The sequence below is a fragment of the Scyliorhinus canicula genome, chromosome 14 (genome assembly GCF_902713615.1).
Source record: "Scyliorhinus canicula chromosome 14, sScyCan1.1, whole genome shotgun sequence".
NCBI lineage: Eukaryota > Metazoa > Chordata > Chondrichthyes > Carcharhiniformes > Scyliorhinidae > Scyliorhinus > Scyliorhinus canicula.
In genome coordinates, this window is record NC_052159.1 from 55,436,871 (window position 1) to 55,508,959 (window position 72,089).

The window sequence follows — 72,089 nt, forward strand, 5'->3', positions numbered from 1 at the left end:
TCACGGGCGCTGATTTCCTTGATCCTGAAGCGGGACAAGGACCCTCTGCAGTGCGGGTCATATAGGCCGATTTCGCTGCTAAACGCCGACGCTAAACTGCTGGCAAAGATCCTGGCCACTAGAATAGAGGATTGCGTGCCCGGGGTCATTCATGAGGACCAGACGGGGTTTGTGAAGGGAAGGCAGTTGAATACGAACGTGAGAAGGCTCCTCAATGTCATTATGATGCCGGCCATGGAAGGGGAGGCGGAGATAGTGGTGGCATTGGATGCGGAGAAGGCCTTTGATAGGGTTGAGTGGGAGTATCTGTGGGAGGTGTTGGAGAGGTTTGGGTTTGGGGAGGGGTTTATCCGGTGGGTGAGGCTGCTCTACGAGGCCCCGATGGCGAGTGTAGCCACAAATAGGAGGTCGGAGTACTTTCGGCTGTACCGGGGGATGAGACAGGGGTGCCCCCTGTCCCCCTTGCTCTTCGCGTTGGTGATTGAGCCCCTGGCCATGGCATTGAGGGAGTCAGGGAACTGGAGGGGCCTGTTGTGGGGTGGGGAGGAGCATCGAGTGTCGCTGTACGCGGACGACCTGTTGCTGTATGTGGCGGACCCGGTCGGGGGGGGATGCCGGAGGTGATGAGGATTCTTAGTGAATTCGGGGGTTTCTCTGGGTATAAGTTGAACCTGGGCAAGAGTGAGTTGTTTGTGGTGCATCCGGGGGATCAAGAGGAGAGGATTGGTAGGCTCCCACTGAAGCAGGCAGGGAAGAGCTTCAGGTACCTCGGGGTCCAGGTGGCTGGGAGTTGGGGGGCCCTGCACAAGCTCAACCTCACAAGGTTGGTGGAGCAGATGGAGGAGGAGTTTAAGAGGTGGGATATGTTACCGCTGTCACTGGCGGGGAGGGTGCAGTCCGTTAAGATGACGGTGCTCCCGAGGTTTCTGTTCCTGTTCCAGTGCCTCCCCATCCTTATCCCGAAGGCCTTTTTTAGGAGGGTCAACAGGAGTATCATGGGATTTGTGTGGGCGCATGGGACTCCGAGGGTGAGAAGAGTGTTCCTGGAACGGGGCAGGGATAGGGGGGGCTGGCGTTGCCCAACCTCTGTGGGTACTATTGGGCTGCCAACGCAGCGATGGTGCGTACGTGGGTAATGAACGAGGAAGGGGCAGCATGGAAGAGGATGGAGGCGGCGTCATGTGTGGGCACGAGCCTGGAGGCGCTGGTAACGGCACCGTTGCCGCTCCCTCCAATGAGGTGTACCACGAGCCCGGTGGTGGCGGCTACCCTCAAAATTTGGGGGCAATGGAGACAGCATAGGGGAGAAGTGGGGGGCTCGATGGAGGCCCCAATACGGAGGAACCATCGGTTTGTCCCAGGGAGCATTGATGGCGGAATTCTGGGCTGGCACAGGGTAGGGGTTAGGAGGTTGAGGGACCTGTTTGTGGAGGGGAGGTTCGCGAGTTTGGGGGAGTTAGAGGGGAAGTTTGGGCTCCCCCCGGGGAACATGTTTAGGTACATCCAGGTGAGGGCGTTTGCCAGGCAGCAGGTGGAGGGGTTCCCCTTGCTGCCCCGAGGGGTGCGGGATCGGTTGCTCTCAGGGGTGTGGGTTGGAGGGGGGAGGATTTCGGACATATACCGGGTAATGCAGGAGGTAGACGAGGCCTCGGTGGAGGAACTGAAGGGTAAATGGGAAGAGGAGCTGGGTGAGGAGATTGAGGAGGGGACGTGGGCGGATGCCCTGGAGAGAGTGAATTCCTCCACTTCCTGTGCGAGGCTTAGCCTCATACAGTTCAAGGTGCTGCATAGGGCCCACATGGCTGGGACGAGGATGAGTAGGTTTTTCGGGGGCGAGGACAGGTGTGCTAGGTGCTCGGGGAGCCCAGCGAACCACGCCCATATGTTTTGGGCGTGCCCAGCGCTGGGGGAGTTTTGGAAGGGGGTAGCAAGGACGGTGTCGAGGGTGGTGGGATCCAGAGTCAAGCCTGGCTGGGGACTCGCAATTTTTGGGGTTGCAGTGGAGCCGGGAGTGCAGGAGGCGAAAGAGGCCGGTGTTCTGGCCTTTGCGTCCCTAGTAGCCCGGTGGAGGATCTTGCTCCAATGGGAGGATGCGAGGCCCCCAAGCGTGGAGGCCTGGATCAATAATATGGCGGGGTTCATTAAATTGGAGAAGGTGAAATTTGCCCTGAGGGGATCAGTACACGGGTTCTTTAGGCGGTGGCAGCCTTTCCTGGACTTCCTGGCGGAACGGTGGGGAAATAGGCCGGCAGCAGCAGCAACCCGGGGGAGGGAGGGAGGGAGGGGGTGAGGGAGGGAGGGGGTGGGGGAGGGAGGGAGGGGGGGTGGTTGGATCGGTGGGAGGGAGAACTGTGTACATGGGTTTGTGGGATGTGGCGGGTGTTTTCTCTTTCCCTTTTGCTGTTTGGGTGTTCTTTGTTTTTTTCTTTTGTTTGTAGTTGCTTTTGAAGTTGGGTGGGTATTGTTCTTGGGGTGTTACCACGGTTGTTTTGTTAATAGAGTTGAGATGTTTATATTTTGTAAAAATTTCAATAAAAATTATTTTTTAAAAAACAAGGTTTTTGAGGAATTCTTCGAGAGGTTGTACAGGTCAGAGCCACCCAGGGGAGACCGTAAGATGCTGGAATTTCTGGATGGGTTGGAGTACCCGAGGCTAGGGGAGGGGGACAGGGCTACATTAGAAGAAGCAATACTGGAGCAGGAGATAAAAGACGCAATTGGGAGGATGCAGTCGGGGAAGGTGGCAGGCCCGGATGGGTTTCCGGTGGAATATTATAAAAAATTTAAGGATAAGTTGGCACCCCTGATGGTAGGGATGTTTGAAGAGGAGATAGGGAAGGGAGTGCTGCCGCAAACCTTGGGGCAGGCATCGATTTCACTGTTGCTTAAAAAGGATAAGGATCCGACGGAGTGTGGGTCGTATAGGCCCATATCACTTCTTTTTTTTAAAATAATTTTTATTCAAATTTTCACAAAATATCAATAACAAAAAATATCAAGAAAAGCAAGAAAACTCCCTCCCCCCCATGTATATAAAAAAGAACAATAAATTAACGCCCGTCATTAGCAATGAACAAATATACACGTCCCATCAGCCCACAACACAGAAAACATCCTCCCTTCCCCCCACCCCCACCCCACCCACTCCCCCCCCATCCCACCCACTCCCCCCCCATCCCACCCACTCCCCCCCCCCCCCCCCCCCCCCCCCCCCCCCGGGTTGCTGTTGATGCTGCTGGCCTTTTTCTACCGTTCTGCCAGGAAATCTAGGAATGGTTGCCACCTCTTGACGAACCCCTGCACTGACCCCCTGAGGGCAAATTTCACCCTCTCCAATTTAATAAACCCCGCCATATCCTTGATCCAGGCCTCCACGCTGGGGGGGTCTCGCATCCTTCCACTGAAGAAGAATCCTCCGCCGGGCTACTAGGGACGCAAAGGTCAGAATGCCGGCCTCTTTCGCCTCCTACACTCCTGGCTCCTCTGCAACTCCAAATATTGTGAGCCCCCAGCCCAGTTTGACCCTGGATCCTACCACCCTCGACACCGTCCTTGCTACGCCCTTCCAAAATTCCCCCAGCGCTGGGCATGCCCAGAACATATGGGTATGGTTTGCTGGGCTCCCTCAGCACCTAATACACCTGTCCTATTTCCCAAAAAACCGGCTCATCCTCGTCCCGGTCATGTGAGCCCTATGCAGCACCTTAAATTGTACGAGGCTAAGCCTCGCACAAGAAGAGGAGTTCACCCTTCCTAGGGTGTCCGCCCACGTCCCCTCCTCAATCTCCTCACCCAGCTCCTCCCATTTACCCTTCAGCTCCTCCACCGAGGCCTCATCTACCTCCTGCATCACTTGGTACGTTGCCGAGATCCTCCCCTCTCCAACCCACACCCCTGGGAGCACCCTGTGCTGCACCCCACGCGGCGGCAACAGAGGGAACTGCGCCACCTGCCGCCTGACAAACGCCCTTACCTGCATGTACCGAAAGGTGTTTCCCGGGGGGAGCCCGAACTTCCCTTCCAGCTCACTCAGGCTCGCAAACTTCCCGTCCACAAACAGGTCCCTCAACCTCCTAACACCTGCCCTGTGCCAACTCAGGAACCCGCCATCAATTCTCCCCGGGACAAACCGGTGGTTCCCCCGTATCGGGGACCCCTTCGAGGCCCCCACCTCCCCCCTGTGCCGCCTCCATTGCCCCCAAATCTTGAGGGTAGCTGCCACCACCGGGCTCGTGGTATACCTTGTTGGAGGGAGCAGCAGCGGCGCCGTTACCAGCGCCTCCAGGCTCGTGCCCACACAGGATGCCATCTCCATCCTCTTCCATACTGCCCCTTCCCTGTCCATCACCCACATACGCACTATCGCTGCGTTGGTAGCCCAATAATACCCACAGAGATTGGGCAGCGCCAGCCCCCCCTATCCCTGCCCCGCTCCAGAAACACCCTCGGGGTCCCGTGCGCCCACACAAATCCCGTAATGCTCCTGTTAACCCGCCTGAAAAAGGCCTTCGGGATAAGGATGGGGAGGCACTGGAACAGGAACAGAGATCTCGGGAGCACCGTCATCTTGACTGATTGCACCCTACTCGCCAGAGACAGCGGCAGCATATCCCACCTCTTAAACTCCTCCTCCATTTGCTCCACCAGCCTCGTGAGGTTAAGCTTATGCAAGGCCCCCCAGCTCCTGGCCACCTGGACCCCCAAGTACCTGAAGCTCCTCTCCGCCCTTTTTAGTGGGAGCCTACCGATCCCCCCCTCCTGGTCCCCCGGGTGTATAACGAACAGCTCACTCTTCCCCAAGTTGAGCTTGTATCCTGCGAAATCCCCAAATTCCCTAATAATCCTCATCACCTCCGGCATTCCCCCACCGGGTCCGCCACATACAGCAATAGGTCGTCCCGTAGAGCGACACTCGGTGTTCCTCCCCACCTCGCACCAGCCCCCTCCAGTTAGTTCCTCGACTCCCTCAACGCCTGGCCAGGGGTTCAATTGCCAGCGTAAAATGCAGGGGGGTCAAGGGACACCCCTGCCTCGTCCCTCGGTATAGCCGAAAATACTCCGACCTCCTCCTATTCGTGGCCACGCCCGCCACCGGGGCCTCATATAACAGCCTCACCCATTTGACAAATCCCTCCCCAAATCCGAACCTCTCTAACACCTCCCACAAGTACCCCCACTCAACCCTATCAAAGGCCTTCTCCACGTCCAACGTCACAACTATCTCCGCCTCCCCCTCCACCGCCGGCATCATTATAACATTCAAGAGCCTCCGTATTTAGTGTTCAGCTGCCTCCCCTTCACAAACCCCGTTTGATCCTCGTGGATAACCTGCGGCACACAATCTTCTATCCTCATGGCTAAGATCTTTGCCAACAGCTTGGCGTCTACATTTAAGAGCGAGATCGGCCTGTATGACCCACACTGCAGGGGATTCTTGTCCCGCTTAAGGATCAAGGAAATCAGCGCCCGAGACATCGTCGGAGGCAGAGCCCCCCCTTCCCTTGCCTCGTTGAAGGTCCTAACCAACAGGGGGCCCAATAGGTCTGCATACATCTTATAGAATTCAACCGGCGCCTTCCCCGGCTGCATGCTCCCTATCCCTTTGACCAGCTCCTCCAGTTCAACCGGCGCCCCCAGTCCCTCCACTTGTCCCTCCTCCACCCTCGGGAATCTCAGCCGCACCAAAAAGCGCTCCATCCCCCCCATCCTCCGCTGGGGGTTCGGACCGATCGTTCCTCATAAAAGTCCCTGAAGACCCCATTAATGTCTACCCCCCTTCGCACCACATTCCCTCCCTATCCTTAACTCCACCAATCTCCCTGGCCGCATCCCCCTTACGGAGCTGGTGCGCCAGCATCCTGCTCGCCTTCTCCCCATATTCATACACCACTCCCTGTGCCTTTCTCCACTGAGCTTCCGCCTTTCTGGTGGTTAACAAGTCAAACTCAGCCTGGACTACGCCGCTCCCTCAGCAATCCCTCCTCCGGAGCCTCCGCGTAGCTCCTGTCCACCCTCACCATCTCCCCCACCAGTCTCCCTCTCTCTCTGCTCTCTCCTCTCCCTGTGGGCTCGAATGGAGATCAACTCCCCCCTAACCACCGCCTTCAGCGCCTCCCAGACCGTCCCTACTCAGACCTCCCCATTGTCATTGGCCTCCAGGTACCTCTCGATACATCCTTGAACCCGCCCGCCCACCTCCTCGTCTGCCAGCAGCCCCACCTCCAAGCGCCAAAGCGGGCGCTGGTCCCTCCTCCCCCAGCTAGAGGTCCACCCAGTACGGGGCGTGGTCAGAAATGGCGATCGCCGAATACTCAGCATCGTCCACCCTCATAATCAACGTCCTACTCTTAATGAAAAAAATCAATCCGGGAATAGGCCTTATGCACATGGGAGAAGTATGAAAATTCCCTGGCCCTCGGCCTTGCAAATCTCCATGGATCCACCCCTCCCATCTGGTCCATAAACCCCATCAACACCTTAGCCGCTGCTGGCCTCCTCCCCGTCCTGGATCTGGATCGATCCAGTGCCGGGTCCAGCACCGTGTTGAAATCCCCCCCCCCCCCCCCCCCCCCATTGTCAGGCCCCCTGCCTCCAAATCTGGAATCCGGCCCAACATGCACCACATGAAACTGCGGCATATACGTTGACCAGCACCACCCGCTCCCCCTGCAGCTTACCGCTCACCATCACATACCTCCCGCCACCACATTCAACGCCTCGAATGACACCCACTTCCCCACCAGGATCGCCGCCACCGCCCCCCCCCCCCCCCCCCCCCCCCCCGATTTTTTGCATCCACCCCCAAATGAAACTCCTGGCCCACCCTTCCTCAATCTAACCTGATCCGCCACCTTCAGGTGCGTCTCCTGAAGCATGGCCACATCCACCTTCAGCCCCTTCAGGTGCGCAAACACGCGGGCCCGTTTGACCGGCCCATTCAGTCCCCTCACATTCCAGGTTATCAGCCGGATCAGGGGGCTACCTGCCCCCCTCCCCCGCCGAATAGCCATTACCCATCCTCAGCCCGCCACGTGCCCGCGCCCCTCGCTCAGCCTGTTCCCCACGGCGGCAGACCCCCATCCCGACCCCCTCCACATACTCCAGCTCCTTCTCGGCCATTCCAGCAGCAACCCGGTACCCCCCCCCCCCCCCACCAGCTAGGACCTCCCCTAGCAGCGTTGCTCCTCCCATTGTACTCCCACAAGTCAGCTGACTCCTGCTGACCCCGGCTACTCCCGCCACTCATTCGACCCCTCCCAGCGTGGGGCTTCCCCTCCTCCCCAGTGTCCACCAGCAGGCTTTCCTCCTCACCCTCTCAAGCAGGAAAAAGCCCACGCTTCCCAGCTCTGGTCCCGCCCCCTTCAACTCTTAGCGCGGGAAAAAACCCACCCTTTCCACCTGCCCGACCCCACCTCCCCCACACTGCAGGTCTGCCCCCCTCCTCGAGCCCATCCAACAAACCCAAGCAGAAAACAGTGCCCCACCTGCCCTGAAAACAACAAAGAACCAACATTAAACCGAGAACCCCCCTCAAAATATAACACAATTGCATGCAGAGCCCCGCACCCAGCCCTCAGAGTCCAACTTCTCGGCCTGCACAAAGGCCCACGCCTCCTCCAGGGACTCAAAGTAAAAGTGCAGGTCCTTGTAGGTGACCTACAAACGCGCCGGCTGTAGCATGCCGAACTTCACTCCCTTCCTGTGCAGCACCGCCTTCGTCTGATTGTACCCGGCCCTCTTCTTTGCCACCTCCAGTCCTGGTAGATCCGCACCACCGCATTCTCCCACTTGCTGCTCCGCTCCTTCTTGGCCCACCTGAGCACACTGCCGGTCAGCAAACCGGTGGAACCGCACCAGCACCGCCCGCGGCGGCTCATTCGGCTTGGGTCTTCTTGCCAATATTCGATGGGCCCCCTCCAGCTCCAGGGGTCCCTGAAAGGACCCAGCTCCCATCAGCGAATTTAACATGATGGTCACATAGGCCCCCATGTCAGACCCCTCCAGCCCTTCCGGAAGGCCCAGGATCCGCAGATCTTTCCGCCTCGACCGGTTCTCCATCTCCTCAAACCTCTCCTGCCATTTTTTAATGGAGCGCTTCATGCATCTCCACCTTCACCGCGAGGCCTAAGGTCTCGTCCTCTCTTTTGGAGGCCTTTTGCCGGATCTCTCGAATTGCCACCCCCTGGGCCGTCTGAGTCTCCATCAGCTTATCAATTGAAGCTTTCAACGGCTCCAGCAGTTCCACTTTAAGCTCCCTGAAGCAGCGCTGGAGAGTCTCCTGCTGCTCCTGCGCCCACTGCCTCCTGGTCTCCGCCTCTCGCCATCTTGTGCTTCTTCTCTCGCTTCTGCTTTGGCGCTGCAACCACTTTCTTACTCACCCCACTCCTGGTCCAGGCCATATACTGCCAGGGAAATGTTGCTGGCTCCTTCCCACGTCGGGAACCGTTGAAAAAGTACCGCTGGGGGCCCTAAAAAGAGCCCGAAAGTCCGTTCCTGGCGGGAGCTGCCGAGCGTGCGACTTAGCTCCGCATAGCCACAACCGGAAGTCCCCATTTCACTTCTTAATGTGGACGCAAAGGTATTGGCAAAGGCACTGGCGGGTAGGCTGGAGGGGTGCTTCCCGAAGATGATAGGTGAGGATCAGACAGGGTTCATGAAAGGGAGGCAGCTGTTTTCGGAGGGTCTTGAACGTCGTTATGGCACCGGCGGAAGGAAACAGAGGTGGTGGTGGCACTGGAAGGAGTTTGATCGGGTGGAATGGGGGTACCTGATGGCAGTGCTGGAACGGTTTGGGATTGGACCAAGATTTATGAACTGGGTAAAGTTATTATATAAGGAGCCGAAGGCGAGTGACGCACGAACAATATCAGTTTGAGATACTTCTCTCTCCACCGTGGGACGAGGCAGGGGTGTCCTATGTCCCCCCCTGCTATTCGCGCTTGCGATTGAGCCGTTGACCATCGCATTAAGAAGTTCGGGAGCATGGAAAGGAATAGTGGGGGGGATAGAGTATAGGGTGTCCTTGTATGCCGACGACTTGTTGCAGTATGTGTCGGAGCCGAGTGCGTCGATAGGAGGAATATTGGAGTTGTTGCAGGTATTTGGGTCTTTCTCTGGGGACAAGCTGAACTTGGACAAGAGTATTTCGTGGTGTCTCAACCGGGGGTGGGGGCAGGGGTGGTGGGGCTGCCATTCCGCAGGGCAGGGACTCACTTTAGGTATTTGGGGGTGCAGGTTGCCTGGGAGTGGGGAAGGTTTCGCAAATACAACATCACTAGTGGGGAAGAGTGAAAGCTGACCTGGCAAGGTGGGATGGTCTCCCTCTATCACTAGCGGGTCGGGTGCAGGCGGTTAAAGTGAATGTGTTGCCGTGATTTCTGTTTATTTTTCAATGCCTACCGATTTTCCTGCCAAAGTCTTTTTTTAGGGAGATTGAGGGATTACCTCGTTTATATGGGATGGGTAGGTGGCAGAGTGAGGAAGGTGCTGCTACAGAGGGGAAGGAGGCAGGGGGTTTGGGTCTCCTGAACCTGATGTACTACTACTGGGTGGCAAATGTGGAGATGGTGCGGAGCTGGGTCAGAGAGGTTGATTCCCAGTGGGTCAGAATGGAGGAGTGTTCGTGCAGGGGGTCGGGGCCGAAGGCACTAGCAACGGCCCCGCTCCAGATAGCTCCGGGGAAATATTCTGAGTCCGGTAGTAATAGCTTCTTTGAAAATCTGGAGGCAGTTTCGCTAACACTTCAGGTTGGGGGCAGGGTGGAGGGAAATGCCAATCCGGGAGAACCACAGATTTGAGCCAGGGAGGTGGGACGGAAGCTTTCGGAAATGGAAAGAGAAGGCGATTAAGACTCTAAAAGATTTGTTTCCTCGGGGTCGATTTGCAGGATTGAGGGAGCTGGAGCAGAGAGAAGTGTTTAGGTATACGCAGGTTCGGGACTTTGCCAGGAAGGAGATACAGAGCTTCAAAATACACAGCCCCCCTCCCTCTGCACCCCCCCAACTAATGTTCGATGTTATCCAGTTCTTGAAAGTGCATAATAAATAGTGCCCATGATTTGCAGAACCCCTCCGAGAGAGTCCCCGGGAGGCCATATTCGGGGTGTCGGATCAGCCAGGGTTGGAAATGGGTGCAGAGGCAGATATCATAGCCTTCACCTCGTTGATCGCCCGAAGGCAGATCCTGCTGGGATGGAGAGCGGCCTCTCCACCCTGTGCCCTGGCATGGCGAGGGGACCTGTTGGAATACTTGACCCTTGAGAAGGTTAAGTTCAAACCGAGGGGTAACTGGCCTCCACGTTGTTGGAGGAGGTGCTGGCGGCAAGTGGACTGGAGAAGGGGACAGTATCAGCGGGATACAGAGCTATGTTGGAAAAGGATAAGGCACCACTGGAGGGGGTCAAAGCAAAGTGGGAGGAAGAATTGGGAGAGGTTATAGAGGGGGTCTGGTGTGAGGTGCTCCGGAGAGTGAATGCCTCCACCTCGTGTGCGAGGTTGGGGCTGATACAGCTGAAGGTGGTGCACAGGGCACACCTCACGAGGGCAAGGATGAGCCGATTCTTTGAAGGGGTAGATGTGTGTGAACATTGCCGGGGGGGGGGGGGGGCTAATCACGTTCATGTTTTGGTCCTGTCCAAAGCTTGGGAAGTACTGGAAGGAGGTGGTTAGAGTAATTTCCAAGGTGGTGCATGTGAAGCTGGACCCGGGTCCCCGGGAGGCCATATTCGGGGTGTCAGATCAGCCAGGGTTGGAAATGGGTGCAGAGGGAGATATCATAGCCTTCACCTCGTTGATCGCCCAAAGGCAGATCCTGCTGGGATGGAGAGCGGCCTCTCCACCCTGTGCCCTGGCATGGCGAGGGGACCTGTTGGAATACTTGACCCTTGAGAAGGTTAAGTTCAAACCGAGGGGAAGCTTGGAGGGGTTCTACAAATCATGGGCACTATTTATTATGCACTTTCAAGAACTGGATAACATCGAACATTAGTTTGGGGGGGGGGGGGGGTGCAGAGGGAGGGGGGCTGTGTATTTTGAAGATGGCTATGGGTAATCCCGGATTCCTTTTTTTTTCTCTTAGTCATTTGCTTATGTTAACATGTGGGCTGATGTCTGGGCATGGTGGGAGGATGGGATCGTTGTTACTGTTATGGTGTTTGAGATATTTGTTGTTGGTTATTGATTGTTGTTGGGTGTAAATTCGGGAGAAAAATTGTGAAAAAGGAGAATTAAAATATTTTTTAAAAAAGGATGCCCAGACCAAGAGTGCGTTTCCGGAAAAGCATGGGGGTGGTGATGGCAGGGGGAGATGGTACTGCCATCTACCGGTATTGGGCAGCGAACATAACTTATGGTTCAGAAATGGGCTGTGGAGGAGAGGTCAGTGTGGAAGATGGAGGAGGCTTTGAGTAAAGAAACCAGTTTGAGGGAGTTATTGTTGGCGCCTCTTCCGTTCTCGCTGGCCAGACACCCCACAAGCTCAGTGATGGTATCACTGTTGAGGGTGTGGAATCAATGCCGGCAACACTGTAGGATGGAATGCAAGTCGTGGTGGCCGCTGATTTGTGGCAACCAACGAGTTGTTCTGGCAGAGCTGGTTTGAGGTTTCGGGTGTGGGGATAGAGTATCTTTGGAAATTGTTTGTGGCGAGGTAGGTTTGCGGAATTGGAAGAGCTTGAGGTGTACCAGCAGGTGAGGGACTTGAGGAAGGAGGTCCCCGCTGCTGCCACCTCAAGCGCTATGGGGCAAGCTGCTGTCCGAGGATGGGATAAACAAAGGCGAGGTGTCAGATATATACGGGGAGCAAGAGCGGCACAGTAGTTAGCACTGCCACCCCACTGCATCGAGGACCCGGGTTTGGTCTCGTCCCTGGGTCACTGTCCACATGGAGTTTGCACATTCTCCCCATGCCTGCGTGGGTCTCTATCCCACAACCCAAAGGTGTGCACGGTAGGTGGATTGGCTATGCTAAATTGCCCCTTAATTGGAATTTCTTTTGTTTAATTAAATAAATGAAGAAAATAGATATATTTGGGAGCTGATGAAGAGGGAGGGTGCCCTGGTGGAGGATGTCCGGGTGCAAATGGGAGGAGGAGTTGAGAGGGGCGACGCAAGCTGTGGTGGGAAGTGAGGCGCTGCAGAGGATAAACTCACCTTCATCATGTGCAAGACTGAGTCTCAAAGTTTAAGGTGATGCATAGAGCTCATGGCGGGGTCTAGGATGAGCCATTTTTTTTTCCTGGAGTAGAAGATAGGGGCCATACTTTACTAGAGCAGGGCATCTCAGTACACACTACCCTTTTTCATGTACTCATTGGCTCATGTTCTTTGGGCTGTAACTTGGGAGCTTATAACAGCATGGTGAAGTCAAAAAGGCATTTGCAATCTAAGTGAGCAACAGAGGAATGGAATATAAAAGTAGGAACGTTTTCTGCATCTGTACAGGACCTTGATGAGACCACATCTACGTACAGTTTTGGTCTCTTTTTAAAATATATAAATATATATCTATATAGATATATCTATAGATATAGGAATGTTAGGTGAACCTTCCCAAAACTGCTAATGCAATTATATATATATATATCTATAGATAGATATATATATAGATATATAGATATATATATATATATATATATATAGATATATATATATATATAGATATATATATATGTATAATTGCATTAGCAGTTTTGGGAAAGTTCACCTAACATTCCGAAGATTTGGGGCTTATTCTATGAAGAAAGGCTACAGGTTGGGCTTAGACCTATTGGAATTTAGAAGAATGAGAAGTGATCTTATTGAAACATGCACGATTCTGAGGGGACTTGTGGGACAGACTAGACTAGGGGACAGGTTAAAATATGAGGTCTACCGTTTTAGACAGATACGAGGAGAAATTCTCTCAAAGGGTCGTCAGTTATGTGGAATTATCTTCTCTAGAAAAACAGTGAAAGCTCCATCACTGAATTTATTCAAGGCCAAGTTAGACAGGTTTTTGATAGACAAGGGAGTCGAGGGTTATTTTTGGGGGGGGGGGGATTATTAAGTGGAGATGAGACGCAACCAGATCAGCCATCATCTTATGGAATGCTGGAGCAGTATCGAAGAGCTGAATGGCCTACTGATGCTTTTAAACTTCTATATTCCTAGGACCACCAGTGAGATTTAAGAAACAGGAATGATTCTGTGCATGAAGCAAACAGCATTGTTGAAATGCTCTTAATCTCCTGAATTTGCAAGCCAATTTGCACCGGTTTAACTGCAATTGGTGTTAAACACAGCATAATTTGGCTGTGGGTGTGGAGGAGGATCATGACCCATAATACAATCTCAGAATTGTGGTGTAATTTTTAATATGTCCAGATTGCATTAAAATTTCTGGACAAATTCTACACTTACATTTTAGAAATGAAAGCAATTCCATGAAGCCACAATTTTATTAAAAAATTCCAAACAAACTAATCAAAATCAAAAATAGAGCTCGAATGCACAATGCTACCCCAAATCTGCATTGTTAAAATTAATTCTCAAAAATGCATCTTGTTTTGGAAGAAAATACAATGAAACATGCCACTTTCTCGACAGGAGCAGGGCCACCAACATTCAGCCCTACTGCGCAAAGGATGCTTGGGGAAAGAACATTAATATGGTCTCATGCGGCCAGGAGGGGGCGGTGCTCTGCTAGGTGGTGTTATTGCAATGTCCAGATAGTCCCCAATTTGAAATTTTTGTGATTGTAATGTCATGGAGTCATCTGGTCCTTTCCTTCCTGAAACAGTGGTACCAATTTCTTTCACTCTGTTATAACAAAAACAAAGCATTAGTTGGCTGGATACAAATCTCGCTAGGTAAAACGCAAACATCTATTTGGACACATTGAGCCATCTGTAATTTTTTAGGACATTTAACAGAATGAGTATTTGAATCAAACTCTCTTCCCCTTAAACAGCTGCACTCTGGTGTAATCATCCTCTTAAAACCAGAGGAATTTCTTTAGAATACATAATATACAGGTTCACTCACCAGTCTCTGCAGAGGAAAAAAAGAGCCTTGCATTAGTCTGCATCTCATTTGCCCTCTCAGATTACAAATTATATACATATCTAGATATGCATCTAATATCCACTACATTACCTGTATAATTAATTTTCATTTAAATATGATAAAATTAACATATGGGTTCAGATAAAGAAAAGCCATTTCACCCTTCCAGAATCTGCCTCTTTCTATTGCAGCATATTGCAGAATCAAGCGATTAAATTGTCCTGTCCTTCACCATCCTTTGTCAATTTCCCTCTTGTGCAAAGAAATGTTCTCCATATCAGTTTACCTATTAAATTTTTAATTTAGAGATTCTCAAAATTGAACAGCACCGGCATCTCCAAATATAATTCTCTGCATTGTCCCCAATTTGCTAGAAGTCACAACTTTCGACTTATTTTAGAGTTTAATGCTGATATAAGCAACCAAAATGTCCCAGAAATTCTAACTTGCCACCACCTGGCTCATTCTTCTTGCAGACGGTCATTATTGCGTCAAAGACAAGTCAATACCAATTTGATAAACTAGTCTGTTTTAGGTTACCAAGAAGCACATATTCAATTTTCTGAATAAATTTCTTCATAAGATTAGGTTTTTGCCACATATTGGTGGTGATAACATTTAGTTATTTAATAGGAACCAACTTAAACAAACTTCACAACTTATATGGAATAATTCTATTCATCTGCTGACCGAAGTTGTGTTGGCTACCACATTTGTAGCATTTAACACATCAACTCACTCGATTTCAATTTTTACAACCGCCCATATCTTTGCTATGTAGGCACTGCCATAATTCATTGGTCAGCACTAATAACACACTTTGTTCAAACCCACAAGTTGCAATGGAAAAGATCAAGTATCCTACATGCACAGGGATATCTGAAAATACACCATGCATCATGTGACATAATGCTCTCGTTTCCCCTGTGAACTGTACAATTCACCGTAACATGCATAGTTTGACCACCAAATAGTTCCGCATCAGTTTGCATTATTGAACTCCTAGATTTGTCAGACACATTACGGAAGGGGAGTCTCTGGTAAGTATTTAAGATATAATTTACCCCCAACATACATCAACAGCGGGACTGTGCTTTCAGTTGCCTTGCTGCAAGCTCTGGAATACCTTCCCTAAACCTATCTGCCTTTCTAACTCATTTTCCTCCTTTAAGATACATCTTAAAACTGACCTCTTTGGCCAAGCTTTGGGCCATCTGACTTAGTTCCAAGATGGCGCTGGAGCGTGACAACTTTGTGAGCTCTCCCCTACAGATCCTCTTCCTACATCTTTTATTTTTTTAATAAATTTAGTGTACTCAAGTAATTTTTTTCCAATTAAGGGGCAATTTAGTGTGTTCAATCCACCTACCTTGTACATCTTTTATAACCTTTTAAATCTAAATTATGCTTAAGTATTTACATTGTATATTTCACGTATGTTCTACGTTTTCATGTATGGAGTGATCTGCCTGGACTGTAAGCAGAACACCACGTTTTGCTGTACCTCGGTACATGTGACAATAAATCTAAATCTAATCTAAATCTAACAGAAATTGTAGCGCCTTAGACAATGGAAATTTAGTTCAAGACTAGATTTCATCTTAATTCATCTGCTTGTTCCCTCCTTAGCCGCATTAATCAACACTGCTTCCCTACACAACACAACTACATCAATCCTGGTACTTGGCTACATGCACATCACATTTCATTCTTAAATTGAATATACAAACAATCCAATATTCTCAATATGCCCCACCCCCATCAAGTACTGCATTTCTATTACTGAACTCAGCTAGAGTGAATCACAAAAAGAGCCGAGAAGTTAATCAATGCCAGCACCCAAATTGGCAGTGTACAATTATAGCATTCAAATTCCTTCCCAACTTAAAAAGGTTACTTTCCCAAATTTACACTCAACATTGTAAGATGGTCATTCTTGTAATGTTAGTGCTCCAATCCACTGAGCATGATGCCCATGCTTGCACTGCCACTAAGCTACCTGCTACCACCCCAACCCCCTATTCACCCTGATAAGAGAATTCTTGGCTTCAGAGTCAGTCTTTCCTCCTCAGATATTAACCCTGGTAGTGCAAACCCAATTTCCAAGATGGAACCTCTCCCACTGAAGTGGTTTGACCTTATCCTCCCTCCCCCAGTCATCTTGCTTCCCTCTCATTTATCCTTTATCTTGGTCTAAATACCCCTTAGTTTACTGCTTCAATTTGACTTGAAGATTTCAATTTACTTATTTTTTTTTACACCAAAGCTCAACCAGAATTTATTTTCTAATTTGTCTTGTATGAATTTGGTGGGCTGAGGAAGAGCTGTTGAGCAGTTACCTAACTGATGGATGAATTCAAAAACTCAAAAGTCAACACTTTCAACTCGAGATATGCAAATTAATGAGAATACGGATTTAAACTTTGGTCTGTGGCCCCAAGATTCTTGCAGGTATATGAACATAGGAAATAGAGGGACGGTGAGGCCATTTGGCTCTTCAAGCCTACCCGCCATTCAATAAGTTCATGGAGACTCTGATACAAACCTGTAACCAGGTCGTTTAGGATCTGGATACACAATTGCAAAGCTGAAGTGTGTTCCCTTCTTCCGGGCTTCTGGATAGACTTCCTTTACTAAACTTGTTAACTCCTTCAGTGTAGCATCCATCCTAAATACAAAAGACAATGCAAGTACCATTTTATCAAATGCTCATGTACAGTGACTTGGACTTTAGCATAGATGGAGGAGGAAGTGAGAAAATAATGGCTCTTCTTGAATGAATTTACAAATAAAACATTTTCTGCGAAAGGAGGTCATTCATCAGGAGTACGTAATTTTAAAAAGTTATCAATAGGATAGTGTTTGATTATAATATTTTACATTGCATACCTCTATAATTAAATAGATAAAAGAGCAATCACTAGGCCCTAAACTATTGAAAAAATTATGAGAAGTTGGAGAAAGTGGAAATTGAGATTTTTTTTAAAACCTCGAATTTATGGCAAATATTAAATTAAATTGAGATAATGAAGTGGGTAGGACACCATCATAGTGCTTGAATAATTGAGGGTGCAATGTTGTGTCAACTTTTTAATGAAATGTAACAAAGGAGAAAATTTAAATCAATAAAGATAGTGTGTAATTGGATTGACAAATAAAGGAAGTATAGGTGAAAAGAACTATTAGAATAGACAAACTGTATAAGGATAGAATCTCTACATTGCAGGAGGCCATTCAGCTCATCGAGTCTACACCGACCCTCTGAAAGAAGAGAGCCACTTCCCCGTTCTATCCCATAACCTCACATAACCAGGACACTAAAGGCATAATTTTATCATGGCCTATCCACCTAACCTGCACATCTTCACTCTGATAACCAAAGAAAAGTGAACACCTCGATAGCATTACTGCGAACAACAAACTCGGTATTAAATGTTCCTGTCTGTCATGTAGAAAGATACACTAGTACTAGAATTTGCTAGCTTTGCTTAACCAAGTTGAGGAGTTGGGTCCTGAAATCAGACAAGATAATGCCTTCCAAACCACGTGTCAGTCTGCTATAATGACCCAATAACTTGTAGTATTAACATCCATTTCCAAAACCAAATGGTAATCCAAATAAATGGTCATTAAGCACAAAACTAGTCAAACATGTTTTAAAGCTGACATACAATACTTACCAAGTGTAGATCTGTAGCTCACTAGATGGGACGTTCCCTCTGGCAAAATCATCCAGTCTATGATGTCTTCCATTGTTAGTTGTGAACACTCTCAGCAAAAGAGGGCAGGTCTATATTTTTTTTTAAACACAAAATTAACATAAAAATCAAGTTACCAAATCAGCATATTTTTCTAAATCGGTAACTGTGGAATGTAAATTTTTTGGAAATTTTAAATTAAATACCAATCACAATTTTTCTGTAGATTGGAAGTCAAACAGGAACAGAGATGTGAAATACAGGCTTGAGAATTAAGAACACAATGACAAATTAATAAACTATTTCTGGGCACTTGTTTGATAGAGTTCAGAAAATATTGCAGAGATTCAGGGAGGTGGTTTCATTTTACTCCTAAATGTCCAAAATAATAATAATAATAACAACAATCTTTATTTCACAAATAGACTTACATTTACACTGCAATGAAGCTACTGTGAAAAGCCCCTAGTCCCCACACTCCGGCACCTAATTGGGAACACAGAGAGAATTCAGAATATCCAATTCATCTAACAGCATTTATTTTGGGACTGGTGTGAGGAAACCGGAGCACCCGGAGGAAACCCATTCAGACATGGGGAGAATATGCAGACTCCACCCAGAAAGTGACCCAAGCTGGGAATCGAACCTGGGACCCTGGAGCTGTGACGCCACAGTGCTAGCCACTGTACTACCGTGCCGCCCACAAATATCCATCATACGCGTTTTTGTAAAGCATAGAGTAAATTAAACTCTAATATCGGTTCACCGGATTTAAAGTTAGTAGTAGCCTTTTTTTCCCAAAATTTAGAGTGCCCAATTCATTTTTTCCAATTAAGGAGCAATTAAGGAGCAATTTAGCGCAGCCAATCCACCTACCCTGCACATCTTTGGGTTGTGGGGGCGAAACCCACGCAAACACGGGGAGAATGTGCAAACTCCACACAGATCGAACCTGGGACCTTGGCACCGTGGTGAGGCAGCAGTGCTAATCACTGCACCACCGTGCTGCCCAGCCTTACATTTCTGAAACTCTTATGCACCTACTTTATCTGACATCATTAATTAAGATTAAACTTGAAAAAGTCTGTGTAAAGGCCAGTTGAGCCCAGGAGCCCAACTTTGGTGAGTTTATTATGTATGTACACAGATAAACACTTCAAGGAGATTTTAAAACAAGCAGGAGCTGAGCAGCCATAGAGGAGATTTAAAAACAGTGGGAGCTAAGCAACACGACAGTTGAAATTCTGAACTAAATCGGAGGAAAAAATGTCACAGTACAAAGAGTTTTGTGAGCAGAGCACATAAATAGATGAATTAAGGAGAGGAGGTCACTCAGCCCCCTTAGTCTGCTTGGCATTCAGTAAGATCATGGCTGATCTAATTTTAAAAAAATAAATTTAGAGTACCCAATTCATTTTTTCCAATTGAGGGGCAATTTAGCGTGGCCAATCCGCCTACTCTGCACATCTTTGGGTTGTGGGGGTGAAACCCACGCAAACACAGGGAGAATGTGCAAACTCCACACGGACAGTGACCCAGAGCCAGGATCGAACCTGGGACCTGGGGCTACAGGGCTAACCCACTGCGCCACTGTGCTTGGCTGATCTAACTTTAACCTCACATTCCTGTCTACCCCACCTTTCACCCCCAAAAATCTATCTACCTCTGACTTAAAGAGATTTTAAAACTCTGCCAGGGGCACGGTGAATCTAATTAACAAAAGAGTTCAGTTTTCCTCCTCCAAGACTATACCCAACCGCAACAGTCGATATGTTATTGTCTATAGCTCACTGGTGAATACACAGATTTTTATGGTCAACATTTATGCTCGCAACTGGGATATGAATTTTAATAACCCCTTGCTGGCCTTTTCTCCAACTTAGACGCACATCAGCTTATTTTAAGTAGGGACATGAATTGTGTTTTGGCCCCCAGATTGGATGGGGGGGGGGGGGGGGGGGGGGTGTTGGGCATGGATCATTGGCACTTTCTGCACCCAAACAATAGAGACTGTATTTTTTCCACATGTTCACCAGGCATATTCAAGTGTTGATTTTTGTATTTTGGGTAGCATTCTCCTCCCTTCGGTGGTGACGGCCGAGTACTCAACAACTGTCATTTCGGCTCATGTCCTGCACTTTATTGATTTGGTGCTAGAGCCAGGCCCCACTGGCTATTGGATACTATTCACGGATAAAACATTTTATGACCTTGTCCACTTCCATAGAATACTATATTAAATCAAACAAAATCAGATTCAATCTCGCCTTTCACGTTTTGGGAGGCTCGAGTCAGTCTTCAGGGGGGAAATGGTCCCTTATTGGGCATGTGTGTTGAAGTCAATGAGATTGGAGCAGAAAAGGCGAAAGGATTCCATTTTAGAGGTCAATCGCCAGTACTCACTTGATCCTACTCTGGAGTTATTGGCATATAGGAAAAAATTACAGACACAATTTGCCTACTAGTGAGGCAGTAAGTCAGTTACAATGCTCCAAGGGCGGCACAGTGGCTAGCATTGCTGCCTACGTCGCTGAGGACCCGGGTTCGAATCCCCGCCCTGGGTCACTGTCCGTGAGGAGTTTGCACATTCTCCCCGTGTCTGCATGGGTTTCACCCCCACAACCCAAAAAAGATGTGCAGGATAGGTGGATTGGCCATGCTAAATTGCCCCTCAATCGGAAAAATATAATTGGGTACTCTAAATTTTTTTTTTTTTTAAGTTACAATGCTCCAGAAAATGTTCGGTGCAAAGGCTCCATCGCAGGACAGGGGGAGGTGCGGGGAGTGAAGCTGTAGCATCGATGTGCAGAACATTACATCATTTGCACTCGCTGTTTGGTTGCATTAATCGGTTTTAATAGTTGCACACAGGGTGTAGGCCGGAGCCGCTGCAGGCGCTGCAACCCAGGGCTGAGGAGAAGCCATGCAAGAGCCGAGCTCGGTGCAGCAGAAAATCCTCTGCGCTTTCCTCACCCAGGTGAGAAAATAGCCAGCAACCAAGCAGGCCAACCAGTCTTTCAAAGTTTTGGCCATTCATGATCGGAGTTTGTAGGCAGATATACACTGTGTGTTCAACATAGAATCGGACAGGCCCTGCTATTACGTCACAAAGTACAAAGATTTGCCATATCTATGGGCTTGGTGGACAGGAAACCTACAAAACAGAAATTTCAATCCTCCAAAAACAGAGTTCATTTGGAATCTTCTTTTTATATAAATTTAGAGTACACCCAATTATTCTTTTCCAATTAAGGGGCAATTTAGCATGGCTAATCCATCTAACAAATAACAATGTTCTGCACATCAAAGATGTTGCTGGCACATCTTTGGGTTGTGGGGGTGAAACCCACGCAGACATGAGAAGAATGTGCAAACTCCACACGGACAGTGACCCAGGGCTGGAAGCGAACCCGGGGTCCTCAGCGCCGTCCACTGCACCACCTTGCCATCCTATTCACTTCGAATCTTGATGACTACTTCAGGACAGTTACTGATCGACTCCTGGATCTCAGCCCATGGAGTGGTCCAAATAAATGGCCGATGCAACCAGGTGAAAACGGGCACATTCCAGGTTGGATTCAGTCGAAAAAGGAAGCAAGCCTTATTGCTGGCAGCTTTACACTATGGATTACGATACTGGATTAGCCCTGTTCGGGGAATAATCTTCTAGAAATTACCACTGTTCCATTGGTGGACCTTCTTGGACAAACTTTGGAATAACAGCAACTCGTATGGTCTGGGAAGGAGGTGGGCTGTCCATTCTCAGATTTCTCATGGATCCCTGCACACTTCCAGATCTGATTTTGTGGTTCGAGGAAAGCCCAGAGGAGAAATGCAAAGGAGTTGAGTGTCACTGCATAAACAGGCGTATTAATTAAAATTCATTGGCATAACCTGGTTTACAGTGGCCGGTGCCAGACCCATATTTGACCGCCCATCCTTTATCCATTAATTTTTTTTTAACATAGAATTTACAGTGCAGAATTTACAGTGCAGAAGGAGGCCATTCGGCCCATCAAGTCTGCACCGGCTCTTGGAAAGAGAACCCTACCCAAGGTCCCCACCTCCACCCTATCCTCATAACCCAGTAACCCCACCCAACACTAAGGGCAATTTTGGACACTAAGGACAATTTATCTTGGCCAATCCACTTAACCTGCACATCTTTGGACTGTGGGAGGAAACTGGAGCACCCAGAGGAAACCCACGCACACACGGGGAGGATGTGCAGACTCCGCACAGACAGTGACCCAAGCCGGAATCGAACCTGGGACCCTGGAGCTGTGAAGCAATTGTGCTAACCACTGTGCTACCGTGCTGCCCTGTTAATCTAATCTAATGTTAATCTAAGTACGAGTGCGACCTTGAAACTAAGTTATCATTCCTAGTCTTTGCAAGGCTCAGTGGGAAGCAGTTTGACTACTTCAGAAAGATACCAAAAACTAATATGTTACTCACATTGGGCAAGGAGTTCCAGTTCAGCGGGTTGGCATTTGAAAGGCAGAAGTGGCTTATGTGTTAATAGGATTGTGGGACTGCACTTATGTTGTCTGCCACATCTTAAACCGGATGCCATGGATCTCAGTTCTGCCAATGGAATGTATCTAACAAGAATGGTTTTTGTTTAATTTAGAGCACCCAATTCTTTTTTCCTCCCAATTAAGGGGCAATTTAGCATGGCCAATTCACCTACCCTGCATCTAACCAAAATGTTAAAACATTTCTTTTTACATGAACTGAAAATGGCGAGCTGCGACATTTTAATGTAGAAATGGTCATATAATTACATGAAGAAAAATCGCAAACCTGACGTTATTTACATGACTCATTTATGTCAATGGCTTAACCACCATCTCAACAGGTGGGTGAACAAAGTCCATGTTTGATAGTTTAAAATTAAAGATCCAAACACCAAATAAAGAGTCACTTACAACGCTCGTGGGGCATTTCTTTATGAATGTGGGAAGGCGGCCATTTGTCTTCTGGCCTACCACCTCAAAACAGGAGAAAGTCTCCCAGAACATAATGCAGTTCAGGCAGCAACCTAGTTTCCATCCCTCCTCGGGTTAATGCGGCTTTGAAATCTTTTTACCACAATCTTTATTGATTGGAGCCTACTGCCGAAAAATTTATAATTTCTGACTTTCTGAACAGTCTACCCATCCTAACGATTGAGGTGGACAGGAGCAGCAAGTTGGACTCCCTGTTACACCCCAGCAAAATGTTCAAATGCATTGGGTCAATGCAGGCTGGCGAGGCCCCTGGTGGCTTTCCAATTAAATTTTACAAGCTCTCAGAGCCGCTTGTTCCTTTATTATTGAACATGTTCAAGGATTCCCTATCGCGGAGTCACTGTCTCCCATGCTTAATCAAGCCTCTATTACCCTGATTCACAAGAGGGACCAAGACCCAACAGAATGTGGTTCATATGGTCATATCGCGCTCTTGAATGCTGACATTAGGCTACTTGCTACGGTGTTTGCACTTCGGTTGGAGCCTTGCCTCCCAAATATAATCTCAAGAGAATCAAACTGGGTTTGTGAAGGGTCAACAATTGTCAGCCAATTCATGTTGCCTGTTAAATCTTGTTCTTTCCCCCTTCCCAGGAGTATTCAATTGAGACTCTTACGGTTTGGATGTGGCCATAAGCTTGGTTTCCTGATTCCGCTATTATATAGTGACCCTACTGCCAGTGTTCAAATAAACGCTTTGATTATTTTCCTTTGAATAGGGGCACTAGGCAGGTCTGTCTACTTTCCCCACTCCCGTTTGCTCCGGCAATGGAGCCACTCTCAATAGCACTGAGGTCCTCTAGTAACTCGAAGGACCTTAACAGAGATGGGGTGGAACATCGGAGTCTCTTTACGCGGATGACCTACGCCTGTACATTACAGATCCAGCCTCCTGCAGAGAAGGCATAATGAAGTTACTTAACACCTTTTCTCCTCTGGGTATAAACTGAACTAAGACAAGAGTGAATGTTTCTCGGTTAACTCCCCTGTGAAGCGAGCCCAACTGGGGACGTTACCTTTTCGAATTGCTTTTGCATTGCTAAAACAAGCTTTCGCTATCGTCCGGGTGGCCCACAACAGAGCCTCACTTCTTAAGTTAAAGTTTGAGAGAGAATCTTTGGTGGGCAGGGTTCAAACAATTAAAAATGAACCTGCACCCAAGATTTGTTTCTCTTTCAGTATCTTCCCATTTTCCTTCCCAATCCTTTTATCTGGGTGGGTTTGAATCCTAGAATCCATAGTGTTCTATTTCAAAGGGACAGACAGTCAGGGGCCTCACCCATACCAATTTAATGTTGTATTACTGGGCAGCTAATGTTCAAAAATATATTGTTGGTTGTTGATCAGTGATCCCGATTCTATCTGGCAACAAATGGAAGCTCATTCCTGCACTACTTCTACTCTTCTCACCATTGTCACTGCACTGTTGCTCTCCTCTCTTCTTCTCCCTCCCTCCAGATTTTCTTCAAACCCAGTGGTGGTGTCCTCCCTCAGGATTTAGAAACCATTTAGACAGCATTTTAAACTCCTTTCCCGGCCTTCACAAGCCCCTATTTGCAATAATCATCTTTGCTTACCGTCTGGTTTGGACTCTACCGTTAAATCTTGGGAAGTGAAGGGTCTGGAGCATATCGGTCAACATTCCCTTTTTGGTTCTATCCTATACAGCCATTTAAAATGTACTAGAATTGATAAAACAGCTACCATTTCTTGTAATATTTAAAAATTCTTGAAAAAAAAGCAATGAAATATTTGCATACTCGCTGAAATCATTGAACTCCTTGGTATAGGGCATAAGCTTATTATCTTTCAAATAATTTAGAAAACATGCCATCTACTTTATGTAAAGATGATCATCCTCAGAATTCAAGCTCCTCTTCTGTCATCATTCACTTTTTGGTTCTATCCTACAGAGCCATTTAAAATGTACTTGTGAATCCTATTTTCAAATTATTCACAGGCATTATTCTGACATGTTTAATTGAACTTGAGCTGAATAAAAGTGCTTTCAGATCACAAAGGGTTTGCTCCCAAAAAGTGGAGTCATGATAAGATCAGCTGTGCTCCGACGGCCTTCTCAAGGGTATGAATAGCCTATACTTGCTCCAATTTCTTATCTAACGTTCCAGTGCAGGAACAAGGCAATGTAGAATCTCCCCTCACACCAACAGGGCATAATCTGTCAAACCTTCAGAGGCTTTAGAGTTGAGGATTTTTTAAAACTCCAGTCGTAGGCACACCGGGTATTACTGTGGTTACATAGGGCGGAGCAATAATAATCCAGCTCAGCTTCCCTGTATATTCTTGCAGGATTTCAAACCTGCAAAGTATTCTTTATTTAAAAAAGAATCCTGCATTGATATAGCACTATTCACAACATCCAGGCATCAAAGTGCAATACAGCCAATGCTTTCAGAAGTACAGTTAATGTTGGAACACAGGGAAATGTGTCAGTCAATTTGAACACAGCAAAGATCCACAAGCATTAATTATACAAGTCAGGAGTTCCCAAATCTGAAAGAGGCTACCAAGGATTCCATGGAAGCCCAGGAACACACGTGACCCAATGCACAAAGCACGCCTAAAACAACATTCGGAATTCAAAGAAAATCAGAAAATAAAATCAGGGCCTTGCTTCTCGAGAACTGACTAGCCAGTGTATCAGCTGCCAATTTGGAGGCCAGGCTGATTAGCTGATTTGATTTTCCTCTGCTGTTGGGCATTAAGGCCCGAAGTGGCCACCGGTGCGAAGAGAGAGATAAACTAAAAGCAGCAGCAGGCTGAGCGGTGGTGGCCTCAGAGGCAAGTACTGTGTTCTCTAGTGTACTGGCAGAAAACCTCATTCACAGTTTTCTGGAAACAGACATTTCCAGATCGTCTTTGAAAACAAAACATCAGGGATTGCAGATTGGAGCCCATGCAAGCAGAGTGCACAATTCTGGTGTAAATGTGCTGACACCTTGCCCTTATTTGTGAGGTTTATGTTAAGGGATCATGGAAGGGAGTTAGTGTCAAGGGGCCATGTAGCTGGTGAATGTATTCATGACTGTGTGCCTCTTCCTAATTTTTGAGGTCACCGGCTCAGAGTGCTCAACTGTGAGGTAGTAGCTCATCACTCATTAGTGCTAACCTAGGCATGCGGCTCAGCTATGGATTGGTGACTAGAGGGCAGCTGAAAGAAATGGAAAGCAAGTGTTGAAGATGGACCACTTCAGGCAATCACTGCTGATGTAAAATGCGAGTGTATCTCAAAACCCAGTTTAACTTGGCTCAGTGTACATTTTCAATTTGGTACAATGCGAAAAAGATATGCAAACCAAGGAGGAACAATCGAGTCTTGTGGTGATCAATTAAGAATATTTAATGAAAGAAAACACAAGAAAAAGAGTATAATATCCTACAACAGTATACTTAACTGCACTAGTGGCTATACACATGCAGTATCTCATGAACCCCTTGTTCCCAACTATCAACGTTTCCTGAACTCCGAGAAATGCCCCCTCCATACAATGAATCCAGCATTTGGTTACTACCCCACAAGTTTTTTTCCAGGTTCAGGAAAACAGTCTTCAGTGTCCAGTGTGGAGATTCTTCTCTGTTCAAATTTTGATTTTAAACAGCAGCCTTTCAACAACAGCTTTCTGCAGCTGGGTGTGGCTATGGCAGCCACTTCTCTATCCTCTTCTCCGGGTTGCCTTGCCACAGATATACCGTTTCTCACCAAGATGTTAGTCACCCTGTGGACCAATTCCCTCATCTCTACACTTTGAAGTCACCTTTTCTACATACCAGTTTTCTCCTTAGACGCTTAGGTAAACACTAATTTGCATCTCAAAAACATCCCTTCAGAAAGCTGTACTTATCGGATCACTTTTTAATAATAATAACATCCTTTTATTGTCACAAGTTTGAAGTTACTGTGAAAAGCCCCTAGTTGCCACATTCCAGTGCCTGTTCGGGTAAGCTGGTACAGGAATTGAATCTGCGCTGCTGACCTTGTTCTGCATCACAAACCAGCTGTCTAGCCCACTGAGCTAAACCAGTCCTCTTTTGATCCCATATTCTTTATTTTTATTCCAATTTCTTAATCTTGATTTCCCTCAATCCATAACAAGTCGCTCACTGCCCACATCAACTGATGCAACTGAAGAAGTGCAGATACGAGAACTATTTGTCCCTTGGAATCTTTCATGCTGGAGACCAAAATTTCCCAGAATCACAATGTGTTGTGTGCTAAAAATTAACAGTTGCAAGGTACTTACGAAACTCCGAAGGCATTTGTAGACAAATTACCGAGCATAAGGACATAAAGCTTAATTCACTGAGCAGTAAATCCATGATGGTAGGGTCGACCAAGGCCGATAACAAGAACACAACCGTGTCATCCTACAGAGCAAGTTAGCACATCGCACTTGAAGGAGGAGCACTCACGATTGGCAAAAACCTGATAAATCCTTGTGCCAAACACATTGTAATGTCCATGTTGGATGAGACTATAGGTAGAAAGATTGGATGAGACTGTGGGTAGAAAGATGGAGGTGCCACAGCTCTCAAACAAAGCTGCTGTTGCTCGCCGAATTTATCTTACTGCTGACGGTGAGTCAGTTAGTTTGTCTTCCTAAATGTGGAAGCATATTCATTGCAGCTAGATGGCTTCACTGATGTGTCAGGGCTTGCAATATTGCATATATTTGAACGTGACATCTTAGTTGATGTTATTAAGGAGACTTGATGCCACGTGTCCCTCTGCAGAGCAACATGTTAATGGCGAGGAAATATTCAACTGCATCAACAACTTAGAGAGCAGTCTTACGATTGTAAACCATGGTTGAATATATTGTTCGGTGTACCTCAAACATTTGCAGCAAATGTCTATCCTGAACCTATTAAACAAGGGAACAGATGAAGGTGGCACAGTTAGCATTTCTGCCCACGGTGCCGAGGACCTGGGTTTGATCCCAGCCTCGGATCACTGTCCGTGTGGAGGTTGCACATTGCCCCCGTATCTGCGTGGGTTTCACCCCCACAACCCAAAGATGTGCCGGTTAGGTGGATTGGCCACACTAAATTGCCACTTAGTTGGAACAAATAATTGGGGCTATAAATGTATTTTTCTTTTTTTAAATAAAAATATATAAAGTAAATTTTTAAAGAGGGAACATGCAAAGAATAAGAAATGGGAGGACTACCAAATCTACCAAGATATACAGAAAAATGCCCAAGTTACAAAGTGAGAAACTGGCAAAACCAGTTTTCATTATATTGTAGGTTCTTAAATATGGAGCGTTAACCTACTAGCAAAGGGACTAACACCTAGGTAAATAAGCAACACGTTAATTTTCTTAAAAATAATTTTTATTCAAGTTTTTCAATAACAAATTTTCTCCCCACAATTTAAAACAAACCAGGCATGTTTCCACACCAACACAAAAGAACTCACCCCCCGCAAAATAAATATCAAAAAACAGCATTACAAGAAGAAAATAACATAGCAAACCCACCGCCGTAAAAACAAACCCCCTAACCATCCCCAAACCCACCCCCCCCCATATGTTACTGCTGACCAACCACTCTCTACCCCTTTGCCAGGAAGTTGAGAAAGAACCCCTGTACCGACCCCCTCAGGGCAAACTTCATCCTCTCCAACTTGATGAACCCAGCCATGTCGTTGGTCCAGGCCTCCGAACTCGGGGGCCGCGTATCCCTCCACTGTAACAGAATCCTGCGTTGGGCTACTAGAGACGCAAAGGCCAGAATGCCGGCCTCTCTAGCCTCCTGCACTCCCGGCTCCGAAGCTACCCCAAAGATCACGAGCCCCCAGCCCGGCTTGACACGAGACCCAACCACTTGCGACAAAGTCCCCGCCACCCCCTTCCAAAACCTCTCCAAGGCCGGACAAGCCCAGAACATATGGGTGTGGTTCGCCGGGCCTCCCGAACACCTCCCCACCTGTCTTCCCCTCCGAAGAACCGGCTCATCCTTGCCAGTCATGTGAGCCCTATGCAGCACCTTCAGCTGAATTAGGCTGAGCCATGCACAAGAGGAGGAGGAATTCACCCTCTCCAGGGCATCCGGCCACATTCCATCTTCAATCTCTTCCCCTAGCTCTTCCTTCCACTTCGCTTGGAGCTCTTCTACTGAAGCCTGCATCAGCTGGTAAATAGCCAAAATCTTCCCTTCAATGACCCACGTCACCGAAAGCACCCCATCTTGCACCCCCCCTTGGCGGCAGCCGCGGAAACTCTGCCACCTGCCCTGACCTGCATATACCCAAAAGCGTTCCCAGGGGAGAGGTTGCACTTCCCCACCAGCTCCTCCAGAGTCGCGAACTTCCCATCCAGGAAGAGGTCCCCAAACTGTCTGATGCCTGCCCTGTGCCAACTCCCAAATCCCCCACCCGTTCTCCCTGGCGCAAAACGGTGATTGCCCCGTATCAGGGCCCAAACTGAGGCCTTCACTTCCTCCCTATGCCGCCTCCACTGTCCCCAACTTTTAAGGGACGCAACCACCACCGGACTCGTAGAGTACTTTGCTGGGGGAAGTGGAATTGGGGCCGTCATCAAAGCCTCCAGACTCGTACCTGCACAGGACTCCACCTCCAATCTCTTCCATGCGTCACCCTCCCCTTCCGTCACCCACCTGCGAATCATCACCACGTTCGCCGCCCAATAATATCCAAACAGGTTGGGCAGCGCCAGGCCCCCTCCCTCCCTTCTTCGCTCCAAAAATACCCTTACTCTCAGGGCCTTCCGCGCCCACACGAACCCCAGAATCGACTTATTCACCCTTCTGAAAAAAGCCTTTGGGATCAATATGGGGAGGCACTGGAAAAGAAACAAAAACCTCAGGAGCACCATCATCTTAAATCGACTGGACCCTGCCCGCCAACAAAAGCGGTAGCTCGTCCCACCTCCTAAACTCCTCCTCCATCTGCCCCACCAGCATCGAAAAGTTAAGCCTATGCATGGCTCCCCAGGTCCTAGCCACCTGGACCCCAAGATACCTAAAGCTCCTCTCAGCCCTCTTCAACGGGAGTTCACCTATCTCCCCTGATCCCCTGGGTGCAGGACAAACAGCTCACTTTTCCCCACATAGAGCTTATAGCTCGAAAAGTCCCCAAACTCCTCAAATATCTTCAGCACCTCTGGCATCCCCTCAGCCGGATCCACGACATACAACAGCAGATCATCTGTGTACAGCAACAACCGGTGCTCCTCTCTTCTTCTTCTTCTCTTCCAACTCTTAAGAGTCCCTCAGCGCCATGGCCAGGGGCTCAATCGCCAACGCAAAGAGCAGGGGAGATAAGGGGCACCCCTGCCTCGTCCCTCTGGAAAGCCAAAAGTCCGCCGACCTCCTCCCATTCTTCATCACACTCGCCACTGGGGAGCTGTACAGCAACCTCACCCATGAACCCCTCACCAAACCCAAACCTCCGCAACACTTCCCACAGGTAACTCCACTCCACCCTATCAAAAGCTTTCTCCGCATCCATGGACGCCACTATTTCTGACTCCCCAGCCGCCGGCGCCATCATGACATTAAGGAGCCTCCGCACGTTAGCATTCAGTTGTCTCCCCTTTACAAACCCAGTTTGATCCTCATGAATCACCGTCGGGACCACATCCTCCACCCTCCTGGACAGCACCTTTGCCAACAACTTGACATCTACATTAAGGAGCGAGATCGGCCTATAAGTCCCACACTGAAGGGGGTCCTTGTCCCGCTTCAGGAGCAAAGAGATAATTGTCCTGGACATCGTTGGGGGCAGAGCCCCCTCCCTAGCCTCATTTCAGGGTCCTCACAAGCAGAGGGCCCAGCAACTCTGAAAATTTCTTGTAAAATTCCACCGGGAACCAGTCAGGCCCCGGCGCTTTCCCTGTCTGCATACTTCCCAACGCCTCCACCAGCTCCTCCAACTCGATTGGGGCCCCCAAACCCTCAACCCATTCGTCCCCTACTCTTGGGAACTCCAGCCTATCCAAAAAGCAGTCTATCCCACCTGCTTCCCTGGGGGGGTACCGTCCGGTACAGCCCCTCGTAAAAGGATCTGAACACCCCATTGATGTCCTTTCCACCCCGCACCAAGTTCCTTCCTGCATCCGTGGCTCCCCCAATTTCTCTAGCTGCCTCCCGCTTCCAGAGCTGGTGAGCCAACATCCGACTTGCCTTCTCCCCGTACATATACCGCCCCCTGCACTCTCCTCCACTGCGCCTCCGCCTTCCGGGTGGTTAAAATGTCAAATTCCACTTGGAGATTGCGCCGCTTCCTCAAAAGCTCCTCCTCCGGGGTGCCTGCATACCTCCTATCCACCCTTACCATTTCCTCCACCAGCCTCTCCCTCTCAGCCCTCTCCCTGTGCACCCGAATAGATATCAGCTCCCCTCTGACTACTGCCTTTAGCGCTTCCCAAACCACCCCAACTTCCACCTCCCGGTTATCATTGGTTTCTAGATACCCCTCTATGCCCCTACGGATCCGCCCGCACACTTCCTCCTCTGCCAAAATCCCCACATCCAACCTCCACAGCGGGCACTGATCCTTCCCCTCCCACAGCTCCAGATCCACTAAATGTGGGGCATGATCAGAAATAGCTATCGCCGAATCCTCCGCCCCCACCACTCTCGGGATCAACGCCCTGCTAAGCAAAAAAAAATTTTAAAAAAAATCAATCCGTATGTACGCCTTACGAACATGGGAGAAAAAGGAGAACTCCCTACCCCCGGCTCCAAAAACCTCCAAGGGTCTACCCGCGGGGGGCATCTGATCCATGAATCCCCTCAGCATAGAGGCCGCTGCCGGCCTCCTGCCCATCCTCGACTTCGAGCGATCCAGAGCCGGATCCAGCACAGTGTTAAAGTCCCCACCCAGGATCAATCCCCGTCTCCTGGTCCGGGATCAGGCCCAGCATTCGCCGCATGAAGCCCGCATCGACCCAGTTGGGAGCATAAACATTAACCAAGACCACCCGCTCCCCCTGAAGTCTCCCACTCACCATCACATATCTACCTACACTATCCGCCACCACTTTGGACGCAACGAACGACAGGTTCTTACCGACCAAAATTGCCACCCCACGGTTCTTCGCATCAAGCCCAAGTGAAACACCTGTCCCACCCAACTTTTTCTTAGCCTCACCTGATCCGTCATCCTGAGGTGCGTCTCCTGGAGCATAGCCACATCCGCTCCCAACCCCCTCAAGTGAGCCAAGACCCAGGATCGCTTCACCGGACCATTCAGCCCCCTTACGTTCCATGTGACCAACCGAACCCGGGGGGGGGGCCATCCCCCTCCCCTGATCAGCCATAGCTCTTCCCCAACCCGCCACGCGCCCAGGGAACCCCCTAAGCCTACTCCCCACGGTGGCAGACCCCCCTCCCAAACCCCCCCTTCACCATTCATTCTCTCAGACCCTGCAGCAACAACCTGGTTCCTCCCCCCCCCCCCCCCCAAAGCTAGGGGCCTCCCTAGCTGCGTTACCCCAACATTGTGCTTCCGTGAGTCAGCTGACTTCTGCTGTCCCTGGCTACTCCCGCCATAACCACGACCCCCCCCCCGACGCAACACAGCCACCAATCCCTCCCTACCAGCGCCTGCCCCGCCCCCAATTCCTCCGGCACAGGAAGAAAGCCCGCACTTCCAACCCGAGCTCCGTCCCTCAACCCAACACGCGGGAAAAAGACAGACACCTGACCCATCGGGACCCCAAACTACTCCCCAACCCACCAGTGGGCAAAACAAAAACAAAAAACACCACAGTAAATAAACAACAGCCCAGAAAACAACCCAGAAAAAAAACAAAATAGTGAAAACGAACAGGCAACATCAATCAGCAAACATAGCCAATATAAACAACAGGATACCCAGGAGGGCAAAGCCTCCAAACAAAGGACATTTTCCCCCCAGCCCAAGTTCTCTGCCTGGACAAAAGCCCAGGCCTCCTCAGGAGAGTCAAAATAGAGCTGGCGGTCCTTGTAAGTGACCCAGAGGCGAGCCGGCTGTAGAAGGCCAAACTTCACCCCCTTCCTATGAAGCACTCCCTTCGCTCAGTTGAAGCCAGCCCTTCTCTTCGCCACCTCCGTGCTCCAGTCCGGATAAATCCTAACGTCCGTGTTCTCCCACCTGCTGCTCCTCTCCTTCTTCACCCATCTCAACACGCACTCCCGGTCGACCAAGCGGTGAAAACAGACCAGTACCACCCTGGGCTGCTCGTTCGGCCTCGGCTGCAGCACTCGATGGGCGCCCTCCAGCTCCAGGGGACCACGAAACGACCCCGCACCCATCAGCGAGTTCAACATTAGGACCACATAGGCCCCCAAATCAGAGCCTTCCAGCCCCTCCGAAATGCCCAAAATCCGCAGATTCTTCCGGCGGGAGCGGTTCTCCATCTCCTCCATCCTCGCCAGCCATTTCTTGTGCAGCGCCTCATGTGACTCCACTTTCATTGCTAGGCCCAAAAGCTCATCCTCGTTGTCCGAAGCCTTTTGCTGCAGCTCCCGAATCTCCACGGCCTGGGCCGTCTCGCCACCAGCGAGGCCTTAAACGGCTCCAAGATCTCAGCTTTAAGCTCCTTGAAGGAGCGCTGAAGCAGCTCCTGCTGCTCCCGCGCCCACTGCTGCTGCTTCGCCGCCATCTTGCGTTTTCTGCCTCTCGCCTTCCTCTGCTGTTAAGCCGACCATTGGACCGCTCCACTGCGAGTTCAGTCCATCCACCAGTCGCTGGGCACATTGGCTGTGTTTCCCCCCAGGGAAAAGTCAAAAAGGCGCTGTCGCGGGCTCTTAAAGAGCCCGAAAGTCCAAAAAAAGCGGCAGCTGCCGAACGTGCGGCTTAGCTCCGCATCGCCGCCACTGGAGTCCTCAAGCAACACGTTAATTAATAGACTGGTGGCATTGTTCATATTTCATAGCACAATAATCAAGTTTGCTTTCTCTACCATCCTTTCATTATTCCAGGCCACTGCCAAGATAATGAAAAGTAACCTTATGTGACTCCTCACTGACTTTCCTCCTCTCAATACAGTTGAGAATGGAAATTCCCAAGAAGTGGGAAGAGAGGATGATGCAATCATATCCACAAAACAATACTGCATTTCACAAGAGGTTTTTGGAAGAAAACAACACGCAACAAGAGTCTTGGAGGCAGGTTAAAAGTCATAGTGGGTGGCAGTGTTCAGGTTCAAATTTTAAGCAAAAACTGAAAAAAACTATTGGGCTCCAAAATGTCCAGGTAAATTTGCAGAAAAGTCAATAAAGATCATTTTTATTTAAAGCATTGCTAGAACGCAAGTAACTATTTTTAAACAGTGCAGCAATTTTTATTCCCTTTCAGTGCATAGTGCCTTGAAATTTGTATGAAGGAAGCCATGGAAGGGTGGTGGGATGGCACAGTGGTTAGCACTGCTGCCTCATGGTGCAAGGGAGCAGATTTCAATTCCTGCCTTGGGTGTCCGGGTTTCCTCCAGGTGCTCCGGTCTCCTCCCACAGTCCAAGATGTACATGTTTGGTGGATTGGCCATGATAAATTACCCCTAACCGTCCAATGTTTTGCAAGTTAGGTGGTATTACGAGGATAGGACCAGGAAGTGGGCCTAGGTAGGGTGCTCTTTCAGAGTGCAAGTGATGGACAAATGACTTCCGTCTGCACAGTAGGAACTCCATGGATCTGGCAGAATTTTCCTTACTAAAATTTACACCATTTATCTAATGTTAATAATGTCAGACTTTTTTAAGATCGGTTAAAAGACTTGCATTCTTAAGCACCTTCATAACCTTAGAAACAGCTGATCGTATCATAGGGAAATTTCAGCACTTCTAGGCCCATTACACAGGTGGCATGGTAGCTGGTTAGTAATGTTGCTTCACGGCACCAGGGTCCCAAATTCGATTCCCGGCTTGGGTCACTGTCTGTCTGGAGTCAGCATATTCTCCCACTGTAAGACGTGCTGTTAGGTCATTTGGACATTCTGAATTCTCACTGTGTACCTGAACAGGAGCTGGAATGTGGTGACTAGGGGCTTTTCAAAGTAACTACATTGGAGTGTTAATGTAATCCTACTTGTGACAAAAAGATTATTATACTTTTTCTATGCTTTCATTTTACTAATAGATAATCTCAAGGATTCAACGCTGTTAAAGTAACGAATTTGTGCTTAATTTGGCAGAGTGAATGGATGAAATGGAATTATGGTGCTGCCTTTACCCCAAACTATTTGCTAACATACCTATGTGTTCTGCACCATATTGCATGGTGCCACGTCATCATTGGGAGATGCAATTCCGAAAGACAAAATATGGAGGTTACGCTGGAGTTTAGCCAAATTATTTTCGTTTTAGGTTCACAAGTTATAAAAATAGCACTAGTTACAGGCAGGTGACCGATAGTCAAACAGCAGTGATTTGCTCTTACCACCTGTCCGTAAGCAAAAGGAGTCTTGATTTTGTTTTTAAAGAATAAACAGTGGGTGGCATGTTTCTCTGACCAGTCAGTCTCTGTGATCCATTTATACCAATAAACTGCAACAAACTTCAGAATGTTAGTTCATTTTCCATATTCAAAACTCACAAAAGGGGTTTTCAACACGTCCCATTCCACAAAAGGGAGCAGATAGAGAAAAGGAGCTTTCCAGTACAAGGACCAGAGAAAATTAATATTAGTTCACTCAAGTTCCGCAGTCCCGAGTCCAACATCAGAGTCCAGAGGGTGGTGGGGTTCAGTTCCAATACGTTTCTGGTTGGTTGAACTATATGAAAATCCTCGAACTGAAAGATGCTGCTGCAAGATGAGCTTCGTTTTTAGACCGCTTGGCAGACATCGATCAAAGACTTTTAAAATCAAGCAGGCTTTTTGGAGTCCAGAAGTCGTAATCAACTGCTCACCCAGCCCAGCTGCTGGGATTCTGTCCACTTCTAATAAGGCCCAAAGATACAGTGCGTGATCATGTCGCCATGTTGCACACAAAAAGCAGCATGCCGCGGCACAGCATGGCTGATAATGGCCCTGCTCCCGGGATCTACCCGGCTTTGGGATTCATCCCTTTCGCCTCAGGGATCTTGGGCAAGGGCCATTCAGCACTGGTCCCCACAGAGGGACCAGACGGAACACAACTCATGGGGGTCTCGCAGGGGATCAAAGGCCCCCAGCTACATGTCCTTTGGGCAGGGTGATGTCCAGGCATTGCTGATGTCACCTTGGCACTGCAAAGGTGCTCAGGTGGCACAGGCACTGCCAAGGTACCAAGCTGACATTTGGTGCACATGCGCAATTGGGCCGTGGGCCCTTCCATAGTGTGTTAGGGTGGGGCAGGGTCAAGAATATCGGGATGTCAAGGACCTCAGGAAACCAAGATGGATCATCAATTTGGCATTCTGACTGAAGATGGTTGCAAATGCTTCAGCTCCGTCTTTTGCACGGATGTGCTGGGTTCTCCCAACATCGAGGATGAGGTTTCATTGTCTACCACCATTCACAGTTGACAGGACTGAACAGACACGATTCGCAGGTTGTGGGATTGCTTAGCTTTGTCTATCACTTGCTACTTCCACTGTTTGGCATGAATGTAGACTGTTATTTATAGCTTCACAAGGTTGGCACTTTCATTCTTAGGTATGCCTGGTGCTGCCCTTGGCATGCTCTCCTGCACTCTTCATTGAACCAGAGTTGATCCCTTGGCTTGATGTATTTTAAAAAATATAAATTTAAGAGTACCCAATTTTCTTTTCCCAATTAAGGGGCAATTTAGCATGGACAATCCACCTACCCTGCACATCTTTGGGTTGTGGGGGTGAGATCCACGCAGATACGGGGAGAATGTGCAAAATCCACACAGACAGTGACCAGGGGCCGGGATCAAATCTGGGTCCGCAGCGCCATGACACAGCAGTGCTAACCACTGTGCTGCCATGGGCAGAAGGTTTGTAGGGAAGATTTTTCATCCAGAGTGTGAGAGAGTCTGGAACCCATTGCCTGAAAGGAAGGTTGAGGCAGAGAACCTCAAAAGAAGTATTTAGATGTGCACTTGTGATGCCAAGGCATACAAGGCTATGGGCCAAGGGCTAGAATACTTGGGTAGTTCTTCTCCAGCAGTTACGGTGGACCAAAGGGTCTTTTCTTGCTGTAGATCGCTATGACTTTAGAAGAGTCTCGGAGCGATTTAGCTCAGTTGGCTGGAAGGCTGGTTCTTGATGCAGAGCAAGACGAACAGTTCAGGTTCAATTACCGTAGCGGTTATTCTTGAAGGCCTTGTTTAATCACCACCAGTCAGCTCTCTCTCAAAAAGGGAGTGCAGCCTTATGGCTTCAGGGACTGTGGCGACTTTCATTCATTTCATAGAGGTATCATAGAACATAGAACGATACAGCGCAGTACAGGCCCTTCGGCCCACGATGTTGCACCGACATGGGAAGTCAAAAACTAAAGGCCATCTAACCTACACTATGCCATTATCATCCATATGCTTATCCAATAAACTTTTAAATGCCCTCAATGTTGGCGAGTTCACTGTTGCAGGTAGGGCATTCCACGGCCTCACCACTCTTTGCGTAAAAAACCTATCTCTGACGTCTGTCCTATATCTATTACCCCTCAATTTAAGGCTATGTCCCCTCGTGCTAGCCACCTCCAGCCGCGGGAGAAGGCTCTCGCTGTCCACCCTATCTAACCCTCTGATCATTTTGTATGCCTCTATTAAGTCACCTCTTAACCTTCTTCTCTCTAACGAGAACAACCTGAAGTCCATCAGCCTTTCCTCATAAGATTTTCCCTCCATACCAAGCAACATCCTGGCAAATCTCCTCTGCACCCGTTCCAAAGCTTCCACGTCCTTCCTATAATGAGGCGACCAGAACTGTACGCAATACCCCAATACATCTAAGCAGAGATCCACGAAAACAATTGTTTATTCCTGTCTGGCACAAAGGTAAAATGGGAAAGGTGGTCAAACCATGGTTTACAAGGCAAATTAGAGATAGTATTTGATCTAAGGAAGTATACAAATTGGCCAAGGAAACCAACAGATCTGAGGATTGGGAGCAGTTTAGAATCCAGCAAAGGAGCACCAAAGGACTAATTAGGATGGGGAAAATTGAGTAAGAGAGTAAGCTTGCAGGGAATATACAAACTGACTGGTCAACATTTCTATAGGTACGTGAAGAGAAAAAGATTGGTGAAGACAAATGTAGGTCTCTTACAGATTGTGGGGAAAATTCTAGAATCCATTATCAAAGATTTTATAACAGGGCACTTAGAAAACAGTGGCAGGATCAGACAAGAGTCAGTGTGGATTTATAGAACAGGATGTATAGAACATAGGGCAGTACTCGGCCCACGATGTTGTGCCGACCATTTATCCTAATCCATGATCAATCTAGCCTACATCACCTCCGCTGGCAGTGCATTCCACACACCCACCACACTGTGTAAAGAACGACCTCTTGACATCTCCCCATCACATCCTCCAATCATCTTAAAATTATGTCCCCTCGTGACAGCCATATTGTTATCACTAAGGAGGTAGTGATGGGCAAGCTAATGGGGCTAAAGGTAGACAAGTCTCCTGGCCCTGATGGAATGCATCCCAGAGTACTAAAAGAGATGGCTAGGGAAATTGCAGATGCACTAGTGATGATTTACCAAAATTCACTAAACTCTGGGGTGGTCCCAGTGGATTGGAAATGAGCAAACGTGACACCACTGTTTAAAAATGGAGGTAGGCAGAGAGCAGGAAAGTATAGGCCAGTGAGCAGGAAATTATAGGCCAGTGAGCAGGAAATTATAGGCCAGTGAGCTTAACTTCGGTAGTAGGGAAGATGCTGGAATCTATCATCAAGGAAGAAATAGCGAGGCATCTGGATAGAAATTGTCCCATTGGGCAGACGCAGCATGGGTTCATAAAGGGCAGGTCGTGCCTAACTAATTTAGTGGAATGTTTTGAGGACATTACTAGTGCAGTAGACAACGGGGAGCCAATGGATGTGGTATATCTGGATTTCCAGAAAGCCTTTAACAAGGTGCCACACAAAAGGTTGCTGCATAAGATAAAGATGCATGGCATTAAGGGTAAAGTAGTAGCATGGATAGAGGATTGGTTAATTAATAGAAAGCAAAGAGTGGGGATTAATGGGCGTTACTCGGGTTGGCAATCAGTAGCTAGTGGTGCCCCTCAGGGATCCGTGTTGGGCCCACAATTGTTCACAATTTACATTGATGATTTGGAGTTGGGGACCAAGGGCAATGTGTCCAAGTTTGCAGATGACACTAAGATGAGTGGTAAAGCGAAAAGTGCAGAGGATACTGGAAGTCTGCAGAGGGATTTGGATAGGTTAAGTGAATGGGCTAGGGTCTGGCAAATGGAATACAATGTTGACAAATGTGAGGTTATCCATTTTGGTAGGAATAACAGCAAACGGGATTATTTAAACAATAAAATATTAAAGCATGCTGCTGTGCAGAGAGACCTGGGTGTGCTAGTGCACGAGTCACAGAAAGTTGGTTTACAGGTGCAACAGGTGATTAAGGCGGCAAATGGAATTTTGTCCTTCATTGCTAGAGGGATGGAGTTTTAGGCTAGGGAGGTTATGTTGCAATTGTATAAGGTGTTAGTGAGGCCACACCTGGAGTATTGTGTTCAGTTTTGGTCTCCTTACTTGAGAAAGGACGTACTGGCACTGGAGGATGTGCAGAGGAGATTCACTAGGTTAATCCCAGAGCTGAAGGGGTTGGATTACGAGGAGAGGTTGAGTAGACTGGGACTGTACTTGTTGGAACTTAGAAGGATGGGGGGGGATCTTATAGAAACATATAAAATTACGAAGGGAATGGATAGGATAGATGCGGGTGAGAGTTTGGCTCAAGTTAGAATCAGAGCTTAATGGGAAATGGAATGAGAGTTTGGTCAAGTTAAAAATCAGAGCTTGATGGGAAATGGAATGTCAAGTTGTACAGCAATGTGAACTTAAATGAATTGTTCCTGTGAGAAGGCATTATCACGACCTTGATCGTCTGTGAGAATGTGTGGTGGGAACGAAACACAGCCGGGGGAAGATTTACTCCTCAGGACTTTTGATAAAGAATTGCTATGCTATGAAACTAACTGTATTACTAATGATGGGAAGAAAATAATTACTTAAAGGAGGGGCGTAATGAGCTAATTGTATCACTAATGATTGAAAGGCTTGATGGGTTTTGTAAGAATATATAGTCAACTGTAACTAAGAGAAATTTGATTTTTCACTTGCTGTAACTCAGTTACACTTGCGCTACAGCCCCACGGTAAATAAATGGCTCTATTAAGTTATCTGGTGTTCGACTGCTGATTACCTCTGGACTGCAAAAATTTAGTATTATCACGGGCAAGTTGTTTCCACTGGCGGGTGAAAGCAGAACTAGGGGGGCATAGCCTCAAAATAAGGGGAAGTAGATTTAGGACTGAGTTTAGGAGGAATTTCTTCACCCAAAGGGTTGTGAATCTATGGAATTCCTTGCCCAGTGAAGCAGTTGGGGCTCCTTCATTACATGTTTTTAAGGTAAAGATAGATAGTTTTTTGAAGAATAAAGGGATTAAGGGTTATGGTGTTTGGGCCGGAAAGTAGAGCCGAGTCCACAAAAGACCAGCCATGATCTCATCGAATGGTGGAGCAGGCTCGAGGGGCCAGATGGCCTACTCCTGCTCATAGTTCTTATGTTCTTATTTCCACCATGGGTAAAAGTCTCTGGCTATCCACTCCATCCATGCCTCTCATCACCTTGTACACCTCTATCAAGTCACCTCTCTGCCTTCTTTGCTCCGGTAAGAAAAGCCGTAGCTCTCTCAACCTTTCTTCATAAGACATGCCCTCAGGCAGCATCCTGGTAAATCTCCTCTACACACTTTCCAAAGCATCCACATCCTTCCCATAATGAGGCGACTAGAACTGAACACAATATTCCAAGTGTGGTCTCACCAGGGTTTTATAAAGCTGTAACAAAACCTCACTGCTCTTCAACTCAATCCCCCTGTTAATGAAAGCCAACACACCATATGCCTTCTTAACAAACCCAGCAACATTGAGGGATGCAAGTGGACCTCAAGAGCCCTCTGTTCCTCCACACTTAAAAGAATCCTGCCTTTAATCCTGTATTCAGCATTCAAATTCAACCTTCCAAAACAAATCATTTCACATTTATCTAGGTTGAACTCCATCTGCCACTTCTCAGTCCAGCTCTGCATCCAGTCAATGTCCTGTTGTAACCAGCAACAGCTCTCGACATTATCTACAACGTCACCAACCTTTGCATCATCAGCAAACTTACTAACCCACCCTTCCACTTCCTCATCCAAGTCATTTATAAAAACCACAAAGAACAGAAGTCCCAGAACAGATCCCTGTGGGACACCACTGGTCACCGACCTCCAGGTGGAATATTTTTCATCCACTACCACTCGCTGTCTTCTTTTGGCCAGCCAATTCTGTATCCAGACAGCCAGATTTCCCTGTATCCCATGCCCCCTAACTTTCCGAATGAGCCCCAGTACACAATGTATACACCAGAATTTACTTCTTTGTGGTGGGGAAAACAGTGCTTCCGGGGATAGACAAAGTGGAATACTCCGCAATTGTGATATCAGACCACGCTCCACACTACATGGACATGAGGCTGGAAACTGGCAGGGCCCAACGCCCCACATGGAGGTTGGATGTTGCCCTACTAGCTGACAAGGCTTTCAACGAAAAGATATTGCGGGCCATAGCAGAATACACAGAACAATCAGAACAGGGAGGTCTCACCCTCCATGTTCTGGGAAGCGCTAAAGGCCGTACTAAGAGGGGAAATCATCACTTTCAAAGCACGAAGGGATAGGGAGGAAAGGGCGGCTTGGCAGCAGCTGGTCGACTCCATACTGGAGGTAGACCGTAAATGCTCCGAGGCCCCGACCGTAGAGCTCCTGGTGGAGAGGAAAAGAATTACAAAAGAACTTGATCTGCTCTCCACAGGAAAGCAGTGCTTCAACTCCAAGCACGTGGGACCTTATACGAACACGGAGACAAAGCCAGCCGCCTGCTGGCACACCAGCTGAGAAAGCAGGCAGCCACCAGAAAAAATGTACAATTCAGGGATACTAACGGTGCATTACAAACAGAGCCAGAAAAGATCAAAGCATTCCGGGCCTTTTACCAAGGGCTGTACACCTCAGAGCCCCCAATGGAGGAGTCCAGGATGAAACGGTTCTTTGATGGACTGGACATACCAGTCGTGGGGGTGGGCAGAAAACGGGGCCTGGAAGCATCACTAGCACTTGGAGAGATCATGGACAGCACAAGCTCCATGCTGGTGGGGAAGGCACCGGGACCAGACAGATTCCCGGCGAACATCTACAAAAAAATTTGCAACAGCACTGGCCACGCACCTGCAGGAGATGTTCACAGACTCGCTGGCCAAGGGCACACTGCCACCCACGCTAGCACAGGCCTCAATCTCACTGATACCCAAGAAAGATAAAGACCCAATGGAATGGGGGTCATACAGGCCGATCTCACTGCTGAACGCAGATGTCAAAATACTAGCCAAAAGGCTAGAAGACTGCGTGCCAGAGGTGGTCGCAGAAGACCAGACGGGCTTTGTCAAAGGTAGAAAGCTTACCTCCAACATCAGGCGCCTGCTGAATGTGATAATGACCCCCTCTGGGGAGAGAACACCAGAGGTGATCGTCTCCCTGGATGCAGAAAAGGCCTTCGACAGAGTCGAATGGAAATACCTCAAGGGAGGTACTGGAGCAGTTCAGGCTTGGAACAGGATTCACCTCCTGGGTAAAACTCCTATACAACACTCCCATGGCGAGCACACGGGCACAGCTGGTACTCCCAGCTGCACAGAGGTACCAGACAAGGATGCCCACTGTCCCCACTGCTGTTTGCCCTAGCGATCGAACCACTAGCAATTACGCTCAGAGTGGCAAAAAGCTGGAGGGGGATCCGAAGGGGCGGCAGAGAGCACAGAGTCTCACTCTATGCAGATTATCTGCTCCGCTACATCTCAGACCCCACAAAGCAGCATCCTGAAAGAGTTTGGCGCCTTCTCGGGCTACAAACTCAATAGGAACAAAAGTGAGATCTTCCCGGTACACCCGCAAGTAGATGGGGCAGTACTAACGGGACTGTCGTTTAAACAAGCCCAACACAAATTCCACTACCTGGTGATGCAAACAGCCCATGACTGGAAAGGGATCCACAAATGGAAACTCACCAATCTGACAGAGGAAGTAAAAAAAAGGACCTGCAAAGATGGGAGCACACTCCCACTCTCCCTTGCGGGGAGAGTACAGACAATCAAAATTAATGTGCTGCCCAGGTACCTCTTCCTACTCAGATCCATCCCGATCTACATCCCCACGGTCTTTTTCAAAGCATTAGACAAACTAATCATGGCGTTCGTATGGGGGGGGGGGGGGGGGGGGGCGGGGGGGAGAATCAAGAGGAGGGCTAGCCCTCCCAAACCTACAATTCTACCACTGAGCAGCGATGGACGAGCGAATCAGGGGATGGTCAAGGAGCCAGAAGCCGAGTAGGTGCGTGCGGAAGAGGTCTCCTGTAAGGGGACCACCTCCGGGCCAGCGCCACGGCAGCGCTCCCATCCCCACCCAAAAAACACTCCAGCAGCCCAGTGGGGACAGCCACCCTCCAGTCCTGGAACCAACTACGGCAGCAATTTGGCCTGACCAAAATGTCCGACAAAGCTCCCATCTGTAACAACCATACGTTCACACCAGCACTGACTGACACCACCTTCAATAGGTGGAGACAGGACGAGGGGAAACGGACAGTCAGGGACCTATACACCGACGGCAGGGTTGCGACACTGGATGAACTGACAGAGAAATTCCAGCTAGCCAGGGGGAACGAGCCAAGGTACCTGCAACTCAAAAACCTCCTATAAAAGGAGACAAGGACTTGCCCACAACCGCCACGACAGACATTACTGGAAGAGTTATTGGATGCAAGTAAATTAGAGAGAGGAAACTGTAGCGACATGCACACGACCGACTGGTAGAAGAGGCCGACACCGTACTGGACGCAACAAGAATGAAATGAGAGGAGAACCTGGGGATCAAGATAGGGTAGGGACTCTGGAGCGAAGCACTGCACCGGGTCAACTCCGCCTCCACCTGTGCAAGGCTCAGCCTGATGCAACTAAAAGTGGTACATAGAGCCCACTTAACAAGAACCATGAGTTCTTCCCAGAGATGGAGGATAGATGTGAACGGTGCCAAGGAGGCCCGGCCAACCACGCCCATATGTTCTGGTCTTACCCCAGACTTGTGGAGCACTGGACTGCCTTCGAGGCAATGTCCAAGTGGTTGGAGTGAGGGTGGAGCCATGCCCGAAAGTGGCAGTCTTCAAGGTTTCAGACCAGCCAGATATATTTCTGGGGAGGAGGCCAGACGCCCTTGCCTTTGCCTCACTGATCGCCCGCCATAGAATCCTGTTCGGCTGGCAGTCAGCAGCATCACCTAAAGCTGCAGACTAGCTGTCCGACCTCTAGGAATCTCTCCAAAATGGAGAAAATTAAATTCGCCAACCGAGGGTCAGGCGACAGCTTCCACAGAATGCAGAAGCCATTCACCCAATTGCTCCAGGGCATGTTTGTGGCCAACAAACAAGAAGAATAGCCAGGTAGCAGGGGAAAGCAGCCAAAGCACGAGACATTAACCAACTTGACATCCACAGGAACAGAGAAAAAAGGGGAATTCATGCAGAAGACGGGAGTGCTGGCTGAAACGGCAGTGTGCACGAGAAGACAACGGCGGTGAAATCCGTCCGGGAGAAAAGTGAGGGGCAACGCCGGCACCAGACCCGTTAAATGGATTTCCCCCGGAATTGTCTCGCCGGCACAAACAGATGCCTATTTATAAATGTATATGTCATATCCTGTGTACATAACAGCAAATATACTCTTGTTTAAAAATCCAATAAAAAACATTTATAGAAAGAAAACTCTGAATGAGCCTACCATGGGGAACCTTATCAAATGCCTTACTGAAATCCATATGCACCACATCCACTGCCCGACCTTCATCAATGTGTCTCTTCACATCCTCAAAGAATTCAATGAGTCTTGTGAGGCATGACCTGCCCCTCACAAAAGCCATGCTGACTATCTTTCATCAAATGTTTTACTAAATAATCATAAATTCTCTGAATCCTTTTCAATATTTCACTCACCAGATGCAAGACCGACTGGTCTGTAATTCCCAGGATTTCCCTATTCCCTTTCTTGAACAGGGGAACAACATTTGCCTCCCTCCAATCATCCGGTACTACTCCAGTGGAGAGTGAGGAAGCAAAGATCATTGCCAACAGCGCAGCAATCTCCTCCCTCGCTTCCACCCATAAAGACATGGAGCAGAATTAGGCCACTTGGCCCATCGAGTTTGCTCCGCCATTCAATCATGCTGATACTTTCTCATCCCCATTACCCCTGATCTTCTTATTAAATCAAGAACCTATCTATCTCTGACTTAAACACTCAGTGATTTGGTTTCCACAGCCTTCTATAGCAAAGAGTTCCACAGATTCACCACCCTCTGGCTGAGGAAATTCCTCCTCATCTCTGTTTTAAAGGAGCGTCCCTTTAGTCTGAGATGGTGTCCTCTGGTTCTAGTTTTTCCTACAAGTGGAGACATCCTCTCCACATCCACTCTATCCAGGCCTCGCAGTATCCTGTAAGTTTCAATAAGATCCCCCCTTGTCCTTCTAAACTCCAACGAGTACAGACCCAGAGACCTCAACCATTCCTCAATACGACAAGTTCTTCATTCCAGGGATCATTCTGGTGAACCTCCTCTGGACCCTTTCCAAGGCCATAACATCCTTCCTTGGATACAGGGCCCAAAACTGCTCACAATACTCCAAATGGGGTCTGACCAGAGCCTTATAAAAGCCTCAGAAGTACATCCCTGGTCTTGTATTCTAGCCCTCTTGATATGAATGCTAACATTGCATTTACCTTCTTAACTGCCGACTGAACCCGCATGTTAACCTTAATAGAATAGTGAACAAGGACTACCAAGTCACTTTGTGCTTCTGTTTTCTCAAGTATTTCCCCATTTAGAAAATAGTCTAATGTCCAAATTCCTCCTTGCAAAGTGCATAACCTCACATCTTTCCACATTGTATTTCATTTGCCACTTCATTGCCCACTCTCCTAGCTTGTCCAAGTCCTTCTGCAGCCCCCTTGCTTCCTCAATACTACCTGTCCCTCTACAGATCTTTATATCATCTGCAAACTTAGCAACAGTGCCTTCAGTTCCTTCTTCCAGATCATTAATGTATATTGGGAAAAGTTGTGGTCCCAGCACAGACCCCTGAGGCACACCACTACTCACCGGCTGCCACCCTGAAAAAGGCCTCTTTATCCCCACTCTCTGGCTTCTGCCAGTCAGCCAATCCTCTATCCATGCCAGGATCTTACCCTTAACACCATGGGCTTTTAACTTATTTAACAGTCTCCTATGCAGCACCTCGTCAAAGGCCTTCTGAAATCTAACTAAAACACGCCCACTGGTTCGCCTTTGCCTAACTTCCTGGTTACCTCCTCAAAGAACTCTAACAGATTTGCCAGACACGACCTCCCTTTGACAAAGCCTTCCTGACTCAGTCGTATTTTACCATGCATTTCACGATCTCATCTTTAATAACAGACTCTAGCCACTTTCCAATCCTCTGGGACCCTTCCTGCCTCAAGTGATTCCTGAAAGATCATCAGCAATGCCTCCACAATTTCCTTAGCCATCTCTTTTAGGACCCTGGAGTGTAGCCCATCCGGTCCAGGTGACTTATCCACCTTCAGACCTTTCAGTTTCCCCAGAACCTTCTCCTTAGTAATGGTCACTGCATTCACCTCTACCCCTGGTTCCCCTGGAGTTCTGGCATCTCACTGGTGTCTTCCATCATGAAGACTGGTGCAAACTAACTATTCAGTTAGTCTGCCATTTCTTTGTTTCCTATTGTTACTTCTCCAGCCACATTTTCCAGTGGTCCAATGTCTATTTTTGCCTTTGTGTTACATTTTATATATTGGGAAAAAATCTCTTCCTATCTTCCTTTATATTACTAGCTAGCTTGCACTCAATACTTCATCGTCTCCCCCCTTATGACTACTCTTTTTTAAAGGCTTCCCAATCCGCTGACTTCCCACTAATCCTCACCACTTTGTATGCTTTTTCTTTAGTTTTTATGCTGTGCTGGACATCCCTCGTCAGCCATGGATGCCTTGTCCTCCCCTTAACATGTTTCCTCCTCCTTGGGATGAATTTCTCTAATAACCCCCAAAAACTCCTGCCATTGCTGTTCCACTGTCTTCCCTGCTAGGCTCCCTTTCCAATCAACTCTGGCCAGCTCCTCCCTCATGTCTTTGTAGTTACCCTTATTTAATTGTAATACCGTTACATCAGATTGCAGATTCTCCCTCAAACTGCAGGGTAAATCATATTGTGGTCACTGCTCCCCAAGGGTTCCTTCACCTTTGTTCCCTAATCAAGTCTGCCTCATTACATATCAAATCCAGAATTGCCTGTTCCCTAGTAGGCTGTCACAAGCTGCTCCAAAAACAACATTTCTTTGACATTCCACAATTACTTTTCTTGGGATCCACTACCAACCTGATTTTCCCAGTCCATCTTCATATTGAGGTTCCCCATTAATTATTGTACTATTGCCTTTATCTCCTGATTTATTTTCTGCCCCACACCCCGACTACTGCTCACGGGCCTGGACATAACTCCCATCAGGGTCTTTTTACTTTTGCAATTCCTCAACTCTACCCACGATTCTATGCCCTCTGATCCTATATCACTCCTTGCTATCGATTTAACTTCATTCCTTACCAACAGTGCAACCCTGCTCCCTTTGCCTGTCCTTTCGATAGGACATATATCCTTGGTTATTTAGATCCCAGCCCTGATCTCCTTGCAGCCACGTCTGTGATGCCCACATCATACCATCAGGCCCAGGGGACTTATTTATCCTCATGCTTTACAAAATTTCCAGCACCTCCTCTTTCTTAATATCAACCTGTTCAAGCCTATTAACCTGGATCACACCAGTAACATGGTCCCTTTCTCGAGTGAATATTGAAGCAAAATATTCATTTAGGGCTTCCCCTCCCTCCTCAGATTCTGGGCACAAGTTCCCTCCACTATCCCGGTCCGGCCCTACTCTCTCTCAGATCATCCTCTTATTTCTCACATAAGCCTCTTATTTCTCACACAAGTGTAGAACGCCTTGGGGTTTTCCCTAATCCTTCCTGCCAGGGCTTTTTCATGCCCCCTTCTAGCTCTCCAAAGTCCATTTTTGAGTTCCTTCCTGGCTACATTCTAGAGTCATGCCTGATCCTTGCTTCCTCAACCTTTCGTAAACTTCCTTCTTCCTCTTGACTAGAAGTTCCACTTCTTTTGTCATCCAAGGCTCCTTCACCTTAGCATTCCTTCCACGTCTCAGTGGGACAAAACTATCCAGCACTCGCAGCAAGTGCTCCTTAAACAACCCCCACATTACTGTTGCACATTTCCCCGAGAACAACTGTTCCCAATTTATGCTCCTCAGCTCCTGCCTAATAGCAGTATAATTTCCCATCCCCTAATTTCCCCCTAGAACTGTTCCCAATTTATGCTCCTCAGCTCCTGTCTAATAGCAATATAATTTCCCCTCCCCCAATTAAATACCTTCCCATACTATCTGTTCCTATCCCTCTCTATGACTATGGTAAAATCAAGGAGTGTGGTCACTGTCACCGAAATGATCTCCAACCGAGATATCTGACACCTGGCCTGGTTCATTGCCAAGCACAGAAGGGGCATCATGCTCGACAAATCTACTGGAATTCATTGAGTGTGTAGCTAGTAGTGTTCATGAGGGGGAGCCCGTGGATGTGGTTTTATTTGGACTTTATCAGAAGGCTTGACATAGACCCACATAAGAAATTAGCGTGTAAAATTAAAGCAGAAGGGATTGGGTAGTGTATTGAGATGGATAGAAAACTGGTTGGCAGACAGGAAACAGAATAGGAATTTTCAGGTCTTCTTCCAAATGACAGGCAGTGACTAGTGGGGTACCCCACAGGATCAGCCTAGCTATTCACAATATGTATTAATAATTTCAATGAGAACACAAAATGTAATACCTCCAGTGTGGAGGATGCAAAGATACTTCAGTGTCATTTGAACAAGTTGAGTGAGCAGTTGCTGAAGGTAAGCATGCAGGTGCAGAAGTGGTAAAGGCAGCAAATGGCATCTTGGCTTTCATAGCAAGAGGATTAGAGTACAGAAGTAGGAGGTCTTTCTGCAATTGTACAGGGCCTTGGTGATGCCATACCTGGAAGTGTGCGCAGTTTTGGTCTCCTTATCTGAGGATATAGAGAGTGCGGCAGAGGTTTACCAGCAGGAGATGGAGAACATAATAAAATTCTAACAGGTCTAGACAGGGTAGATGCTAGAAGGATGTTCACGATGGTGGGAGTGTCCAGAACCAGGGATCACAGTCGGAGGAAACAAGGTAGACCATTTAGGACAGAGATGAGGAGAAATTTCTTCACCAAGAGTGTGTGAGCCTGTGGAATCCGTTACCACAGAAAGTAGTTAATGCCAAAACATTGTATGTTTCAAGAAGCAGTTAGATATAGCACGGGGTTAAGAGGATCAAAAGGATATTTGGGGGGGGGGGGGGGGGGAAAGAGAAGAGAGAGAGAGAGAGAGAAAGAGAGACCCCAAGTTGGATGATCAGCTATGAGATCATAATGAATGGTGGAGCAGGCTTGAAGGGCCAAATGGCCACCTGGTCCTAACTATGTTTCTACAATAATTGCAGTCCAAGGTCAGCTCCAGGCACACAATCTCTTCCTATTTAAAGTATGAAAATTGTTCAAGTTTCAAGCTGTCCAAATGTTATTCATTCACATTAGGCACAGCATATTTAAAAACATACGATCAACTTTCCAATTTTTAATGCAACTTATACTGTAAGCATTAAAAAAAGTGTTCAAACAAAAAAAAAAGGCAGTCCTGGGATTGAAAACAAATCACTCAAACGTAATTCAGAAAAACGTTTGTTTCCTGAGGCGTCAACTTGTACACTCTAATATAAACGTTTTACCCGGATCAGGGGCTCCTGGCATAGGGGAAGGAGTTGCAGGTGAGGTTCGTCCTGCTGCCCAAAATGAAAGCCTACAGTTAAGAAGGACAAAGGGGAGGGGAAGCTGTTTGAGCACGGGAAGAAAGTGGGTTGTAGGTTGGCAGGCCAGCTTCACAGGTAGGCGGCAGCAACGGAAGTAGCTCAAGTTCGGGGCAGGACGAGGGAGAGAGTTTTGTCGGGACTTATGCACGTCAGAGCCACCAGAAGATGAGCGGGGGGAGTTCGCGTAGAGGGAGTGAAGACAGTAATCAGGAAGATGCAGGCATGGAAGGCTGCGGGGCCGGATGGGTCACGGTTGAATTTTATAAGAGATTTAAGGATAAGCTGGCGCCGTTGTTGGTGGAAGTGTTCACGGTCTCGATGGTTCGGGAGAGGGGGGTGCTTACCGAAAACGATGGGGCAGGCCTCCATTTCGTTGCTGCTTAAGAAGGATAAGGACCCAGTGAAGTGTGGATCATATAGGCCCATATCTCTGCTGAATGTGGACGCCAAAGTAGTGATAACGGTACTGGCATCAAGGCTGGAGGGCTGCCTTAGAAGGGTGATTGGGGAGGATCAGACAAGTTCATTAAGGGCAGACAGTCGTCATCAAATGTGATGCTTTCTCAGAGGGAGGTCGTTGGAGGTGCGGAGAAGGCGTTTGATCAGGGGGAGTGGAGTTATTTGCTGGCAGTGTAGGAGAAATTTGGGATTGGGTCAACGTTTGTGACATAGGTGCAGTTTATGTTTAAGGAGCCGATGGAGAGCGTATGCACGAATGAATTCAGGCTATTTTGCATTGCATTGGGGATGAGACAAGGGTGCCCCATGTCTTTCCCCCACCCCGCCTTGTTTGCATTGTATGGAGATGACTGGTTATATGCGGATTACTGGTTATATATTATTTTGGAGCTTGCTTCAAAGATTTGGGATGTTCTCTGGGTATAAGTTGAGTTTGGGGGAGAAGTGAATATTTGTGGCTGCCTCTTCAGGACCGGGAGCGCTGCCATTCCATCTGGAATGTCTCACTTTAGGTATCTGGGGGTGCAGGTGGCCAGGGGTTCAGAAGTTCAAATTCACTGACTTGGTGGGGAGGGTGAAGATTGATTTTGTTGAGGTGGGATAATCTTCCTCTGTCGTCAGAAGCCCGACTACAGGCAGTGTTGATTAATATTTTTCTGCGATTTTTGTTTCTGTTTCAGTGCCTGCAGGTCTCGTTGCCCAAGGCATTTTTCAAGGGGGTGGATAGGCTGATCTCTTTTTTTTATCTGTGCGGGAAAGGTGGCCAGGATGAGGAAGATGATACTGCAGACGGACGGCAGTTGGGGGGGGGGGGGGGGGGAGGGGAGAGAGTGAGAGTGAGAGTGAGAGTGAGAGTAGGCCCCCAGAAGTTGATGTATTAGCACTGGGCAGTGAATGCAGAGAAGATTCAGGGATGGATTAGGGAGCTGCAGGTTTTGTGGGCGAGGATGTGGCAGGCTTATGTAGGGGGTCAGGGTGCGGGCGCCAGCAACCGCACCACTCTCAATATACCCAGGGAAGTATTTGGTTAGTGGCAGTGGCCACACTGAACATTTGGAGGCAGTTTTGGCAGCATTTTAGGTTGGGAGCAAGGTCAGGAGATGCCGATTAGGGGATGAGAACTTCCAGGGGTGGAAAGAAGAAGAAGATTAGGGAAATGAAGGATCTGTTTCTGGGAGGACAGTTTGCAAGCTTGGAGGAGCTGAATGAGATGTTTGGTTGGTGCAAGGGTAGGGGCAGAAGAAAGAGTTTCCGGTACATGCAGGTACAGGACTTTGCAAGAAAGGTCTTCCCAATAGAACCGCCTCCAGCAACAAGGATTTTGGAGGTGGATAAGGTGTCAATGGAGGGGGTTATGGCTAAGTGGGAGGAAGAGCTGGGGCCGGCACTGGAGGAGGGAGGGTGAATGCCTTGACTGTGCCAGGGTGGCATGGAAGCAGTGGTTAGCACTGTTGCTTAACAATGCCAGGTTTGATTCCCGGCTTGTGTCACTGTCTGTGCAGAGTCTGCACGTTCTCCCCATGTCTCTTGTGGGTTTTCTCCAGATGCTCTGGTTTCCTCTCACGATCCAAAGATGTGCAGGTTAGGTGGATTGGCTATGCTAAATTGCCCTTAGTGTCCAAAAAGTTAGGTGGGGTTACTGGGTTACAGGGATAGGGTGGAGGTGAGGGCTTAAATGGGGTGCTCTTCCAGGGGTCGGTGCAGATTCAATGGGCCGAATGTCCTCCGTCTGCACTGTAAATTCTATTAAGGCTTGGGCTGATACAGCTGAATGTGGTGTACTTGATAAAGCCAAGAACGAGCCGGCTGTTTGAGATGAGGGGGTTTTGTTACTGTTGTAAATTGTAAAAATTTTAATAAAAATACTTTCAAAACATGTTTACAACTGTTTTGAAACAGTTTAATTTCAAGAGATTTACAGGTGCATGCACAGGAATGGGGGGGGGGGGGGGGGGGGGGGGGTCATTATAATGAACGGAGATATGCTCAGGATGAATCCGTAGAAGGGTGTAAAAGATTGAAGGAAATTTGAACCGAATGGGTGCGGAGATTTTACGTAGAAATTCGCCCTGAGCGATGGTATAAAATGGACATGAGATTAGGTGCCCGATATTCAGTTCCACTTCAGTCCAGGCGGTCGAGCCGAGCCCGCCCGTTTTTACGGCGCCTCAGTCGAATTGCTCCCCTCCCACCGCAACTCGGCGGTCCCTGGGTGCAAATCCACATGCAGATTTACCCACATGTAATTGGGTTCGCAGCAGGATCTCAGTTTATTCTAGCACTAATGGGATGTTCACACCACAAAGGAAAATGTTACAGACAAAATAAACTTCTAGATTAAAAAAAAACAAAAAATAACGACTTCTGGCCTTTGATTTTCGCTCCAAAATTTCCAGCTACCGGTTAAAACCGGACGCGTGTTTGGTCTGGCCCAGAATGGGCCAATGCCGCGAGAACCATCAGACAGCATCTGTCCCACCCCACTCCCCGAGAAAACCTTCATTCACATGGGAGAGCTCCCGGGCGGCGGCCGCCGCCAGCGCCTTGCCCGAGCCGCATTATTACCAGGCTTTGGCCTAACTGAACTTCCAGGGCCGCAGCCTCGGATAAACAGGTCACCGCCATTGCCAACGGATCTCACCTTTTCTCGATCCACCGGCTTTTCAGGTTCTTTCTTAATCTCCTCCTGGGTGACTCTGGACTCCACAGCCATGTTCCCTCCCCTCCGCTCTCTCAGTGATGGCGACCGCACCATAGAGAGCGAGCCGGCCCCAAGAGCCACGCACGCACAATGCGCAGGTCAGCAACGTGACTGTGACAATTAGAGCAACCATCTTTTATCTAGGCAATGGAAGACTGGCATTGGAGCAACGGTGCTCGCGCAATCACTGGCCAATGGGCCCACCACCTGTTTGCTGATCGTTTTGCCATAGGAGAAAGTTAGAATAGTCCCAGCCCACTTCAGCCATTAACAATGTACTTTGTCAAATAACTGTCTCAATTATCATTAGCAAATAATTCTGTTCTCTTTCTTAATTGTTTTGGCACAGAATGGCACATTCTAAAGTCGCATTTTCTAACCTTTTAAATCATTTTTGCAACGCCTTAAATTTTACCGTAAGAAGTCTTACAACACCAGGTTAAAGTCCAACAGGTTTGTTTCAAACACGAGCTTTCGGAGCACGGCTCCTTCTTCAGGTGAATGGAAAGGCTTAAATTTTACCAACACGCAACAATTTATCAACAACACTGCATTTATGTGACACCTTCAACATAGTAAAATGTCCCAAGGCACATCAGAAACATTCTTAAATAAAAATTTACTCCAAGCCACAGAAGGTGGATTAGCCATGCTAAATTGCCCCTTAGTGTCCATGGATGTGCTGGTTAGGTTATGGTGTTATGGAAAGTGGCGTGGAAATGGGTAGAGTGCTCATTTGAAGGGTCAGTGCAGACTCGATGGGCCGAATGGTCTCCTGTACCGTAGAGATTCTATGAAGTGTGGGGCAGAGATTACAATTGCTGAGTATTCAGTCGCCACCAGTGATGGGAGGAGAGCCTTATCCAGAATGAAAAATTCAGTGCAAGAGTACACATGATCAACATGAAAACTTCCTGTCATTCGGATGCAAAAAATGCCAGGGATCTACCCCTCCCATCTGAGCTATGAAGAAAGACAAAGTCCTGGCCACCCCCGATGGAACAAAAGATTTGAGTTCTGATTGATCCAATTTTGGATGCAGAACGCTCTTCAGGTTGCTTCTGTTAGGCAAGGGAGATCCCAAATCCATATCCTCTCCATCACCAAGATTGTCTACTTCATTTGATCACTTGTTTCCACTCTTGCCTTTATTAACTCTAGACTTGACTACAGTATTCCAATGTTCTCCTGGCCTGTCTTCTGCCTTGCATCCTCTATAAATTTGAACTCTTCCAAAACTGTCATTTGTGCTCTAGCTTAGCAAGTCTCATTCACTTGTCGCCCTTGTTCTTGCTGATAAACATTGTCTCCCAGTTGAGTGATGCCTCAATTTGAACATTAATTCCCCGGTTTTCAAACCCCACAATGGCCACAATCCTCCTATCTCTATAATCTCCTCCAGTCCTATATCTGCGCTTCCCCAATTCAGGCCTCTTGAGAATTCTATATTTTAACCATTAGAAGCTGTGCATTCTGCTACCTGGAACCTAAACTCTGGAACTTCTCACCCCCAAACCACTCTATTTTACATTCCGTCTTTAAAATGCTCATAATACCTGCCTCTTTTAGTCAACTGCCCTAATATTTCCTTTCATATGTGGGGAGTCAAATTTCCTTATGTGGCTTGGCCCTTGCCACCATTGGGGGGGGGGGGGGGGGTTTACAAATACATTCTTGTCGTCATTGATCCATTTCAGTAAATGGTTGAAGCATTCCCTACCAGGACAAACACGGCAAAAGTTGCAACCAATGTGCTGATACAGCAGGTGTTCACTAGATGGGGACCTCCGTGTAGCACTGAATCAAACCAAGGAACTCATTTCATTGCTCAGGTGATGCAGAATGTAATGATCCTATGAAGAATAAAACAGCAATTCCACATAGCCTATCATCCACAATCTAGGATATAGTGGAAAGAATGAACAGAACCTTGAAAAGATTCAGAAAACTGTCCAACCAAATAACTACTTGGAATGTAGTTCTGCCCTTTGTCCTAATAGTACCATATACCGTATCCAGGTCAACAGGTTTTATTCCACATGTCCTGATGACAGGACGCTCCATGAAAGAAGTGGATCCCTTATTGGGATTGAATACGTCAGAGGCAGAATTGACATCTGTCAGCCAAGAAACAGCTGTTCAACAATTGATGGATAATATCTAAGCCTCCCATATTGCGCTGCAGTTAAAATGGGACATGAAAAGAAGGCGAGCAAAGCATATTTTGACAGGAAGGTCAAGACTGTGCAGTACCAGATTGGGAAAAAAGTTCTGCTCCAAATTCCGCAACCTGGAACGTTTTTGTCCCCGAAATATAATGGACCCCATTCGATAGTAGACAAAGCAAGTCCCTTGCTTTACAAAGTCTTGTTAGACTCTGGTAAAACCGGGTGGTGCCAAGTAGAGTTATTTTAACCAGTTAAAGTTATTCAACCCTCAGGGCAATCACCAGCACCATGTGTTGCTGGATATGGGCGAGAGACACAATTCCATCTTTCGCTCCTCCCCTCGTAAAGAATGGGGCGCTGCCGCGAGCTCTAATCAGGCGACAGGCTTGGAACTAGCGCCGAAAGGCAACATTTCGAAGGAGATACTTCTGTTTGGGACAGAAAAAAGGGAAATGGGAGACAATTAGTCCGATAAGATCCTAGTGAAGAAGAAATATTGGCCGATTGGTTAGCAAGATCGAAACTGGAAATAAGAGCATATACTATCTTGATCTCAATAATAGGTACGAAAAGATGGACAAGGAAACATACTTGGTGATTTTGAGTGTGGTGACTCTTGGGACTGGTGGAACCATAGCATTAACCGAGACAACCATCAATGAGTATTGCACCAAGATATAAGGGACTCACAAAGCAGTAACCAAGCTTTAAAGCATCAGAAGTTAGAGGCTATCCATACCAGGGACCATTACAGACACCAGACATAAAAGTCAACAAACCCGGGGAAATTCTTGATGTACTAATATAGACATAAATACGACCATTAAGGTACCATTAAATAGAAGAGTGTGTATAAATTGTCATTTAGAATTTCCCAAACTCATGCCAATGGAATGGTTAGAACAGCTAATTACCTCAGCTAATACCCCGACCAGGTGCCTGCTTTGGAAATCAGAAGTTCTAAATCTAATTGGAAAAGGCAAAACCAGACTTTAGAAATAAACCGATAGGCCAGGTGGGTGAGCACGATCGTGTTTATACAATGGGGTGGGTAATCAGAACCAACTTCCCTATGGTCACAGTCTACACAACTCCACCTCCTACGACCCCTGCACCACCAGCTGAATGTCTAGAAATGGTCTCAGGGCATGAAAATGGTATTGTCTTGAGGAATATTGGAAAAACATTATGATAATATACACCATGAATTAGTACCAGTAGTTTTAAATATTGCAAAAATAAGATTCCGGATTGGTGTCCTGCCCAGATCAAGAGATTACATAACCAACAGATAAAATATTTTTTTTTTTATAAATTTAGAAAACCCAATTAATTTTTCCAATTAAGGGACAATTTAGGGTGGCCAATCCACCTACCCTGCACATCTTTGGGTTGCGGGGGCAAAACCCACACAAACGTGTGGCCACCCTAAATTGTCCCTTAATTGGAAAAATGAATTGGGTATTCTAAATTTATAAAAAAACAATATTTTATCTGTCAGTTATATAATCTCTTTATCTGGGCAGGACACCAATCCGGGGAGAATGTGCAAACTCCACACAGACAGTGATCCAGAGCCGGGGTCGAACCTGGGGCCTCGGTGCCATGAGACAGCAGTGCTAACCACTGCGCCGCCGTTCTGCCCGATAAAATATTGTTAGGCCAAGAAGTAGGAAATGACAGGAAAAAGAGTAGAAGAAAACAGGTGTGGTAAATGATGCGGCAACCCTGGACAGTAGAGGAATGACAACTGTTACAAAATCTGAATGAAAAATTTATAGTTTTCACAAGAGAAAGTATATTAGGGAAATTAAACAAAATTCAGCAAGAAACTGAGGGAAATGTAAAAACAAATCAAACAGATATCGTGAAAATATTGGAAGGACATGCAAAAACGGTGATAATAAAAGAGAAGGCTGATGATTCAGATCAGAATCGAATTCTTTGTCATTCCTTAGTGCCTTTAATGTTTTCATTACTGTCAATTTGCTGATGTTATGTTTGCAGAGTTGCCATCTCTAATTTCATATTAGTTTCCTTGGAATGTCTGGTCTGCCATCGTCTTCTCCCGACACAAAGCAATTATTCAACATATTCACTATTTCCTTATCTTCACTTCTAATATTGTCATTATCATTTTTTAAGGGGCACACATGACTCTCTTTCTCCTTGTATAATTTTTAAAACATTGTTTTGGTTTGATATCACATTTTCTAACTTTTTTTTATAACTCTTTGCTATTCTTTGTACTTCTCCCATTTGCCAGCTAGAGGTGTCCTGTTTTTGACATTTTTGTATGTTTTTTCTTATACTTTTATATTTTTTAAGTCGCCATGGCTTTTTTTGGCAAGAGCTCTTACCCTTAAATTAATTATAAATCACTTTAAATACTTTTTAGAATGACCTCCCATTGATCTTATGTCATTTCACCCATTAACAAATTTACTCAGTTTACTGTGGACATTCTTCTATCTCATGCCTTTAAAGTTGGCCTTACCTAAATATAGAATCTTAGTTGTTTTGCATTTCGCCCTCACAAAATTAATCATCTTATAGTTACTATTTGATACATGTTCATACACCAGTAGGATGTCAACTGAAGTGACACATTGTTTACTGTTAAATATAATATTGCCTTCCCACTTGTTGGTTCCGGGGTATGTTTTTTGCAGTAAACTATCATGAATACACTCAAGAAATGTTCAATCTTTATGAAATGAGCTTGTCTAATTATCTCAATCTTCGTGCAAGTTAATATCCTCTGTTAAAACTACCCTGAATTTACTACATGCTTGTCTAATCTCTGAATTAATGCATTCTGCCACTTCACAGCTGCTTCGAGAGACCCTGGATGCAACTCCCAGTACAATTTTAAATCCTTTCCTGTCTCATAATTCTACCCATTAAATCTCCACTGCTTGCTTATCTCTCATTTTATCATATAATAGAAGTAATGTCATCTTCAATCACTAATGCTACTCCCCTCCACCAGATTCCCTACCCTTTCTGTAGATCTTATCACCCTTGTATTTTCTGTTCCCAGTCCTGATTGTCTTGTAGCCATGTCTCAGTAATGATTATTATGTTATAACCTCTAAGTTGAATTTACACCTGCAATTCACTTAATTATTTCCTTATACTCGATGCATTTGTATAAAGAGCACTTATTTGGGCCACATAACCTAACCTGTTATGCTCTGATAATGTTTTCAGAAATTTTGTATTTCTCCCTCTTAATTACTTAGCATCTTTTAGTTTTCTCTTTACATGTATTTGCTAACAAACAATTAGTAATATTAATGCCCAAATAGTTAGTTTTTGTTTGTCTGGACCAAATTGATTGGTCAGTTTGAGGGGCAAGTCTCTTAGTGGGTTAATTTGGTGTGCCATAGGGCGGCACTCATGGCGCTGAGGACCCGGGTTCGATCCCGGCCCGGGCCACTGTTCGTGTGAAGTTTACACATTCTCCCCGTGTCTGTGTGGGTCTCACTCCCATAACCCAAAGATGTGCAGGGTAGGTCAATTGGCCACGCTACATCGCCCCTTAATTGGAAAAAAAGAATTGGGTACTGTAAATGTCTAAAAAATATATATTTTTAAAATTTGGTGTGCCATGCCTAACACCTGCAGGGGCATATAGGCATGTGAAGGACTAAAGCAGCTGCCAATGGTTGGTGGCAGCGGTGGTATGGGTATTTGGTGGAGAAGAAAACAGTGGAGGTTAAGGGGAACCCAACTGCAAAATTACCCCTGTCTGGAGCAATTGTTTCCATAAAGGATGGGATGGCATTGATGGAAGGGATGGGAATGGCAAGAGCAGGATAGGTATGGCATGGATTGATGGAATGAAGATGGCATTGAGGGATGGCATTGGAAGGGTGGATGCCATGGTAGGATTGATTGGGGACAATTATTTGATACAATTATTATTCAAAAGCCATTCATTGTGCTAAAATGAAAATTCACTGGATTTGAATAAGTTTTAGAAAAACTATCAGGTGAATTAAAAGAATATATCATCATTGATTCTGTAGACAAGGAAGATGATAATCTATACCCTCTAGAATTTCTACACATTCTCAATGCCAAAAGGCATGTCACTACACAAACTTAGATTCACGGGAGGAGTTATAATATTGTTACAAAACAAGGACTTTGTCATGAAACAAGATTAATAGTTAGGAAGTTGTTTTCTTTGATAATAGCTGATGAAATTATAACAGGCCGATTTCAAGGAAATAGAGTGTTTATTTCTGGAATAATGTTCAGATGTAAATCTATTTTTTCAAATGAGGAGAAACAGTTGCTAATTAGACTTTCTTGTTCTATAACAATAAACAAGCTACAAGGACAGAACTTAACACATTTTGCATTTATTTTCTGTTTTTATGGAAAGACAGTTTTATGTAGCTTTTTACAAAGTTATATGTTTTACTTTAATAAAAGCCTTTGGTGAAACTAGAAATACTGTTTAAAGAAATACTGTTTCAATAAAAATATAATTCTGTACTGCAAATCGTACTGTTAGTTTCTGACTATTATTCAACCCTCGTCCTTTCCATTTTTTGTATTATATCCTGATCATTCTTTTTTTTAAAGAAAATATTTTAGTGAAGCATTTGTAATTTTCACAGTTTAACACATTAACATTTCTTAACAGAAAAACCCCGTGTGGGCCGGCGCACGCAAAAAACCTAAAAACTATGTCCCCTACTGAAATGAAATGAAAATCACTTATTGTCACAAGTAGGCTTCAAATGAAGTTACTGTGAAAAGCCCCTAGGCCGATGCCCTATTCCCTAATTACCCGTATACTGAGTTCCCTGTCCTTATCTAACACTGCCATGCCTCCTATTTTCTTCTCCCCCTCCTCCACCTCCCCCCCCCCCCTTACTGCTGACGTTCAATTTTCTTTGAAGAAGTCGATGAACGACTGCCATTTCTAGGCGAACACCTGAATTGATCCTCTCAAGGCGAACTTAATTTTTTTTCAGGCTGAGAAACCTTGCCATATCGCTGGCCCACACACCTGACTTCGGAGGTTCCGAGTCCCTCCATCCCAGCAAAATCCGTCTCCGGGCCTCCAGGGAGGAGAAGACCAGGACATCGGCCTCCCTCCCGCCCTTGGACCCCGGACCATCCGATACCCCATATATTGCCATTTCTGATCTCGGGTTTACCCTCCCTTCCAGGACTTCTGACATAACGTCCTCAAATCCCTGCCAGAATCCCCTTAACTTCGGACATGCCCAGAACATATGCACATGGTTAGCCGGGCTACCCCCACACCGCCCACATCTATCCTCCACCTCCTCAAAGAACCTGCTCATCCGGACTACCGTCATGTGGGTCCCGTGGACCACTTTGAACTGGATCAGGCCATGTCTGGCACAGGATGAAGATGAATTGACTATATCCTGATCATTCTTTGCATGAAGATTGCCCAGATATAAGATCCAAATGATTGGTTACAAGTTTAAACTTGTGTCTCCTAGTTCTCCTGCAGTTCAATTTAAAGGAACATTTTGGGGCTATCTTTTAAATACATTTTGAAAGGGAGTGCAAGATCTGTACGACCTGACCTGGCAGTCTACACACACATATATTTGTAGGTGTGGGGATACGTTAGGAACATCAAAAAATATATGGCATATGAGGCCATTCAGTCCAACATGTTTCTGCTGGCCACTAAAGCACTATCCAGCCGAACTTCACTTTCCAGTTCTTGGTACATAGCTTTGTGGCTTTTGTGCATATCCAAGTATTTTTATTAATATGATGAGGGTTTCTGTTCTAGCATTTCAAACAGTGAGTTCCAAACCACCACTATCCTCTGGGGGAAAATATTTTACCTCGACTCGGGTCTACCAACTACTTTAAATCTAAGCTGCTGGTTATTGCCCTTCTGTTAATAGGTATAGATCCTTCCTAGCCATTCTATCTAAGCCCCATATAATTTTATATAGTATATCTCAATTAAATCTTTCCTCAGCTTCCTTTGTTCCAAGAAAAAAATCCCAAGCTATCCAATCTTTCTTCAGAGCTAAAATTTTAAACTTTTGGCAACACTTGCACAGAAACCTTTTCTCCAGAGCAACATCCTTCCTGTAATACCATGACTAGAACTGTACGCAGTACTCTAATTGTGGTCTGACTAGTGTTTTGTACAGTTGTAACATAACCTCCTTGCTCTTGTGCGCTCGTCCTCAGCCAATAAAATAAATCTGCTTTGTGCCTTCTTGATCATTTTACCAACTTGCCCCCATAACATTTGGGGATATGTGGACATGCACCAATATTCCTCAGTTCCTCTACATTTTTCAGACTTATATAATTTATTGTGTATTCCCTTGCCATGTTTATCCACCACAAATGCATTATCTCACACTTCCCCAGATTAAATTCCATTTGCCTCGTTTCTACCCACCTCACTTGTCCTTTAAAAAAAAATTCAATTGGGACTTCCTGTGACGGCGGGCGGGAGGCAGTCGCGCAATGGAGGGCTCCTGTTCGGGAATGGCATTTTCGGAGCTTTAAGCCCGGTCCCAGGGTCCAAGGAGGCGGCAAAAGCAGGGAGAAGGCACAGAGGAGGCACAGTGAAGGCACAGTAAAGGATAATGTTGAGGGTGAGCAAAAAAAGGCCGTAAAAAAAAGGTCACCGTGGAGTCACCAAGGAAAATGGATTTTGCTGCAATGCTGGCAAAACTATTGGGGCAGGGGGAGGATCGCTCCCGGTATGAACTGGATCGGGCTCATCGTCGTGGAGGCCTGTACCAAAGGCGAGTGAGCCACCAAGGGTAGTGACTCTGTGCTTCCGTCGGTACAGTGTGAAGGAGAAGGTCCTGTGCTGGGCCAAGCAGAAGCGGGTGGTGCAGTGGGCTGGAGCTGGTATACGTGTATACCAGGACTTTACGGTGGAGCTGGCGAGGAGGTGGGCTGCTTTCAACTGGGTGAAGAGGGCATTGTACATTAGCAAGGTGCAGTGCGGCATTGTATATCCAGCGAAGCTGAGGGTGACATACAAACTCAAGGACTTTTATTTTGAACGTCGGAAGCAGCAGAGGAGTTCGCGAAGGGAGAAGGACTGTGGCAGAACTGAGAAATTGAGAAATGGCCATGTGCCAATGTAACCTCATGACTGTATTTTCTTCTTTTTTGTTTCACTGCGTCCGGGTGTATGGGCTACAAGGAGCAGCACCGGCCCTAGGGTTGCTGGCGCCCCGGGCAAGCTGAACTTCGGCGCCCTTCGGGAGGGGGGGGGGCGGGGGCCGGGGGACGGGGGGGGGGGGGGGGGGGGGGGGGGGGGGGGCCGGGGGGTGAGGGGTGGGAGGGGGGCCGGGGCCCGGGGGGGAGGGAGGAGGGGGGGGAGGGCCAGGGGGGGGGGGGGGGCGAGAACCACCGGCGAGCCTGGATCCATCCGCCATGTTTATGCGGGGCAGCCTGGGGGAGGGCGGCCACCGCGCATGCGCTGGTTGGCACCGGCCCAACTGCGCATGCGCGGGACCCGAGTCTTTTACGCGGCGCCGGGTCTCTGACGCCGGTCACGCACTCCTTCATGGCGCCCCCTAGCACATGGCGCCCCGGGCGACTGCCTGAGTTGCCGGTACCTTGAGCCGGCCCTGACAAGGAGCCAATGTTGTATATATTTGGACAAGGGAAGTGATGGGACTTTCACTCGAAGTGAGGGCTCTTTGGGGTGTAGGTGGATATGCGGGGTTTGCGTGATAAAAGGGGATTTCTGGGCTTTCCTAGGGCTGGGCAAGGGAGAGGCGGGGGCCTCCACGCTGGCCTGTTTAAGCCGGCCAGTGAACGGGAGTGAGGTGGGGGGGAGGGGCTGCGGCCATCTGAGCCTGGCAGAACAGGGTCCGGGTCTAGCCGGGGTGGAACGTTGGGGGGAAGGAACCGAGGTTGGTGGGAGGGGTTTTACAAGAGGCAGTAGACGGGAGGAGTTGGAGAGGGGGGCGGTGTTAACAACTTTTGGGTATCATGTACGGCACTCTTTCAGAGGTTGGATGGCGTTGAGTGTGTGTGTGTGTGTGTGTGGGGGGGGGGGGGTGGGTGGGCTGTTGTCTGGGGTGGTGGGAGGATGGGATTATTGTTATTGTTAAGGGGATTGATTTTGTATTTGTTACCGTTTACTGTCCCGTGGGTGGGGTGTATATTTTGAAGGAAAATGTGCACATCTTTGGGTTGTGGGGGTGAGACCCACACAGACACAGGGAGACTGTGCAAACTCCATACAGACAATGACCCGGCGCCGGGATCGAACCCAGGTCCTCAGCAGCGTGAGGCAGCAGTGCTAACCACTACGCCATCATGCCACCCCACCTCACTTGTCCATTGGTATTTTCATGCAGCCTACAGCTTACTTCCTTACTACCAAAAACATGGTCAATTTTTGTATCACCTGTAAACTTCTTAATCACGTCTATTCATATGTTGATAAGGATGTTAAAAAAGCATACAGGGTCCTCGGTGATATAAATAGAAGGCTATACAAAAATTCCGAAGTTATAAAAACCCTACATTGCACCAATCCTCTGAAAGAGCACCCTATCTAGGCCCACACCCCATTCTATCCCTGTAACCCCACCTGACGTGTTGGACATTAAGGGACAATTTAGCATGGCCAATCCACCTGACCTGCACACCTTTGGACTGTGGGAGGAAACTGGAGCACCTGGAGGAAACTCAGGCAGACACAGGAAGAACATAACAAATTTCACAGTCACTCAAGACTGGAATTGAATCCGGGTCCCTGGCGCTGTGAGGCAGCAGTGATAACCACTGTGCCACCGTGCTGCCCTAAATGTTTAGAATTAATTTACTAAAAATAATAAACAGTATAAAGATATCAGGGTGGGTGATGTGTTGCAGCTGAAAATGTGAGATCCAACACAAACATGTTTGCACTAAGTGTCTCCAGTTTGAGGAACTTTGGCTCAGAGATAATGAGCTGGAGTAGAGCTTCGGACATTATGATGCATCAGGGAGGGAGAAAGTTACCTGGACGTTGTCCCAGGAGCAAGCCACACCTCTATGGTTAGGGTCTTCTGATTTAGCCCATGGTCAGGGACAGGTGGATGCGACTGTGAGTGAGGCAATTTTGGCGATCGAGAGGTTGAAGTGGGGAAACCTCAGCTTTTGCAATTGTCCAACAGGTTTGAGGTTCTTGCAGCTTGCGTGGATAAAACTGGAGGCCATGGGTGGGTGAGCAAACAAACCATGGCACTGTAGTACAGGAAGCCATTGCAGCAGAAGTTAATAGGAATGTAATGGTACTACAGGGCAGTATAGTCCGGGATAGATATCCATCCCTGTATCTGAGAGCAAGAGTCCAGGAGGCTGTGTTGCTAGCCCAGACTGGAAAGGAGTTTGCAGTGAGAGGGGAAGGATCCAGTTGTCATGGCCCACATTGGTACCGCCAACATAGATAGGACTAGGAAAAAGGTTTTGCTTAGAATATGGACTAAATTAAAAAGCAGAACCTCAAATTATTTAACAATAATCTTTGGATTGTTACCTGAGATACGAGCAAATTGGAGTTGAGTAACTAAATTTAGGGAGCTAAATACATGGTTCAACGGTTGCTGTGGGAGAAATGTGTTTTGATTCATGGGGCACTAACACCACAGTACTGGGGAAAATGGGGGCTGAGACATTGGGACAGCCTTCACCAGAACCATGCTGGGACCAGCATTTTGGTGAAACACATAACTAGGCCGGTAGAGAGGGTGTTAAACTTTAGAGAGGGTTTTAACTGGGGGAGAGGGATCAAGTGAGGGAAGATGAGATAAATTAAAGGGAGAGAATGGGGAAAGAGAGCAAGGTAGCAATAATGGTAATGATCAGAATTTAGCAGGAAGGGACAGATCGTACAAACCTAAGAGTGTGCCAGCCATTTAGGCTAGAGGTTGCCAAAATAATAAAAAGGCAGAATGAAAAGTTCTGTATCTGAATGCGATGCGTGTAGCATCAAACAAAACAGATAAATCATCAGCTCAATTGGAAGTAAATATGGCCGAGGGTCTCGGCAGTATGTCTGCCTCACTGGAGGATGTCACCCAGTACCAGGCCGACCTTGATGAGGTTCTGTGGGACATGTCACGCTCTCAGATGGGAATGGCCGAGGTGCTGCAGAGCTTGTTCCAGTCGCAGGTGGGCATTGCCGAGACGCTGCAGAGCATGTCCCAATTCCTGAGGAGCATTGCTGAGGGTGTCGTCACGATGGTGCGGACCATAGGGAACCGCCAGGGCTGGCTGAGCCAGAGGATGCAGGGGCAGCCGGGACTCGAACCAGCTGCCCCTCCACCCCACGGTGAACCCCAGGGCCCTATGGGCACTGACCAGGTGGAAGGAGCGCTGAGTGCCAATCCAGACACGGACCATGCACCATGGGGCTGCGGCAATGGCCACCAGCTCTCCGGAGTTCCACCCCTCTGATGAGGCCGTGTCTCCTGGTCAGCAGACGGGACAGGGCGGCACAACTGTGCATATGCCGTCGACAAGAGAGCTGGGCCCTCCGGCCCCACAGGACGCCCGCCAGGGGCATCGAAGGCGATGAGATAAGCAGCTGGCTGCCTCCACCTCAGATGTGCATCCTGGGAACACACCTGGACGTAGTGGTATAGCTAGGAGGATAAAGTACATTGAAGATTACTGAGGGCACTGGGGGTGGGGGGACTAGTAGGTAGGGGGTGAGGGGTGGTAGGGAGGCACCATCGGGAGAGTGGGGACATATATTGAACAGTAAATACCTTTATGCACAACCAGTAGGAAGCTCTGTCACTTTCTTCTGCAATGCATCACCACATGCAGGTAGATGGGTGTGAGCGAGCACTCAGCGGACAGGCAGGGGCCAGACTATGCCATAGATTGAGGATTGCAATTGTCCAACAGGTTTGAGGTTCTTGCAGCTTGCGTGGATAAAACCAGAGGCCATGGGTGGGTGAGCAAACAAACCATGGCACTGTAGTACAGGAAGCCATTGCAGCAGAAGTTAATAGGAATGTAATGGTACTACAGGGCAGTATAGTCCGGGATAGATATCCATCCCTGTATCTGAGAGCAAGAGTCCAGGAGGCTGTGTTGCTAGCCCAGACTGGAAAGGAGTTTTCAGTGGGAGGGGAAGCTCTCTGCGGGTCATCATCACCCCCCTGCCTTGACAGTGACCCGCTGACAGTGCCAACATAGTCCCAGCACCCTGGAGTGATGTGACACATACCCTGAGAGGGTAGGTGGGTAAGGATGCGACGATGGATCAGGCCACATTCTAGGTGAAGCGGGCAAGTATGAGGGCCTCCCTGGCACTCCAGGTTTGCTGCACCCTCACCTCTGCTGCCTGTTCTGCAGTCTCTGGCTGGGCCTCAGGTTCCTCCCCAGCTTTGTCCTCTAGCCCTGCTGATCCAACGCCTCCTCATCATTCTCGTCCCCAACCCCCTCCTCCTCCGAGGTGGCTACATGTTACTCTTCACCAACGTCCAGCTCGTCGCCCTGCTGCTGTGCGAAGTTGTGGAGGGCACAGCAGACCACAACAAAGTGGGTGACCCTCTGGACGGTGTAGTGGAGTGCACCTCTGGAGCGGTCGAGGCATCAAAACCACATCTTGAAGGGTCCGATGCACCACTCATCGTGTGGCTGCATGGGCCTCGTTGTATTGGATCTCCGCTTCAGTCTCCAGCCTCCATACTGGCGTCATTAGCCAGGTCCTCAGCGGATTCCCCTTATTCACCAAGAGCCAGCTGCCCATCCTGGGGTGCTCCAAGAAGAGGGCAGGGACGACTAACTGCCCCAGAATGTAGATTGCGTGCAGATACCCTGGGAAGCGTGGATACACACGCATTATCTGCATCTGGGGGTCGCACACGAGCTGTATGTTGAAGGTCTGGAACCCCTTTCTGTTAATACAGGGCACCCTCAGATGGCCAGGTCAGCGCAGGGCAACATGCATGGCATCTATGAACCCCTGGACCTGGGGCATCCCGGCAATGTTGGAGAAGCCTGCTGCCTAGGCATCCTGTTGGGCCTGGTCCATGTCAAAAACAATGTAGTCTTCCATCTGGGCATACAGGGCATTCATGACCTGTCGGATGCCCCTGTGGACTGTGGTCTGTAAGATACCACACAGGTCCCCACTCGAGCCCTGGAATGATCCCGTGGCATAAACGTTCAGGGCTGCAGTGACCTTGACGGCCACCGTGAGCGGGTGTCCTCCTCCACGTGGTGCCAAGTCCGTGAGGATATGGCACAGGTGTCGCACCATCTCCTTGTTGAGATGGAGCCACCTGCGACACAGGTTGTCCATAATTTGTTCAAATGACCAGCGGCGCCTGTATACCGGACCATCGCAGGACTCCCCCTTTGGGTCCCTCCCTAGTCTGATGGCTGGCCAGGTCTTCAGGGTGTGAGGCGGTGCCTCGAGCATTTGCAGACGCTGCTGCTGCCGCCATCTCCGGCGTTTGGCCGCATCGCGTAGCACCAGCACCACTAGGGCAATCTCTGCATCCAACATCCCTGCTATAGCGTTCAATATCTGTATCGCATTGGGAGAGGGTGTTAGACCGACTAACAGCGATGGCTCCCATCCAGGGACCCTCCATTCCCATTTGATCCCCCCAAAACCACTCTACCTGGAATACCCTCCCCACGTACTCCAGGCCGAAGTGGGCCCCCTCACTGGGCTCCAGGCCCTGCACCCCAGACACCCACTCACAACATCACCCGGACAGGGTGCTGGCCCCTCCCCATGGCACTCACCCATCCTCTGGACGTGGACATGTCGCTGGAGCTGTGTCCCATCCCCTGGATGTTTGGATGTTGGCTGCTGTGTGTGTGGTGTTGCATCCCGCAGTGTCCAGGTACACTGTCCAGGCAACATGGTCTGATTGGGATGCTCGGCTATGACTCCCACATGCTACATAGCCTGACCACCCACAGGAATATACTTGGCATGTGTGAAGTGCTCACTTTACCACAATTGCCAATTCTCTATTAGCAATAGACTTCTGCTGCACGGCCAGAGGTCTCGGCAGTCAGCCCACCCTTCCTTTCTATCCGCCAAAGACGCTGATTATGAACAGGTCTTTGAAGAGGCTAGTAATTTTTTTCCATGTGTAGTAGAATCTTTCCTCAAATACCCTGATTATGAATTTCATTTTTTTCTAGTTTCAGGAATTCAGCGAGGTCGGAGAGCCAGTCTGAGGCTCTAGGTGGCGCCGCTGACTTCCACCCTAGCAGAAGTCTCCATTGAGCAATCAGGAAGGTGAAGGTTAGAGTGTCCTCCCCTCTCCTTGTGAAGAGTTCTGGGTGCTCTGACATCCCGAAGACTGTCATAAATGGGCATGGCTTCATCTTGACCCCCACCACCCTGGACATGGCCTGAAAGAAAGCTGTCCAGAACCCACTGAGTCGGCGGCATGATCAGATCATGTGGGTGTGGTTGGTTGGCCCCTGTGACACCGCTTGCACTTATCCTCCACCTGTGGGAAGAATCTGCTCACCCATGTCTTGGTTAGGTATGCGCCATGAGGTTCATTAGGCTTAGTCCTGTGCAAGAGGAGTTGGAGATGATCTTGTGCCACGCCTCGATCCCACTGTGCTCTCCCTATCTCCATGCCCAGCTCTTCCCCCCCATTTCCGTCACATTTTGTCGAGCGGAGTTCAGACCTTTTCTAAAAGCTGTCCCTATAATTCGCCACATTTGTCGCCACCCCCCCCCCCCCCCCCCCCCCCCCACCCCCCAACCCCCACAACCAGCTCGGTGCTAGCATCATGTCTAAAAGGGTGTGTCTGGGTAGCTGAGGGAACGCCTTGGTCTCTTTGCAGAGAAAATCTCGGAACTGTAGGTATCGGGTTTGTTCCCATTCAGGAGTTGGAATTTCTCCGATAGTTCCCCCAGGGTCGCTACTCGAGTGTTCGCGTACATGTCCTTCACCGTCAGTTTCCCTCTGGCCTCTTTCCATATCTTCAACGTGGCGTCCAACCTAGCCGGTGTGAACTTATGGTTCTTGCAGATGGGGGCCTCTACAGACCTATCACTGAGTTTAAAGTGGTGCCTGAACTGGTTTCAGGTCTTTAGTGTGGCTACCACCGCCGTGCTCCTGGAGTATGTGTGCGGGGGGGGGGGGGGGGGTCCGGGAAAGAGGCAGTGGCTAGCGCCTGGAGAGACATTCCCATACAGGAGGCACCCTCCTATTTGGACCCAGTCCACCTATGGTTCTTTCAGCCAACCCTCTGCATTTATCACCCAGTGGGAGAATAGGAGGTTTGGCAGGGCCAGACCTCCCATGTGTCGCCCTCTCCGCAGGATCTTCCCCTCCCAGATAAAGGCCATGATTAGTTTACCAACCCTGGCGAGGAAGTATTTGGGGATGTAGATCGGGAACAATCTGAATATGAAGAGGAACCTGGGCAGCACTTTTATTTTAATCGTCTGTACCCTTCCTACTAATGAAAGCGGGAGTGAGTACCATCTTTGCAGATCCCTCTTCACCTTCTCCACCAGGCTGGACAGATTACACTTATTGAGCCTCACCCACACCCAGTTGTGCACTATCTGTATCCGCAGGTACCTAAATTTTAAACGGTAGTTCTTCCAGCTTTGCTCTCCACCTTGGCGGTTCACCAGGAAGATTTTGCTCTTCCCCAGGTTGAGTTTGTAACCTGAGAAGGCTCTGAACTCTCTAAGGAGTCCTGTTATCTTTCCCATTCTGGCCAGGGGTTCGACACGTAGAGGAGCAGATCATCCACCTAGAGTGAGACGCTGTGCTCCCTGCCCCCTATCTGAATGCCTGCCCACCAATCCGAGGGTGATGGCCCGTGGCTCAATTGCCAGTGCAAACAGGAGCGGGATAGCGGGCATCCCTGCCTCATTCCCCTGTGCAGTTGAAAATACTCAAGAACTGGCAGGGTTCATCGGTACCCTCGTCATTGGAGCGCTGTACAGAGGTTTCACCCATCTGGTCCAAACCCAAAACATTCAAGCACCTCCATTCTACTCGATCGAAGGCTTTCTCAGCATCCAGGCAGATGAATACTTCTGGTGTCTCCTCCCCAGGTGGGTCATAATTACATTCAACAGGCGTCTGATGTTTGCTGTTAGCTGTCTGCCCTTAACAATCCCGGTCTGATCTTCTGCGATCACTTCTGGCAACTCTCCAGTCACTTCGCCAAGACTTTCGCCAAGACTTTAGCGTCAGCATTCAGGAGTTGCCACCATCAGCGCACTTCTTAGCCTTAATCACCCCTATTTGCATTCCTTTTGTCTTTCTGTCCACGACATCTATGTCAATAGCCACCTATTGCCGGCCCCTTATCCAGCCCCACCGCTCCAAGCCCTCACACAACAGTGTAAATCTAACCCTATTCCCACTTCTCTCCAGCTTTGACAAAGAGTCATCAAGACTCGAAACGTTAGCTTTCTTCTGTCTCCACAGATGCTGTCGGACCTGCTGCGATTCTCCAGTATTTTCTGTTTTTGTTTCAGATTCCAGCATCTGTAGTAATTTGCTTTTATCTCCGTGTTTAATTCACTGGCACTTCCAGGAATTCCTACCCTGAAGAAGTACTGCTCCTCTCTCCAACATGAGTTCCATTTGTCTGTTTTGCCCTGTGCATCTTCTTTGTTTTTCATTTCCCTCTTGAAGTTTGACATGGTGTTAATCAAATCCTCCTTTTCACTGCCATATTTCCTTCCTCAGCGATTGTCTTTGACTCTGACTTAGCCCACATGGCTTTCAACTCAAGTTCCATCCCTAATGTTTTCAATCCACCCAGGATTACAGGTATCACCAGGACATACAACGTTCCTCAGACTGCTGTTCCCGTTGCAATCTAAGATCCACGCTCAGCGCCATGCGCTCAATATCTCTCTAGCAGTGCCAACTCACTCTATCTCAAAGCTGTCCTTGACCCCAGTTTAATTTTATTCTTCGTCTCATCCGATGCCTTAACAATAAACTTTTTCTCTTTGTTTCAGGTGTTAAAGAACGCCCTCCACCTGTTCAACAGATCATTTTACCCGCCTCCAGCATTCTCCCTCTACCTGGAAACCTTCCTCCGGCTCCTTACTTGCTCTTGATATTTTCATTCATAACTATCAGTGCAGGCACAGCAAGGTGGTGCAGTGGTGAGCATTGCTACCTCATGGCGTCGAGGACCCACACCTTTTAATAGATTTTGGTTATGGGGAGCACAAGGGACTACTTTCCAGGCGTTATGCAACAGAGACCTTCAGTATGTTTAAACAAAAACAATGTTTATTCGATGAATTCAGTTAACACTTTATAAACACACAGTAAAGAGTTTATCAACTCCCAACACTGATAATCCCCACAGATACAATCCTCTATAGGTAACCCTTAATAACTTTCCTAACAATATCCAAAAGTCAAAAATACCCTTTTTAACAAAGACAGCAGGTTTGAAATCTCTACTGAAAGCAGGTATCACTTTTAAATTATCAAGTGATCTGAACACCTTTTTAACATACAGAGAGAGGGAGAGACTCCAACATCCTTGTAGTCTGATTACAGCTTTCAACTGAAACCGAAACTAAGACACACAGCAGCTCCCAGCTCAAAACGAAAGTAAAAACCAGAATCACATTCCAGCTCCACCCGCACAATGACATCACTGCAGCTATTTGCTAAACACCCATTTCTTAAAGGTACACTCCCATGACTGTAAGGACTCCATCCCATTCTCCCAGTTCCTTCACCTCCTTTGCATCTGTTCTGATTATGCCACTTTCCAAAATGGTGCTGCTGACGCCTTCATTCTTCTCTAATCATAGTTTCGCACCCACAGAGTCG

General features: G+C 47.9%; 1 protein-coding gene across 1 annotated transcript; it reads right to left on the bottom strand.

Moving 5' to 3' along the window:
• Positions 1 to 13,416: 13,416 nt before the first annotated feature.
• Positions 13,417 to 53,230, bottom strand: sap18 (Sin3A-associated protein). The gene is made up of 4 exons (XM_038818562.1): positions 53,051 to 53,230; positions 17,723 to 17,832; positions 16,588 to 16,710; positions 13,417 to 13,796 (listed from the first exon to the last, which is right to left on the bottom strand). The coding sequence occupies exons 1-4, from the start codon at positions 53,162 to 53,164 to the stop codon at positions 13,640 to 13,642; spliced, it is 504 nt and encodes a 167-aa protein (XP_038674490.1). The 5' UTR covers positions 53,165 to 53,230; the 3' UTR covers positions 13,417 to 13,639.
• Between the last annotated feature and the right edge of the window lie 18,859 nt (positions 53,231 to 72,089).

What these genes read in the sequence shown, in the direction of transcription:
- sap18 (XM_038818562.1), bottom strand. Translation starts at nt 53,164, where the DNA reads ATGGTGCGGTCGCCATCACTGAGAGAGCGGAGGGGAGGGAACATGGCT. An exon ending in GAGCTACAGATCTACACTTG is followed by an intron (nt 16,711 to 17,722) that starts GTAAGTATTGTA and finishes TTTTGTATTTAG; the next exon opens with GATGGATGCTACACTGAAGG. An exon ending in CCTAAACGACCTGGTTACAG is followed by an intron (nt 13,797 to 16,587) that starts GTTTGTATCAGA and finishes TTGTTATAACAG; the next exon opens with AGTGAAAGAAATTGGTACCA.